The sequence below is a fragment of the Myotis nattereri genome (assembly GCF_964212035.1).
Source record: "Myotis nattereri genome assembly, chromosome: 4".
Taxonomy (NCBI): domain Eukaryota; kingdom Metazoa; phylum Chordata; class Mammalia; order Chiroptera; family Vespertilionidae; genus Myotis; species Myotis nattereri.
This window is the reverse complement of record NC_138079.1, coordinates 108,594,312-108,666,400: the sequence shown is the minus strand read 5'-3', so window position 1 is coordinate 108,666,400 and position 72,089 is coordinate 108,594,312. Positions and strand designations below refer to the sequence as shown.

The 72,089-nt window shown below is 42.6% G+C and overlaps 1 protein-coding gene across 3 annotated transcripts; it reads left to right on the top strand.

Annotated features, from left to right (window-relative positions):
* Positions 1-37,333: 37,333 nt before the first annotated feature.
* RBBP6 (RB binding protein 6, ubiquitin ligase) lies at positions 37,334-68,707 on the top strand. Of its 3 annotated transcripts, XM_081089584.1 has the most exons (19): positions 37,334-37,784; positions 41,860-41,959; positions 44,979-45,015; positions 49,173-49,217; positions 51,260-51,348; positions 51,464-51,560; positions 51,905-52,044; positions 53,502-53,615; positions 54,430-54,602; positions 56,619-56,722; positions 56,848-57,182; positions 58,572-58,668; positions 58,806-58,884; positions 58,982-59,036; positions 60,412-60,480; positions 62,718-63,080; positions 63,367-63,468; positions 64,338-66,095; positions 66,685-68,707. In XM_081089584.1, exons 1-19 carry the CDS (start codon positions 37,619-37,621, stop codon positions 68,273-68,275), a joined length of 5,514 nt encoding a protein of 1,837 aa, XP_080945710.1. In that variant the 5' UTR covers positions 37,334-37,618; the 3' UTR covers positions 68,276-68,707. The 3 variants fall into 3 exon arrangements, with proteins under 3 accessions (XP_080945710.1, XP_080945708.1, XP_080945709.1); XM_081089582.1 differs by lacking the exon at positions 53,502-53,615; XM_081089583.1 differs by lacking the exons at positions 53,502-53,615; positions 63,367-63,468.
* The last annotated feature ends 3,382 nt before the right edge of the window (positions 68,708-72,089 follow it).

Below are 72,089 nucleotides of genomic sequence, written 5' to 3'. Positions count from 1 at the left end.
GAGGTGGGGCCTGAGAGCCTGCACTTCAGGCCAGACGCTGCTGCTGCTGCCGCCGCTGGCCGGGAGCCCGCACTTGGAGGTGAGGGCTTATAATTATCAAACCCACGGCCAGTGTGTGGCCTCGGGAATGAAGATTGGGGTCTTCCGACGCTTCCTCTCGTTACCTTTCAGCTGCACTGCACGGACTTTAATATTTAATAAGGTCACCACAAACTCCATCATCCACACCGACACATTTTTTGAAGTAAAGGGAGCACCAATGACAATTGCCAGGCGCATCGCAGGACCGTCCAGGACAAACAGGGACTTACGGGTACCCTGGCTTTCACAGAAGCGGAGATGACCTCCCAAGGAACAAACTAGTAAGCATTTATTGTAAACCTCTTGGGAAGAAGGGCGTACTTCCTCCAAGAGCACGGCAATCTGAAATGTTTGCAATCGCCAGAGGTCGTTGGGAGGGTGAATAAAGGCTGAGGATAAGAGGCACACATTTAATTTAAGAAGCTGTTGAAAAGGCTATTGATAAGGTTCTCCAGTAAATGCTGCTAAAGATGAGTCAGCAGAGGATGGGAGGGATGTTCTTTCATGATAGGATGCTGACTTAGAGCCCAGAAGACAAAGGCAAGGGATAAGCAGGCACTTATCTACCCTAGGGTGGGTGGCCAGCCCGCTGCAGCGCCTGCCCGCCCGCCAGGGAGAGGACCAGAGATGGGACTGGCTGTCAGGAGCCAAGAACGTGCACTTGGCTTAAAATGAGGAAATGAGTGTATCCAGAAAGAAGTTTCAAGGTGTCTCAGTGTAGGCGTGGGTGAACGGCGGCTAGAACGAAAGCCAGATGAGATAGCAGACTCTTTTACTCAAAGGATACCTAATTTGAAGGCAAATGCATTTTTAAAAAATTGCTCAGCTTGTCAGTTTGGATGAATATTGGGCGAAGTGTGTGACTAAGGGGGATACTTTGCATAGCTGCAACAGATAGCGTGGTTTAAAGCAGCGCTCTCGGCACCAGCGGCACACCACCACCCCTGGGAGGCACCTGCCGACGGCCAGGCCTGGGCTCCGACCTGGGTCTGCTGCATCGAAATCTCCGCGGGTGCGCTCAGCTGTCTGCACTGGGGGCTGGGGGGGGGGGGGGGGGGGCGAGAAACGCTCCCCTGAGATTCTGATGCACAGCCGGGGCTGAATGACAACGAATTGACTAATAACAATGATGTAGGAATGAAGGTTCATGTTTGTTAACCAAAGGAAAGGAACTCAAATTAGTTAATGGAGCATAATAGCATGGTGCATAATTCATAATATTCACTTTTCTCTAACATTTTATTGAGAAATAGAATGCACTCTTTTTGTGTAAAACACAAATATATAACTTAACACATCATGTACAGTGAACACGTGGGAAACCACCACCATGTCAAGAAGATCATTGCCAGCACCAGACGCCCCTCGTGGGCCCTCCCAATTACACCTCCCTCCCCGCCCCCCCCACCCCCCCCCCCACCCCCGCTCCGGAGGGAGCCATGATCCTGGCCTCTTAAATAATCAGTTTTTTGTTTTGCTTTATAATTTCACCAGGTTAATATATACCCCTAAACAATATATTTCGATTCTCCATGCTTTTGAACTTTATAAACGGAAGGTTCTTTTGTGTCTGACTTCTTTAATTCAGTATTTTTTAGAGTTACACACGTTACCTGTGGCTGTGGCCTTTCATTCTGAATGCTATAGAGCAGCGTTCAAAAAATGATGCCCTCCAGGGCAAATCTGGTTAACCACCTGTTGTGTGAATAAAGTTTTATTGGAACACAGCACACCTATTCATTTCCCTATGTCTATGGCATTACACACTACAATGGCAGAGTTGAGTAGTTGCAACAATGACCATCTAGCCTGCAAAGTCTTCAAAATTTCCATCTCTATTTGACCCACTGAAATGGGAACAGTAATTTGCTCCTCTAGAGGAGGATCAGTACCTCAATAAGGATAGCCAATGCACTTGACTAACTCAAGAAGCAGACATTATAATTCCTCCCGTTGGCACCATTTTCACATTCCTGACCTTAACTCATCCATTCATGCAGCAAACATTTCTTTAAGGCAAGTATGTCCCAGGTTCTAGGTAGGCACTGGGTTGTCAGAAGAGCTTTATATAATGGTGATCATTAATTGAGCATTTGCTCTGTGCCATTATGTTGACTATTCTGCACATATATATGCATTATCTCGCCACCGAAAGTTCATGCCCCTCTTTCCGTGGTATAGGATTGTTGCTGAGAAGGGGCTCCCCACAAGGGATGACATTGCCCAACTGCCTTCATAGGCAGTGGCACCATATGATCAAGCTCTAACCATGGAGTGTGAGTGGAAGTTGTGCACCACTTCTTACCCTGGTCCACATAAGCCTCCCTTCTGGGACTCTGTACTCTTTCCTCTGCCTCTGCCCTGAAGCAGAACAGGCTAAAACCCAATGGGATGCTGACCACAAGACAGAAAAGCCCTAGTGTGCTAGCCAGTCTCCATGATGGTCCCCAGTGACTCTCACCTCCAGGTATTCACATCCATGCAGTCACCTCCTGTTGAACAGGACTGACTTGTGTAACCAATAGGACTTCACGGAAATGATGAACTATTACTTCTGAGAGTAGGTCGTAGAAGACAGTGAGGTCTCGGCCTTGCTTTCTCTGAGATCACTCACTCGGGGGGAGGCCAATGTCATGCTCTAAGGAGACTCAAGCAGCATGACAAGGACTGTGGAGAGGTCCCCATGATAAGGACTTGAGACTTCTTACCAACAGCCAGCATCAACTTGCCAGCCTTCTTAGAAGCAGATCCTCCAGTCCCAGTCACCTTTCAGATGATTACAACCCTGGCCCATGTCTTGACCACAACCTTATGAGATACTCTCCAGAACTACCCAGCTAGCCACTCCCAAATTCTTGACCCTCTGAAACTGTGAGATCATTTGTTTTTAGGGGTAATTTGTTACACCGCAATAGCTAACTCAGGGGTCCTCAAACTACGGCCCACGGGCCACATGCAAATACAAATATTGTATTTGTTCCCGTTTTGTTTTTTTACTTCAAAATAAGATATGTGCCATGTGCATAGGAATTTGTTCATAGTTTTTTTTTTAAACTATAGTCCAGCCCTCCAACGGTCTGAGGGACAGTGAACTGGCCCCCTGTTTAAAAAGTTTGAGGACCCCTGAGCTAACTAATACAACAAGGAGGAGAACTACCACTGGCTAGGAACACATGCATTGAAGAAATGATATATAAATGTCTATAATGGTTAGCCACTCAACATTTGGGGTTGTTTGTTTGTTTGTTTGTTGTTGTTGTTGTTGTTGTTATACTGGATAGCAACTCCTCATAACTATTACTATGTTATTCATTTAAATGTTATTCCTATCTGCCACGTGACACTAAAGATTAGGGCTTAATATTTGAACTGTGTGCATTTGTTTGTTCTTATGTAATGTCATTTTTTTCAAACTTTATTTAGTAACAGAAATGTTATTTTCCAATAAGCCCCTTTCAAAGAACCCTATGTTAAACAGATATCTGAGCTTGTTCAAGTTGAAGCAGTTGAAGAAGTGACAATCTTATCTTCCACCCCAGATTCCAACTCACCCATTGAAGTTACCTTAGAACACAATAGCATTTCCAAAAGGAAAGACATGGCTTAAGTATTGCATTGAAGCTAAAATTGTGAAATATTTTCTAATGAAAACAGCCCTTGGAAGGACTCTCTCCTCCTCCCCCCCCCCCCCTGCCCGGTCTGTCCCCCCTCTCCCTTTCCTGCCCTCTATCTCTCCTTCTCTTCCTCATGCCCACACTCTTTCTCTCCAGCTAGTAAATTACCCTGAAACAGTTTGACAGAGTAAACTCCAAGAAATGTATTTGATTGCGGGGGAAATAGGCTCAACCAAAGTTGATAGTTCTGGAGAGTCAGAGAGGAGTCTGAATGTTGAAAAGAGAGCCAAATTACACAGCCCCGTCAGTGTGAGCCTTATATCTTGGATCAGCTCAGCAGTTAAAATCCACTTCTTTTTGAAAGAATTGTATGTTATAAGGCTCCCTTTGTTCCATTAGCAAAAGGTAAAGGTGATCCTAGTAAAAGCCAAAACGTGGCCTGAGTTTGATGTTGGATGCTCCCTGTTCACTCACCAGCCAACCCTAGAAGCATATTCTTTTCTTTTTACATTATTTTACTTTAAAATATTTTTATTGATTTCAGAGAGGAAGGGAGAGGGAGAGAGAGACAGAATCATCAGTGATGAGACAGAATCATTGATTGGCTGCCTCCTACATACCCCCTACTGGGGATTGAGCCCACAACCCGGGCATGTGCCCTTGACTGGAATCAACCTAGGACCCTTCAGTCCGCAGGCAGATGCTCTATCCACTGAGCAACACTGGCCAGGGCTTCACATTTTTTTAATTTAAATTTTTTATTGTTGACACTATTGCAGATGTCCCCCATTTGCTGCCCCTTTTGCCCACCTCCACCCATCCGCCCTCCTTGAGCCCTCCCACACTATTGTCTATGTCCATGAGTTATGCATATACTTCCTTTAGCTAATCCCTTCACCTGCCTTTTTACATTTAAACTAGAGGCCCAGTGCATGACATTTGTTCACTCGGGAGGGGGAGGGGGGCGGCGGGGGGGCGGGCGCGGGCAGATGTCCCTCAGCCCAGCCTGCACCCTCTCCAATCTGGAACCCCTCAGGGGATGTCTGATTGTCAGTTTAGGCCCGATGCCTGTGGGGGCCTAAACTGGCAGTCGGACATCCCTCTCACAATCCGGGACTGCTGGCTCCAAACCGCTCACCTGCCTGCTTTCCTGATTGCCCCTAACCACTTCTGCCTGCCAGCCTGATCACCCCCAACCACTCCCCTGCCAGCTTGATCAATGCCTAACTGCTCCCCTGCCAGCCCGATTGCCCCTAACTGCCCTCCCCTGCCTGCCTGGTTGCCCCCAACTTCCCTCTCCTGCTGGCCTGGTCGCCCCTAAATGCCTTCCCCTGCCAGCCATCTTGTGGCGGCCATCTTGTGCGAGGGTATGATGGTCAATTTGCATATTACCTCTTTATTATATAGGATAATATGTTTTTAAAGTGCAAAAGGGATCCTTTAGTTTATGTTCAAGAAGAATTAACAAACATGGCTTCATCTCTTCCCTTAGGAAAGGCATTGAAGGCAAATAAGAGGAGATGCTAACATGTGCAACAGCTGCACTGTCAGCTGGGGGAGGGGCTTCAGTGGTCAGGGAACAAGCTTGCTGCAGGAAGACATCCAGGTGTTGACAATGCTAACGGCTGTTAGCACCACCTTCCCTCTCACAGGCACATGGGTAAATTTATGAAACAGAGGTAGAAAAGTGGGGCGTTTACCCACATGCTGCCTCATCCAGATTGCTTTTGGCTGCAAGGAACAGGTATTCATCTCAAACATGGACGTTTACCCACACGCTGCCTCATTCAGATTGCTTTTGGCTGCAAGGAACAGGTATTCATCTCAAACATAACAAGGGGGTGCAGGGAGGTGGTCCAACCGCATCATCAAGGAGCCAGTTTCCTTCTAGCTTCCCACTCTGCGCTCACAATGTGTCCGCCAGTCCTCAGCCAACCGGACCCCTGCCCCCAAGTCACCTGCCACAGCTGCAGTCCTTACCTGCCTCAGATTAGAAATGTTCTTCCTGTGTGTCTCTCCTTCTCCAGGAGAAAAATCTTCCCAGATGCCCCCAGTAGATGTCCCAATATCTCCTGGGCATGGCTATCATGGAAGCCCATGCCTAAACCAATCACTGACAAGACAACAGGGTCCAGGGACCAGGGTGAACTAATGGGTATTTGTTTCTGAGCCGCAGGGGAGATCCACTTCCCTGAACAAATGGCTGTGCAGAGAGAAGGGAGACACTAAAATCAGGGCGACCAGCAGTATCTGCTGCATACAACTCAGTGTGCAAAACATGGGCTTTCTCATTTGCCTATAAATGGCTTATTCATGGGCTCCCACCCCACTGAAGGCCGAGCTGGGAAAATCCTAACTCCCAGTTAAGGTAACTTGCTCACTTCTCATTCAGAACACTCTCTCTCCAGTTGGCTCAATTTCTTTTGGATAAATATTTAATCCAATTTAAGGTTCAAATTTGCTGTCAGTGCTGTCTTTCTCCTTCTCAAGTTGGCATTTAAGTGCGTGGAAAATCGGACACGTCCTCCTGATTGGGGGCGGGGGCAGGTCCATGTGCTCCTGCTCCTCACGGGGCGTCCCCCACAACCTTCACGGCCCTCCTGCCTGGTCACGGAGGCGCCTTCTGGCCTCTGCTGCCGAAACCCACACTGGCAGAACTCTTGTTCCATCTCCCACTTGGGTTATGTTCCTGGGTGGCTGGGCCAGCACTCCGAGAAGGGTATGTCCCACTGTGGCTTTTACTGTGGGTCCCTCGGAGATTTGCTGGTGACTTTAATGTCATCTGCCAGCCCAGGCAATCCTCCCCGCAGCTCTTGGCTCTAGGGCCATTGTGGCCTTACAATGAAAGGACAGCTAACACATCCCGTTGCTTTCTTTGTCCCTCTTTGTGGTGGTGGAGGGGGTGCTGAGTTGTTCCCAGGCACTGGGGGGCTGACAGAGATTTGAGACCCCCATGCAGGACTTTCCACAGAAGCACACTCCCCCCCACAGGCAATGCAGCCTCCCACCCAGGTGCCCGCCCCTGCGATACATTTACACCCCAGGGTCCCAAATGGGGCTTGGGGCGAGGCCCCACTGCTCTCCATTTCCTCCAAACGCCTGCAGTTGTTTCTAATCCATGCCCTTTCCCCCACCCAGGAGGAGTTTTGATCCAGAAGGAGGGAGACAAGACATTTACCTCCCCCCTTGTCCTTCCTCTTCTCCTCTACTCTGATGTCTGAGCTCCCAGACCACCAGGGAGGGGCTTGTTCACTCCCTCCCTCTACGCAGAACTCCCCGCGCACCCTACCTCTCCTCATTCCTGGAAAAGTGAATCTCATGTTGTAGCCATAATAGAGAAAATGGTTCCCCTTAATAGGAAAATGGCCCAGAAGAGAAACACTTCTGTTTGCAAGACAGCATTCCTGGAGGGGTGTTTGGGAGATGTTGCTCCTGTCCCATCATTTGTCAGTTGTCTGGGTCTGTGCATGCATTTCCATGGAAACAGGCAAAGTTTTATTAGAGACAATTACATTCACAAGCATATTATGACGGGCTTCGGAGTGGTGACTCGGGAGCCAGGCACCCCTTCACAGAGCTCTCCTGTGTCTGGTAGCAGTGCCTTCTATTAACTGGCTTAGTGTAGTGGATCATTCTGATAAATGTCCCTTATTCAGCACCGAGTATAAGCCCAAAATTTTACATCCATTAACTCAACTCCCTTCATTATAATTCCTTTCCCATAAGGCATGATTATTATTTCCTTCTTACATCATACTAAGCCTCAGACAGGTTAAGTAATTTTCCCACAGACACACACTGCAGAACTTAGAATTCAAACCCAAGGCTTTCTGACTGCAAAGTCTGCATCCTCTCCTCCCCAGGGGAAGCCGCAGTGGTGGGACAACACGATTGGTAGCACAGGCTCCAGAACCTGCCAGCCTGAACCCAGGCCCCAGTTACAGGACCTCCTCAATCCTCAACTTCCTCATTTGAAGAGGGTGTTAATAGCTCACACCTTGCATGGTTTTGTGAAAATTGAATGAGAGCCCCAGCTGGTTTGGCTCGGTGGATACAGCTTCAGCCTGCGAACTGAAGGGTCCTGGGTTCGATTGCGGTCAAGGGCACATGCCCTGGTTATGGGCTCAATCCCCAGTAGGGGGCATTCAAGAGGCAGCCAATCAATGATTCGCTCTCATCACTGATGTTTCTCTCCCTCTCTCTCTCTCTCTTTCTCTCCCTGCCTTCCTCTCAGAAATCAATAAAAATATATTTTAAAAAAAGATTGAATGAGATATATATGTTAAAGTTCAGAGTTGAGTTCTCAATAATTAATTTTGGCCATTTTTCGTGTTGATATACTATAATGCCGCCTCTCTAAAGGGTCTTCATGCTGAAAAGAACTTTAGAAAGCATCTAGTTCTATTGCAAAGTTTTACAAATGAGAAACGGAAACCCCAACAGTTCACTCTAGCTTATCCACATTAATGTATATTAAATGAAATGATATATGTTAAACTTTTATATATATATATATATATAAAATTTTTGTTGCCAAAGTCTTTGATACTGAGCCTTGATATGTATAGTATAGGCTTTGGAGACAAAAAGTTCACTGCTCTTTCAAAGATAAATACTGCAAGTTAAAAAATATACATACAGATTCCCACTGGGTTCCCTTCAGTCCATTGGTTTGGGCGTGCCTGATGAACCTGCGGGTCAGAAAGACATTGCCGATGACGTGGGGAGAGAAGGCATTCATTGGCGTGGGCAAAGCAATAGGAGGAAGCTCTCGGAGTCAACCAAGAGGGAGATGAAAGAGAACTGCCAGCGACCATGATTAGTTGATCCATCATCAGAAGGAGTCAGCTCATAATTTCAAAAAACAAATAAAAATTGGGCCATAATTAGGCCCAATTAACTCATCCTTCAAACACATTTTCTGTCGTGGACATCTGTTGTTTTGGCTGCCTTTCTGGTAATTACAACCCATTTTCCCTTGGAGGAACTGTGTGACTACCATATATTGTTTGAGAGTGACCTTATCCCTAACTCCAGGAGTGTGGCCCAATTAGCTTAAACCAATCAACTGATCTCGCCCCCGAAACCCCAGTTTAGGGACAGGGCCATGGCCTATCAGAGCCAGTGAGACGTGAAGGGGTGTCTGGGGGAGAAGCTGTCACGCTCCCCTCTAGCTTTGTCACAGCCATCTTGCTACTGTGGAGAGGTGGTCAGAGGATGAAGCCAACTTACAGAGGAGATAGGGGTGGGATGCTCAGACTGTGGAGCCCGAAGATAGATCACTTCCTGAATTTCTCAGTGCCCGGAGCCAGCACTGACTTATGAGCTCAGAACATACAACATACACAACCCAGTGAGAGGTAGAGTATTCCCCATCCCCCGGGAAAGCCAAGGCTTAGATAAATTAGCAGAACTGTCTAGTGTCATCGAAGCCAGGATTTGCACCTGGTTCTCTCCGCATGCTTCTATAACTCTCACACCAAACTAAAACTCAGAGTCTAAGTAACACACCCAAGGCCACACAGAGGGTAGGTAATGGTGGAGCTGGGCTTCTCATTCGGAAATTTTTGTTGTTGTTTTGTTTTGTTAATCCTCACCCAAGGATATTTTTCCATTGATTTTTTTTTTTTTAGAGACAGTGAAAGGAAGGAATGGAAGGGGAAAGAGGGAGAGACAGACAGAAACATTAATGTAAGAGAGACACATCAATTGGTTGCCTCCTATGCATGCCCTGACTGGGACTGGGGATCGAATCTGCAACCCAGGTATGTGTCCTTGACTGGGAATCAAACCCGTGACCCTTTAGTGTGTCGGTTTAATGCTCTACCTACTTAGACACACTGGCCGTGGCTCATTCAGAAAATTTTCGTCTAAACCCTGTGCACGCTGCTCTGTGGGCTAATTTTTTAGTCAGATAGCACAAAGAAGAAGATAAACACAGGCTTTTAGGAGTAAGTTCCCAGTGCCCATGAGGCTGGTACACTCAGACTAAATAAATGTCAGCTGCCTATGTATCTTGTTCTGAAATTCGCCCACTGATATGATATAGGAAGAGGAGCAAGAAAGAAATGTCATAACCTCATTATGTGCAGACATAATGCACAGCTGGGTTTGTCTCCTGCTTGGAGAGTCTATTGGATGGTAGTAGTTCTCCCACAAATCCATTCTCTCCTTTCTGAGCATCTGGCTGAACTACATTTCCCAGCCTCTCTTGCACTCAGGTGTCACCATGTGATCCAGTTCTTACCAATGGAATTCAAGTGGAAGTGCTGTGCACTTACACCCCAAGCAGTGGGCATGGCCCCTCCATGTCCTTCCCCTTTCCTTGGGATGGAACCCTTGACCATGCAGAGGAGGTTAATGCCCTAGTATATGACGAAGCAACATGATGGAAGGAACCTGTTTCTAAAAGCCCTATGAATCAGAGCCATCCCAGCAATTAGCAATACTCCCCTCAAAACATCACACTAAAGAGAATAAACTGCTTTGTCCTTTAAGCCATGTGTTGTTGGGTACAGTCATCCCCCTTATCCTACAGGGATCGGGCCTAAACCAGCAGTCAGACATCCCTCTTGCAATCCGGGACCACTGGCTCCCAACCGCTCACCTGCCTACCTGCCCAATCGCCCCTAACCACTCTGCCTGCTAGCCTTCTCGCCCCCAACTGCCCTCCCTGGCTGGCCTCATGGCCCCCAACTGCCCTCCTTGGCCGGTCTCCCAATCTAATTAGCATATTACCCTTTTACTAGTATAGATACATGAATGGCTTTGGGGCCATTATTAAGTAAATTAAAGGTTCCTTGAACCCAAGCACTGCGACACCACAACAGTCTATCTGATAACCTGGACGGCTACTAAGTGACTAGTGGGGGTGCGGGGAGCACACACAGCGACCGACTTGCGTGCCTCTTTGCAGGGTGGACGCGCGCCATGTGGCATGAATAAAGCAAGTCCTGGGTGAGGGACTCCGCGGGCTGCAGAGACCTGACCACGCAGCCGGCGTCAGGCAGGCAGCAGAGGAAGGGGGCCATGAAGCTCGGCAGCTAAAATCCTGTGCCATGAGCAGAGCTTTGAGGGGAACTGGTGGACCCCAGAAACATGAAGACCAAAGACCAGGGTCTCACCCTAGCTGGTTGCTCAGTGGTTAGAGTGTCGGCATGCAGACTAAAGGGTCGCAGGTTCAATTCTGGTCCAGGGCACGTGCCTGGGTTGTAGGCTTGATCCCAGGCTCTGGTCCCGGTGCCTGCGGGAGGCAACCAATCCATGTGTCCCTCTCTCACCAATGTTTCTCTCCTGTCTCTCCCACCCCTTCCATTCTCTCTAAAAATCAATGGGTGGGGGTGAACAACAAAAAAGGGACAAGAGTCTCTTCTACCTGAGTCAAGCTTCTGAAAATATTAAATGGATGGGGTTTCTTAAAAAGAAATCAAACAGACCAGCAATTCATGGAGAGCCAATGACTAGAACTTTTCTCTCTCATGCCACCAGCACTCAGAAATAACCTTTTGGTGACTTGATTCCCCGTATTAGTAATACAGTCACATCGGTTGAGCAGATAGATTGTCCCCCGTGCAGGTGAAGGCACGGGGAAGTGACCGCCTTGGAGTCTGCTACCGTGAATGCTGGGGAAGCAGCACAGTGGGGCTATGAGCTAGGACTCAGGACCCAGCCCCACACTTACTGGCTCTGTGACCTGGCACCTGCACTGGCTCAGCTTCCTCATCTGTAAACTGGGAATGAGAGTAACAGTGCCCACCGCATACCATCACTACGCGGACGCAGTTCTTAGAATGGTGCCTGCCACAGTGAGCTCTGGGGAAATATTTACGTAAATGTTGATGCCACCTTCAGGATGAGATTTTGACAATGTGCATCAAAGCCTGGCCCAGCAATTCTGCATGTAAGAAGAGTTTTCCTAAAGAGATCATCTTTGACATGTGCAAAGACTTACCCTCAAAGAAGCTCACTGTGGTAACAAGCAGCCATTACTAACACACTGGCTAAAAAGTGGTAGTAACGTATAGTCGTGTTCATACAAGGGGTGCATTGTTGAAGACCTCACAGGAAGAAAAACTCACATTGTACAGTGTTAAATTTCCTACCAAAAATAAATGCGAAGCAAGATTCACATTATTCAAATGTTGCCCATATAGGGAGATTTAATTAATATTTTATATCTTACTATTTCAAGTTGTGTAACCCAAATTCTCAGTAAATGTAGCCTGACTTTATATTTATTATGAAGCCACACAAAAATGTATGTCACAGAAGAATAAGCAATGGCTGAGTAAGACATCATGATACATCAGCTTTAAAAAGGGGGACCCCATTTACATCACAGGCACTTAATTAATATTGCAGAAACAGACCTCAAAATTTACAGTGTGCTGCCAGGGTTACTGGAAGTTTCTGATTCCTTATTTTTATTTACCTACATTTTCTAAATGTTCTACAAGGAACATGTATTATTTTTCTAATAAGTAACAATAAAAGGAACTGTAAGGAATAAATGTAACATTAATATTAAACTAAATCTGAAAAAAGTTATAGGAATACTTATGCAAACAAGCAGGTTCATAAAAGAAGACAGTTCCGATCGGTTAAGCGATGTCTATCGCTTTAGTAGACGGGACAATTCTCCCCTCTAGTGTTGGTGCAGGGACAGAGCTCCAGAGGAGGTCTCCTCAGCCCCCCAGGACCAAGCACATCTTCCAGAGCGCACGCAGAACACCCTGGAGTGCCCTATGGCATTGGCACCATGTGCCTGGGCGCGCTTCTTTTGAGATTTGAGAGTATCTTTAAACAAAACCAAAGGTCGGCGATCCAAAAAAGAGCAAAGGACACTGAAGAGCCTCAGTCAGCTTTTCCGGGCGGTTCCCCTGACACACTCCATGCAGTGTGGGAGGAGAGGGAAGTCTTCATTCACTTCCTCCTTCCCGGGGAACGGGCAGGTGGGCACGTGGGAAAGGGTCCTACACGCCAGTCCAGCAGGCTGTGGCTCCGCGCCTCTGTCCCACTGGTAAGCAGTGTATGATGCCCACTCATGGTCGTACTGACCTTACCTCTCACACCAGCCCTTCTGAACCCACTTGAAAATCCCCCTCCCCCTTGAACACTCCGCACTACGTGAACACATTCACGGGGTTATCTGGTTTAACCACAAAAAAAGTCTATGAGCTTTCCACTGTAAGGCGAATAAGCCCTGAGGATTGCATGTAAACATGGGCCTTCAGTGAATGACTGCACTGTGGACTGAAATTCGTTAGGAGAGTAGAGCTTAAATGTTTTCACCAAAAAAAAAAAAAAAAAAAAAAAAAAGATCAAGTGAATCCTTCCACAATGTACATGCATATCACATCATCATGATATACACTTATATATCTTCCAATTTTGTCAATTACACCTCAATAAAGCTGAAATTAAAATTAGCCCTAGCCAGTTTGGCTCAGTGGATAGAGCGTTGACCTACAAACTGAAAGGTCCTGGGTTCGATTCCCTTCAAGGGCACATACTCGGGTTGCGGGCTTGATCCCCAGTGGGGGGCAGCCAACCAATGATTCTCTCTCATCATTGATGTTTCTATCTTTCTCTCTTTCTCCCTCTCCCTTCCTCTCTAAAATCAATAAAAAATACATTTTAAAAACATTAAAATTAAAAAAGCCCCATGCAGCAAATACTACATTTTCCCAGTCAGACAGAGTGGAGAGGCTAGTATGGAAGCTGGGCCTTGGGCTGGGGTCTGAGTCCTGGAACCACAGGGCCTCTGAGCTGCACAATTCCTGAAGCTCTCTGTGCCTCCTTCTTCCCCTTCCTCCTCTCTAAAGGGCGGACGATAATAACAGCATGGCTTGTTGTGGAAAGCTCTTAGAAGACTGCCTGGCACAGAACAAGCATTCAATATATGTTCACTATTATGCGCCAGAGGAGGGAAGCTGGGTTCAGACGTGTGTTAACTTGCCTGTGGTTACACAGCAAGTGTCGGAGCCAAGATGTGCTTGAGTTTCGTTGAGATCCTCAGATCCTGAGGTTTGATTTGGGTCTTTTTTTATAGCTCTCATGCCTCTCATTCACAGGCTCCTACTTCCTCTCCCCCGGTGAGCATGTGGAGTGTCTTTCTAACAGCTGTTGGAGTGTCCTTGTCTACGCATTCTGTCATCTGTGTCATTTCTGGGTCTGTTTCTGTTGATTGATTTTTCTGCTCATTATAGCTCATACTTTTCTGCTTCTGTGCATACCTGGCCATTTTTCATCAAATGCCAAACGCTGTGAATTTACATTGTTAAATGCTGAACTTTTTTTTCTGTATTTCTTTTATATTTGGGGTTTGGTTTTAAGGTGCAGTTAAGTTACTGGAAATGATTTGAACTGTTTGAGGCCTGCTTAAGAATGCAAGGCAGGTCCAGGACACTTTTAGTCTAGAGCTAACTCGGGCACTACCTAGGCAATGTCTTTCTCAAGGTTCTGCTTAATAGTCCATGCGTTACAAGTTCTTTTCTTTCAGGTGGTAACACAAATAATTTCTGACCCTGTGTAAGGTCTGTGTGAACCTTCCCAGGGTCTTTCCCTGGCCAGGGGCGGCATCCTCAAGGCCTGTGCTAGTCAGCGCTCCTCTGCAGATTTGAGGGAATCCCTGCAGAGCTCCAGAGTCCTGTTCTGCAGGAGGAATGCCCTCCCACTTCCCCAGGCCCTTGCACACGATTGAACTTATGAAGTCTGTAGCAGGCGGTTGTTGAATGAATACATATTGTACTGCTCTCCATGTGTTAAGCAAACTTGGGCCGGGCTTAGCCTTCTGGAAAACATGCCATAACTGGCAACCCGAGGGAGGATTCCCTATTAGAAGAGATTATGTCTCATCAGAGATGAAGCTGGAGATAAACATAGCCTTGAGACTTAAAGCCATCTTCTCAAAAGAGAATGTAATGACTATTTGTCATAGTGATGACATGTTGAAGCCATGATAATTTGGACATACTGGTTTAAATAAAATATTATTAAAATTATTGTCACTGGTATCTTTTTACCTTTTCAAGGTCGCTACTAGAAAGTTTGAAAGGATGTATGCGACTCGCATTCTATTCCTATTGGCCAGCACTGCCCTGGAGGAGAGCGCATCCGGAGAGAGGGAGGCCTGGGCTGGCCCAGAACCTGAAACCCCACCTGAAGCTCATGCTGACAAGTAGATGCTGAGAAAGTAGAGGAGATGGGAAGCAGGATACACAGAGACAGACGTGATCTATTCCATCGCTTGTCATTCTAATACCATCCCCACCCAAATCCCTTGGGCAGCTTTCCATTCGCTTAGGGAGGAAGTTCTCTTATAACGGAGCAAAATTTCCATGTTTAAGATCAAAAGCCAAAGAAGAAGTGATCCTGCAGACTAGGCAGAGCCACCACAGCCTTTATTCACAACTTCCGGGAGGATGAGTGGACGACCCGGGTCAGGTCCAGCTTTGCCACTCCAGCTGTGTGACCTCCGGCCGCTGACACCAATTAGACTACATCAGTTTCTTCTTCGGTGAAACGGGGCTGTTAACGTGCCCACCTCACAAGGCTGCTGTGGGGGTCCATTTCTACAAAGACTTGGAAGAATGACTGACCCCTAGTAAGTACGACTGAACCGGCTGTGCTGCCTGGAGTGAGCCCTGCACAGCATCAGAGCTGAAAGCCACACAGCTGGTCCAGGAGGGACCGCAGTAGCTGCCGTGTTGCTGATTGATAACCGTGTAAACAAGGGTCAGGTACACACAGTTTCCAGGTGTGCCCCATCACTGCTCAAAGTCCAGCTGACCTTCCCCACGATGTGAAACCTGCACACCTTTCAATGAGCCAGAACGTTCTGAAAGGATGGCTGGGTGCTGGATCCCTGGCGATAGGGTCCCCCGAGGGGCTGGGCACTGCCCCTTTGTAATGAGGCTTCCTCCCTTCAGTCACCAGATTCCCCCGAATTAGCTGAAGCTCGCGGGTGTGACTGGGTTGTAAAGCATCCATTTGCATTTAGGGTCTAAAGCAGCCGTGGGCAAACTACAGCCTGCGGGCCAGATCCGGCCGTTTGAAATGAATAAAACTAAAAAAAAAAAAAAGGACCGTACCCTTTTATGTAATGATGTTTACTTTGAATTTATATTAGTTCACACAAACACTCCATCCATGCTTTTGTTCCGGCCCTCCGGTCCAGTTTAAGAACCCATTGTGACCCTCGAGTCAAAAAGTTTGCCCACCCATGGTCTAAAGTGATGTACGAAATGTCAGCATGTAGTTGGCCTTTAGCCATCAATCTTAGGAGGCTTAGCAGAGTACTTGGAGCAGGGAGCTTGGCTCCTCCTTGCCTAGCCATTCAAATAAGAGCTCAGACTCGACCCAGCCTGCCCATGGCCACCCCCCAGGGCAGCCTCAGACAGGCTCCCGGCTCTGCCGCTTCTGTGCCACCTGCTGAGACTGCCCAGCCCAAGTGCGGCTTTCCCTTAGCAGAAGAGGCCACATGAGCTCCGCTTCTAAATGGGAACATCCATGGGCGGTGAACCCCACCGGGACAACTGCTGACACCTGAACTCACAACTGCCAGCTTGTCTCATCCTGGACTTGAAGCTCCCAAGAGCAGGTACCTTATGCCTCGTCATAGTTCCAGAACTTATAAAACAGAAGCACAACAAGTGTATGATAGTGAATGAATTAAATGAGTAAATGAATAGTCATTAGGAAATGATTGAAGTCATGCCCACCTGGTGGGAATACAGAAAGGAGGGGACACTTCCACTTTAAGCAATGCTCAGTGAGAAGAGTCAAGCAACCATTAGCAAATATTTCTTCAGACCTACTCTGTGCCAGGCACTGTTCTGGGCATTAGAAAGAATGTACTAAACAAGAAATCTTGCAAATAACATGATAGTATATATAGAAAGTCCTAAAAATTCCACCAAAAAACTACTAGAAGTGGTAAATAAATTCAGTAAAGTAGCTGGATACAATATAAATATCCAGAAATAAGTTGTGTTTATACACCAATAATGAACTATCAGAAAGGAAAACAATCCCATTTACAACTGCATTTTAAAAAGAAAAACCACCTAGGAATAAATTTAACAGAGGATGTAAAAGACCTCTACTTGGAAAATTATAAGACACTGAAGAAAGAAATTGAAGAAGATATAAATAAGTGGAAGCATATACCATGTTCATGAATAGGGGTAGAGAGCGCCTGGGAAGGCACATGAGCATTTCTTTAATTATTGTCAGCTGAAGCCAGTGGCGTTGGCAGAGCCACGTCCTGGAAACACACCTTGCCAGAGGCAGGAGTGTTGTAAGCTTGACCTTCAGCCAAGGTGCCAGGGGGTGAGTTTCGTTTTCTAAATCCAGCCAAGCACCAGGAATGAATACGACTTGGGCCCACCCAAGAATGCACACAATCTCCTTTGTCTTGACCTTTAGTAAAACTTCCTGGTTTTTGCTGTATAAAATAAACACGCTGTACTGGCTCTGGATCCCTGTCTCTCCATCAGAGGACAGGGGTCCCACCAGGTCCAGGCTTTTCCCTTCCATCTCTGTGTCTGTCTCTTTCTTTCATTTTCTCAATCCCCTGCAGCCCTGCCCAGGAACCGGACTGCTCTCTAGCCGTGCTGGGTGCGGGAAAGAGAGAAATACTTACAAATAGAAAGAATTAACAGCATTAAAATATGCAAACTATCCAAAGCAATCTACAGATTCAATGCAATTCCTATTAAGATACCAATGGCATATTTCACAGAACTAGAACAAATATTCCAAAAATCTATGTGGAACCACAAAAGACCCCAAATAACCACAGAAATCTTTAGAAAAAAAGAATATAGTTGGAGGATATCAAACTGTACTATAAGTCTATAGTAAACAAAACAGCATGAGGTTGCCATGAAAACAGACATAGAGATCAATGAGACAGAATAGAGAGCCCGGAAATAAACCCACACCTTATGGCCAATTGCTATTTGACAAAGGAGGCAAAAACATGCAAATAGATAAAGACAGCCTATTCAATAAATGGTGCTAGGAAAATTGAACAGATACATGCAAAAAAAAAAATGAAACTAGACCACCTTCTTACACCACACATAAGAATAAACTCAAATGGATTAAAGGTTTAGCTGTTAAACTCAAAACCATTAAAGTCCTAGAAGAAAACATAGGTAGTAAAATCTTGGACATTTCTTGTAGCAATATTTTTTCTGATATATCTCCTCAGGTAATGGAAACAAAAGAAAAAAATAAACAAATGGAACTATATCAAACTTTAAAAAGTCTTTGAATAGTAAAGGAAACGATCAACAAAATGAAAAGACAACCCACTGAATGGGAGAACATATTGGGCAATGATACACCTGATAAGGGGTTAATATCCAAATTTTATATTTAAAAACTTATAAAACTCAATACCAAGAAACCAAACAATCCAATTAAAAAATTAACAAAGGACCTGAATAGACACTTCTCCGAAGAGGACATACAGATGGCCAATAGATACATGAAAAGATGCTCAACATCACTAATCAGCAGAGAAATGAAAATTAAAACCACAGTGAGATATCACCTCATACCTGTCAGAATGACTATCATCAATAAATCAACAAACAGCAAGTGCTGGTGAGGATGTGAAGAAAAGGGAACCTTAATGCACTGTTGGTGGGGATGCAGACACTATAGAAAAACAGTATGAAGTTACCTCAAAAATTAATAATGGGACTGCCTTATGACCCAGCGATTCCACTTCTGGGAATATATCCAAAGAAAACCAAAATACAAATTCAAAAGAATATATGTACCCCTATGTTCATTGCAGCATTATTTACAATAGCTAAGCCCTGGAAACAGCCTAAGTGCCCATCGGTAGCTGAATGGATAAAAAAGCTGTGGTACATTTACACAATGGAATATTACTCTGCCATAAAAAAGAAGGACATCTTACCCTTAGTGGCAGCATGGGTGGGCCTGTAGAGCATCATGCTAACTGAAATAAGTCAGTCAGAGAAAGACATATGGTTTCACTTACTAGTATATGTGGAAACTAATAAACAAAATAAACTAACACACAAAATAGAAACAGACTCATAGATACAGAGAGCTGAAGGGGAGAGAAGGGTTGTGGTGCTGGGTGAAAAAGGTGACAATATTAAGCAAAAATACAATAGCGATTACCAGAGGGAAAGGGGGTAGGGGGAGGTAGAAGAGGGTAAAGGAGGAATAAATGGTGATGGAAGGAGACTTGATTTGAGGTGGTGAACATACAATACAATATACAGATGATGTACTGTAAGACTTTATTAGCCAATGTCACCCCAATAAATTAAAAAATTAATAAATAAAAATAGAATATATAAGAATATATAAGAAACAGCAAACGATAAAATGATTAAATGATGATGAACAAACTGAACTAACAAGCAAAATACAGAGAGACTCATAGATAGAGAGCAGCCTGACATTTCTGGGTTGAGGGTGCTAGGAGGGTGGAGGGATTGAGCAAAAAAAGAAAAAACAAGAGAAAGAACTCATGGACAACAGTGTAGTGATTGCAGGGGTAGGGAGGTGGGTGGAGATGGAGGAGGATTTAAGGGGGTTTAAATAGTAATGGAAATTTTTTAAATTAAATTATATATATATATTATTTTTAAAAATATGTTTTATTGACTTTTAGAGAGAGAGGAAGGGAGAGGGAGAGAGAGATAGAAATATTGATGAGACATATCAGTTGGCTGCCTCCTGCACACCCCCTTCTGGGGATCAAGCCAGCAACCCGGGCATGTGCCCTGACAGGGAATCGAAATGGTGACCTGAAATAAACCAGCCGGTTCTTAACAGCAACCAGGCCTGGACCCAGGCTCATCTCAGACGCTTATGTCCTTGTACTAACTTTTCATCTGTAAAATGAAACTAAAAACACCTACCCCATAGAATTCTACAAGCATTAAGCTGATTAACACATGTAAAATTCTTTATAAAAGTTTCCCACATGAAGTCGACACCCAGAAATTCTTACTATTACTTTCAGTTTTGTCTTTCTTTTGTCTCCTGATATTTGGCAGAAATAATTCAATGTATTTGCCCCCAACGGGCGTCCCCATCCTCTGAGCCTGGTGATAAAACCTAGGTGCTGGTCGGGCAGGACAGAGACACAGCGAAGGCATGCTGTACAGTTTCACAGCCCGTTTCTCCCGGAGTGAGGAGCCTGAACTTCGGGGTTAGCCTGACCTCCAGTGGCCAAATGGAAAACTCAGCTGGGCCTCCAGACGCCGCTGCGTCAAAGCCATGGTGAACCCCACCGTGTTCTTCCACCCTGGACAGCGAGCCCTGGAGCCACGTCTCCTTCCAGCTGTTTTCAGACAAAGCCCCAAGGACAGCAGAAGCTCGCATGCTCTGAGCACTGGGGAGAAAGGATCTGGCTATAACGGTTCCTGTGTCACAGAATTATTCTGGGGTTTGTGTGAAGTCCAGGGTGGTGACTTGACACGCCACGATGGCACAGGCAGCAAGTCCATCTATTGGGAGAAATGCGATGAAGAGAGTTTCATCCTGAAGCACACAGGTCTTGGCATCTTGTCCATGGAAAATGCTGGACCAACACAAGCGGCTCCCGGTCTTTCGTCTGCACAGCTGGCCGAGACCCAGCGATGGATGGCAGGCATGTGGTCTTCGCCAGGAGGAAGGCGGCATGGATGCTGTGGCAGCCACAGACTGCTCTGGGTCCGGGAATGGCAAGCTCACCATTGCTGACTGAGGACAACTCTAGTGAAGTTGACTTGTGTTTTATCTTTTTTAAACATTGATCTTTATTGTTGAAAGTATTATAGATGTCCCCCTTTTTCCCTCTTTGCCCGCCCCCCTCTTCCCCATCACCTGCAGGTCTTCACCACACTATTGTCTGTGTCCATGGGCTGTGCACACATGCATATAAATTCTTTGGTAAATCTCTCCCCACCCACCCACCCTCCCCCGCCTTTTCTCTGAGATTCCACAGTCTGCTGCATGCTTCCATGTCTCTGGGCCTGTTTTGTTTGTCAGTTTATTTGTTCATTAGATTCCACATATGAGATCATGGGAGACTTGTCTTTCTCTGACTGGCTTATTTCACTTAGCATAATACTCTCCAGGTCCCTCCATGCTGTCTCAAAGGGTAAGAGAACCCTCCTTTTTACTGCTGCATAGTATTCCATGGTGCAAATATACCATAACTTTTTTTAAAAATATATTTTATTGATTTTTTACAGAGAGGAAGGGAGAAGGATAAAGTGTTAGAAACATCGATGAGAGAGAAATATCGATCAGCTCCTCCTGCACACCTCCTACTGGAGATGTACCCACAACCAAGGTACATGCCCTTGACCGGAATCGAACCTGGGACCTTTCAGTCCGCAGGCTGGTGCTCTATCCACTGAACCAAACCGGTTAGGGCTTACCACAACTTTTTTATCCACTCGTCTACTGATGGGCACTTGGGCTGTTTCCAGATCTTAGCTATTGTAAATTGTGCTGCTATGAACATAGGGGTGCATACATTCTTTTGGATTGGTGTTTTGGGTTTCTTAATATAGATTCCTAGAAGTGGGATCACTGGGTCAAATGGGAGTTCCATTTTTAATGTTTTGAGGAAACTCCGTATCATTTTCCACAGTGGCTGCACCAGTCTGCATTCCCACCAGCAGTGCACAAGGGTTCCCTTTTCTCCACATCCTTGCCAGCACCTGTCATTTGTTGATTTGTTGATGGTAGCCATTCTGACAGGTGTGAGGTGATATCTCGTTGTGGTTTTATCTTAAAAAAAAAAAAAAAAAAAAAAGACAACTCAGCGGGGAATGTGCTCAAATATTGAAAAGCTCAAATGCCAATGGACCCGGCAAGGAGCTTTCATTGAGAGCGTACTAAACGCTGAACTGTGCTCGTCCACAGAGAAGTTGCACCCGTGGGGAAGTCCACGGCTTACACGTGGCTCGGGTGGACTTTAACCGAATCCTGGCTGACTTAGCACCCTCTTGTTTATCACGAGGCACAGAGCCTGGCTGGAGAGACCATCATCACGTCTTCAGAGAGACAATCCGTTTATAAGGCCCTTCACCACATCATGGGACCAACACAGTCATCTGTGACAAAGGCTTTTATCTCCTTTTCACACCGAGAAGCTCAGTCCTAGAGCGCCTTCCCCAACGTCACACGCGGCCCCCCATTAAGCACGTGCCACCAGTGTTGGGCTAGACTCCAGGGTGAATGAAAATAAGGCACACCCGGTCCCCACCCCCAATAATGCAGAGACTAACAAGTCAGACCAGAGCAGCGGCCCCTGCTCCTCACTCGCAGGCTCTTTTCTCTGACTGGAAACGCAGCCGTGGAAAGCCAGCCAGTTTGGGGCGGTCTGACTTCCCACCTGGACTAGACACTCAGCAAAAGCAGGCTGACAGGACTGTATCGCCTGGTCCTGCACCTTTGGAGCCTCATGCGGGCCTTGCTTGCGGGCAGCCAGCCAGGATGCCCTTGGTCACATGGGGTGGAGGGGCTTACGCTTCGTGAACGCTATCACTGCGAGGGTGACATGGCTTGTTCATGTGGACCCTGCCTGGCATGTCGCTGAGCACTTCACATGAGCCTCTCGGTTTATCCTCACAGCCCCGAGGGGCAGGGCCTATGGTACTATTGGTATTCAGAAGAGGAAACTGTTGAAAGAGGTCAAACAACCCATCCAAAAAACGGTAGAGCCAAGACTTGAGTCCAGTTCTGACTCCAAACCCCACACTTTTACCAGCACATTCTATCCCTAGTAGCGACCAAGCACCTAACCATGGGCCTCCCAATATGAGCAGGCTGTCGTTAGACCCACTGAGTCACAAGAGTGGGCAAGTATAACAGAAATCCATGGGGCAGTGGGCATGGCCCATTCAGGACCTGAGTTATACAAACATGTGACTCAGACCTCCCTGCTGACTCCCTCTGTGTCCTAATGAAGCACAGAGAATGAGAAAACCAAAGCGAAGTCCATGGATGCTCAACACTCCAGTGTGAGCTGAAAAGACACTGCGTCCCCACTCAGGGGCAGCTTTGAGAGACTGGACAGAGCTTCGAGCAGTAGATGTGGTCATCAGCCTGGGGAGAAGACAGAAGTGACTTATTGGCAGTGGTGAGTGGCTCCAATGATTGGCCGGGAGCCTTGAAGGAGCAAGATGGGAAATGATAGATCTCGAAGCAGAAGTCACAGGTGTGTCTGTGGGAGAAGCACAAACAGGGCATCCTGGTGCCTCATGTCAAGGCCCACCAGAGAGCATCCTCCAAAGGGAAGCACCTGAACTAGGTGGCCAGGGTGACTTGCTCAGTGGAGATGAGTCAGCCTCTATTCAGCTATGACTGGGCTATGACTTCGAGGCCTTGAGTGGAATAACCATGTCCTAGGGACTCGGCAAAGGCCCAACAACAGCTCCCTCCCACTGTGGCTGATCTAGCCACTGCTGCTGGTGAACATTTTGCCTGTCAGCATCATCTCTTGACACTATGTATGGAGCCATCACAAGAAAAACCCAACCAACCCACTGAGAAAAGTTGATTGCATTGGACCATTTCTACCCTGGAGTAGGCAGTGGATTGTCCCTCCTGTGGTTCATATGGATCCCAAGTATAGGTTGTGAACCTTTCCTGTCCATAGCACCTTGCTCAGCGCCACCATCTAAAGACTCACAAAGTGTCTGATTTTCTATCACGGGGTCCTGGATAGCAAACTCTTAGGCTAAGGACTTACTGTATGTGGAAGGAGAGATGGCCATGGCATGACTTCCTGCATCACTCAGAAGCTGCTTGACTGATAGCACACTGTCATGGCCTCTTAAAAGCACAGCTTGGGGTCAGAGGGCTGTCCCTCAAGATGCAATATTCCCTCTATGGTGGTGTCTCCCCACAAGTTACGATGCACGGATCTGAGAACCAAGGGGCAGCAGTGGCCCCTCCACCGTCACTCCCAGCAACCCACTTAAAAAACTGTGTTTCCTCTCCCTGAAATTGTAAGCTCTACTGACCTGGCTCCCAGAGGACGGATGCCACTAACCAGACTGCAATGGTGATCAAACCTAAACCTGCTGCCTGGCCATTTGGGGCTCCTTATACCAGCAGCCCTAATGAAACAGACAGCAGTTCCTGGGTTCGAAGAGCTCATTGACTTTCATCAGCAAGAGGACATGATGAGGGGAGAAACTAAGATGGCGGCATAGATAAACACCCGGAAATTGCTGCCTCCCACAACAACTTCCAAAAAAAACAACATAAAGACAAAACGGACATCATCCAGAACTACAGGAAAGCTGGCTGAGTGGAAATTCTACAACTAGAAGGGGAAAAAAGCACACTGAGAGCCAGAGGAGCTGTGGAAGCAAAGTGCAGAGGTACAGAGGCTCGCGCGTACGGGAAGGGGCTGGCACCTGAGGACACCGCTGTCTTTTTGAATCAGGAGGGAGTCACAAGCTCCCGACTTCTCTGAACTCCGGTTCCGGGAAGTCTCTGGGGACCCAGGACTCATACGGGGAGAAACTGGACTGTCTGGCACCTGGCAGAACTCGGAACTTGAGGTCGGCTTTCCCTCAGAGGTGCTTGCAGCAATTACCCGGACACTGAGACGCGGGGCCCCTTAGGGCAGGGCTGAGAATCCGCCATAGCGGCTTGCTCCGCCCTTTGATTCCCTGAGACCCTGCCCCACCCAGGCTGCAGCAGAGGCTTTTGCATATGAATGCCCCGGCCCTTTGCAACCTGAAAATTACCTAACTGCAGCTGGGCCAGACAGACCCAGAACTTCCAAGAGAAGGCCCAAGGCCCCACAGCAGCTTGCATTGCTTCACAGCTGGGCCTCATCAGGGCACCTCCAAACCCCCAAAAAAAGGAAGGGGAATCTGCAGTTCTCTTCGCAGCTCCTGCTGTGTAACCTCAGGCAGAGGCTAAATTAGCACCTCCTTAGATCCAAGAGCCAGTGTACCCAGTGGTCAGAAGGGGACCATCCAGATTACTACTCCTCAGATCCATAAGGGACACACTCAGGGTGCAGACTCAGTGAGCACCAAAACCCCACTGAAGCAAGTCTTGCCCCAGAACGGTGTCTTCAGCACAGAAGTTCTCCCACTGCAGACACAGCTGATTCTCACAGCCAATTGCCTGGAGGTCAATTCCTCCCAGTGATCCTACAACAATCAAGGCATAACTACAATAAAACTGTGCAAAAAGCCCACAAGGGGGTACACCAAGAGTGTCCACCTCAGGTAACCGGGGAGGCTGAGCCACTGGGCCCTACAGGACACCTAGCACACAAAACCACTCTACCAACACAGGGAAGCATAAAAAATGCGGAGACAAAGAAACAGGTCACAAATGACAGAAATGGAGGAAAGCAAACAACTGGATATAGAGTTCAAGGCCACGTTTATAAGGTTTTTCAAGAATTTTATGGAAACCGCCGATAAATTTAGTGAGATCCTCGATAAATCTAGTGAGACTCTCGAGGATATCAAAAAGGACCAACTAGAAATTAAGCATACACTGACTGAAATAAAGAATAATATACAGAGATCCAACAGCAGACAAGAGGATCTCAAGAATCAAGTCAAAGATTTGAAATATGAAGAAACAAAAAAGACCCAACAGAAAAAGAAAAAAGAAAAACGATTCCAAAAATATGAAGATAGTGTAAGGAGCCTCTGGGACAACTTCAAGCATACCAACATCAGAATTATAGGGGTACCAGAAGAAGAGAGAGGGCAAGATATTGAAAACCTATTTGAAGAAATAATGACAGAAAACTTCCCCTACCTGGTGAAAGAAATAGACTTACATGTCCAGGAAGCGCAGAGAACCCCAAACAAAAGGAACCCAAAGAGGATCACACCAAGACACATCATAATTAAAATGCCAAGAGCAAAGGACAAAGAGAGAATCTTAAAAGCAGCAAGAGAAAGACAGTCAGTTACCTACAAGGGAGTACCCATACGACTGTCAGCTGATTTCTCAACAGAAACCATGCAAGCCAGAAGAGAGTGGCAAGAAATATTCAAAGTGATAAATGCCAAGAACCTACAAGCAAGATTACTTTATCCAGCAAAGCTATCATTCAGAATAGAAGGTCAGATAAAGAGCTTCACAGATAAGAAAACGCTAAAGGAGTTCATCACCACCAAACCAGTATTATATGAAATGCTGAAAGGTATTCTTTAAGAAGATGAAGAAGAAAAAGGAACTCTTACCATTTGTCACAGCATTGATGGAACTGGAGAGCGGATAAATACCACATGATCTCACTCATTTGTGGAATATAATGAACAACATAAACTGATGAACAAGGACTGATCCAGAGACGGAGAGGGATTGATTGGACTGTTGGGCCTTGGAGGGAAGGTAGGGGAGGGTGGGGGTAAGGGGGAAAGATCAACCAAAGGACTTATATGCAAGCATATAGGCCTAACCAATGGACACGGACAACGGGGGGGGGGGGGGGGGCTGAGGGCATGAGCGGGGGGGGTGGGGGCGGGAGGCAGGTAGAGGGTAACGTGGGGATAAGGACACATATGTAATATCTTAATCAATAAAAAATATATTTTTTAAAAAAAAAAGAGGACATGATGAGGACAGAGAGGAGGATTCTGAAACTCAGAGCCTTTGGTGCTCCCGTGCCCAATTTTAACTGTGAATAGGCAATTACAGCAACCTCAGCCTCCTCTAGGCATGGAAACCAGGGGCTCAGAGCCCTCAGGGATGAAGACCTAGGCTAAATCACCAGATGAGCAAAATCAGTGGCCAAAATATGCCCACAAAATAATGGTTCTTGTCAGTCATTAGGGAAATGCAAATCAAAACCACAATGAGGTATCATTCCACACCCACCAGGATGGCCGTACTCAAGAACAAGTGTTGGTGAGGATGTGAAAAATCAGAACCTCACACATTCCTGGGTGAATGTGGATTAATATGGCTGCTTCAAAGAACAGTTTGTCAGTTTCTCAAAAAGTTAAACCATGCGTTACCATTTGACTAAGCAATTTCACTCCTAGGTTTGTGCCCAAGAGAAATGAAAACAGGTGTCCACATAAAAACATGTACATGAATGTCCACAGCAGCATTGTTCATCTAGCCAAAAAGTGAAATAAGGCAAATGTCCATCTTGAGTGAATAAACAAAATAGTACACTCATACAATAGAATATCGTTCAACCACAAAAAGAATGAATTACTGATACATACTATAACATGGATGAGCCTTGAGAATATTATACTAAGTGAAAGATGCCAGATGCAAAAGACCACGTATTGAAGAAAACCAAGATGGCGGCATAGGTAAACACCGGCGATTGCTGCCTCGCACAACCACTTCAAAAATACAACTAAAAGACGGAACAGACATCATCCAGAACCACAGTAAGGCTGGCTGAGTGGAAATTCTACAACTAGAAGGAAAGAGAAAAGCATACCGAGACTCAGAGGAGGTGCAGTTCGGAAGTAAAATACAAAGGTGCAGAGGTGCATGCGGAGAGGGCTGGCGGCTGAGGTCATGATTGTCTTTTTCAACGGGAGGGAGTCTCAGGCTCTGAGCTCCAGTTCTGGGTGAGTCTCTGGGGACCCAGACTCATACAGGAGAAACGGGACTGTCTGGCATCGGTCAGAACTCGAGGGCAGCTTTCTCTCGGAGGCGCTCGCATCGATTGCCGGGGCCTCTGAGGGCAGGACTGAGAGCAGCCATACTGCTTGCTCCACCCACCCTATTGATCCCCTGGGATTCCACCCCGCCCAAGCCCTGCACTGAGGCTTTTGCATATGAAAGGCCCCACCCTTTGTAATCTGAAAATTACTTAACAAACTGCAGCTGCCCCAAGGCCCCAGGGCAACTTGCATTGCTTTACAGCTGGCTTCTGCTGGGTATCCTCAGGCAGAGGCTAGATTAGCACCTCCTTAGATCCAAGAGCCAGTGTACCCAGTGGTCAGAGTGGGACCATCCAATTACAACTCCTCAGATCCATAAAGGACACACTCAGGGGGCAGACTCAGTGAGCACCAAAGCCCCACTGAAGCAAGTCTTGCCCCATAAGGGTGTCTTCAGCACAGAAGTTCTCCCAGCGTAGATACAGCTGATTCTCACAGCCAATTGGCCTGGAGGTCAAATCCTCCCAGTGATACCTACAACAATCAAGGCTTAACTATAACAAGACTGTGCACAAAGCCCACAAGGGGGTGCACCAAGAGTGTCTACCTCAGGTAATTGGGGAGGCTAAGCAACTGGGCCCTATAGGACACTTAGCACAGAAAGCCACTCTATCGACACAGCGGAAGCATAAAAAAATGCCGAGACAAAGAAACAGGACACAAATGACAGAAATGGAGGAAAGCAAACAACTGGATATAGAGTTCAAAACCACACTTTTAAGGTTTTTCAAGAACTTTCTAGAAACCGCTGATAAACTTAATGAGACCCTCAAGAAATCTAGTGAGAACCTTGATGTTGTGATAAAGGACCAACTAGAAATTAAGCATACACGGACTGAAATAAAGAATAATATACAGAGATCCAACAGCAGACAAGAGGATCGCAAGAATCAAGTCAAAGATTTGAAATATGAAGAAGCAAAAAACACCCAACTGGAAAAGCAAAATGAAAAAAGAATCCAAAAATACGAAGATAGTGTAAGGAGCCTCTGGGACAGCTTCAAGCGTACCAACATCTGAATTATAGGGGTGCCAGAAGAAGAGAGAGAGCAAGATATTGAAAACCTATTTGAAGAAATAATGACAGAAAACTTCCCCTACCTGGTCAAAGAAGTAGACTTACAAGTTTAGGAAGCGCAGAGAACCCCAAACAAAAGGAATCCAAAGAGGACTACACCAAGACACATCATAATTAAAATGCCAAGAGCAAAAGACAAAGAGAGAATCCTAAAAGCAGCAAGAGAGAGAAACTCAGTTACCTACAAGGGAGTACCCATACGACTGTCAGCTGATTTCTCAACAGAAACTTTGCAGGCCATAAGGGAGTGGCAAGAAATATTCAAAGTGATGAATACCAAGAACCTACAACCAAGATTACTTTATCCAGCAAAGCTATCATTCAGAATTGAAGGTCAGATAAAGAGCTTCACAGATAAGAAAAAGCTAAAGGAGTTCATCACCACCAAACCAGTATTATATGAAATGCTGAAAGGTATCCTTTAAGAAGAGGAAGAAGAAGAAAAAGGTAAAGATACAAATTATGAACCACAAATATGCATCTATCAACAAGTGAATCTAAGAATCAAGTGAATAAATAATCTGATGAACAGAATGAACTGGTGATTATAATAGAATCAGGGGCATAGAAAGGGAATGGACTGACTATTCTTGGGGGGGAAAGGGGTGTGGGGGATGCAGGAAGAGACTGGACAAAAATCGTGCACCTATGGATGAGGACAGTGGGTGGGGAGTGAGGGCGGAGGGTGGGGTGGGAACTGGGTGGGGGGGAATTATGGGGGGGAAAAAGAGGAACAAATGTAATAATCTGAACAATAAAGATTTAATTTAAAAAAAAAAGTGTACATGAATGTCCACAACAGCATTGTTCATCTAGCCAAAAAGTGAAATAAGGCAAATGTCCATCTTGAGTGAATAAACAAAATAGTACACTCATACAATAGAATATCGTTCAACCACAAAAAGAATGAATTACTGATACATACTATAACATGGATGAGCCTTGAGAATATTATACTAAGTGAAAGATGCCAGATGCAAAAGACCATGTATTGTATATGTATATGTCCATAACATGTGTATGTATATGTCCATGTATATGTCCAGAACAGGCAATGTCCAGAGGAGGCAAGTCCACCGAGGCAGGAAGTGAGTTAGTGGTCACCAGGCCCTGGGTGGAGGGCTGGGGAGGGAGTGGGAATAACTGCTGATGGGAATGGGGTGATGAACATGTTTTGAAATTAGATAGTAGTGATGGTTGCACACATCTGTGAATATGCTTAAAGCCAATGAATTGTATGTTTACCAGGTAAATGTTATGGTATGTGAATTATGTCTCAAAAATGCTGTTGTAAAGATACATAAGCATATGAAATAAGCAAACAAGCATATGAAAAGATGCTCCAGCTTAACAACCATTAAGGAAATTGATGTGAGAACCACATGAGGCAGTCCTACACATCCACTAGAGCAGTGATGGTGAACCTTTTGAGCTCGGCGTGTCAGCATTTTGAAAAACCCTAACTTAACTCTGGTGCCGTGTCACATATAGAAATTTTTTGATATTTGCAACCATAGTAAAACAAAGACTTATATTTTTATATTTATTTTATATATTTAAATGCCATTTAACAAAGAAAAATCAACCAAAAAAATGAGTTCGTATGTCACCTCTAACACGCGTGTCATAGGTTCGCCATCACTGCACTAGAGTGTCTCACACAAGGAAAAGGGACAGACAGCCCACACGCTGACGGGCCGCAGGCCATGGGAACCCTCACGCATCGCTGGTGGGAATGCAAAATGGAGCCACTCCGGGAAACAGCTGGGCAGGCTTTTTGCAAAGTTAAACAGACACCTAACCTTGTGGCCCAATAACCTATTCCTCGGTACTGACCAAGGAGAAATGAAAACCAGTCCATGGAATTGAAGGCAGTGTATTCACAATCACCAGAACAAGAAACAACCCATATTCAGCTAGAACACGGCCTCCCCCCCCCCCCCCCCCCCCCCCCCCGTCCCGTGCGTCCCTACAATGAAGGGTTAGTCCAAACAAGCAGGAATGGCAGGAGCATGAAGTTCAAAGGCAGCACGTCAGGTGAAACCAGTCGGTCTCAAAAGGTGACACACCGTACAATTCCATTCATACCACACGCTGCCAGCGGCAAGACGGGGAATAGAAAGCAGATGGACGGTCAGTCGGGGGTGGGGGAGAGGGAGGGGCGACCACACGTTTTGGAGGCTGATGACAATACTCCGCATTCTGACTGTGCTGGTGTCACGTGATGGTGTGTGTTGGCCAAAAATCAGAAAATTATAAACCAAAAAGGGTGAATTTTCCTGTATGAAAAGTATACATCAATGAATGTGATTTTTTTTAAAAAAAAATGAAAATGGGACAAAAGTGGTTCTGCCTCTTACACCATTTCCCCTTCCCATAAAGCAGCCACACTCACCAGCTTGTGTGCCCTTTCAGCCTCCGGAAATATTCTAGATGTCTAGACGCGGGCATGTACATCTGCACGTGGCATGAATATGTGCACATGCACATACACAAATATGTGTGTGTGTGTATATACGTTGGAGGCACTGTTTGTTACTGTGCCGTGCACTTAACTATTCGTATCCTATCGGGACCTGGCGGGTTGTCTCGTCCCCTTTCTAAGCAGGCAGCTGCCTAGGCTGAGGCCCGCCTCCCCCTCCGCCCCTCCCGCGCCTCCCGCGGGCCCAGCGCTGGAAGCCAGCCCCTCTGCTGAGCTGCCAGAGATCGGGGCGGAGGTCCCAGAGAGAGAGTTGGGGCTCCCTTCTCTGGACCTTGCTTTCCAGGAATCCCCCTCAGTTTCCAGAGGCTGTGTTTGTTGCGCCCAGTCCTCGGGTCCTGGGGGCCAGTAAAGCCGGGTAGAATTCTAGCAGAGTCCTAGCTACACCCCCACCCGCCCAGGCACAGACTGGTCCAGGCTTTGGAAACAGGCAGCACCAGTGCTATCCCTCGCTCCCAAGTGAAGCCAGCCCGCTCGCACTTGCCGGGCTGACTGCTCCCCGCCGTTTCCAGGGTTCATTTTCTCCAGAGCGTAGAGCTGTGGCTTGTGCAAGGCTGACGGGTGACTGTGCCCGGAACTCTGCCCCAGCCTCTCCCTGCCATGTTGCACCTTCAGGACACCCTGCAAGAAAGGCACTGCTCCCGCCTCCTGCCTGCCAGCTCGCGGGAGCTTTGGGGTAGGTGTGGTTTTGTCTTCTTGTTTTGCCAATAAAATACTTTCAGTGTGACCTCGGGAAGGTCACTAAGCTCAGTTCTGGGTTGTAAATCTGGTCATGATGATGCTGCCCTCGGGGCCTGAGGTCAGTGGAATCGCACAAGGATGGCCCATGTCACACTCGGGGGTGCTGCTCTCGGGGTCCCGTTCCCTGGAATAGCTGGTGACGGAGGTGCTATTATCATGGGCTCCATTGGGCGGTGAGGAAACGGCGGGGGGGATGGGAGGGGGGCACGAGGCAGAGCCGAAACCGGTTTGGCTCAGCGGATAGAGCATCGGCCTGCGGACTGAAAGGTCCCAGGTTCGATTCCGGTCAAGGGCATGTACCTGGGTTGCGGGCACATCCCCAGTAGGAGATGTGCAGGAGGCGGCTGATCGATGTTTCTCTCTCATCGATGTTTCTAACTCTCTCTCTCTCTCCCTTCCTCTCTGTGAAAAATCAATAAAATATATTTAAAAAAAAAAAAAAAGAGCTAGGATTTGAACCAAGGCTGCTATGCAGCCTGCACCTGTGCACTTAGCCACTCGCCACTAAGAAGGTGGGGGCCCTAACCCAGCCGGTGGGGCAGACCCTCTGGCCTCTGTGTTTGGAACAAGCCCAGCCTGGCCGAGCCTCCCTCCTCCTGCCTCACGGAGGAGGGCTTCTACTTCCGGTCCCTGTCGCAGGCCCTCTATCCAGTCGCAGGCCGCGATTGACACGGTCACCCTCGACCATTCCTATCAGACCTGTCCCCAGCCTGCGTGGCAGGGAGAACAGGCTTCGGGAGCCCATCTCTCCCCGCCTGTCTGAAGCCGCAGTCCTGGTCACGTGACCCTGGGGAAGACGCTCTGAGCCATGCATGGTATGTGTCACCCCACCTCTGCCTTTTAAACAAACCGCACCTGGCACCCGATGCTCTCCTGGCCTCTTCAAGTTCCAGGAAGTGTGAAGGTCCTTATGGCTCAGCAGTAACTTGGGTCTTAGGAACCCATGGTACCCACCCACCCCATTCTCAAATGCCCAGAACATTGACACAGGGTGGTCCCGACGGGTCACGCCTTCCTAGAACATTGCTCTCTCAAGTCAAAAGTTGTTCGAATGGCTTCGCTCATCCTACAGGATCTGGCCCCTGCTTTTCTCTCTGGCGTAAGCCTGTCACCCCGCCTTATCCGCGATCAGCCGCACCGGCCTCCTGACTGTGGCTGTATCACACCTCAGGACTCTTGCACTTGTCATTCTCTCCACCCAAAAACGTCTTTCCCTAGGACCTCACCTCTCTTGTCATTCAAGTGCCAGCTCCAACGTCACCTCCTCCAGAGGCCTTTCCTGACAGTCAGGTACTCCCGCTGCCCCGCCCCACCAGGCCCCATCGCCCTAACTCCGCTTCATTTTCTTCATAACGCTTAGCGCAGTGGTCGGCAAACTGCGGCTCGCGAGCCACATGCGGCTCTTTGGCCCCTGGAGTGTGGCTCTTCCTCAGCCTTAGGAGTACCCTAATTAAGTTAATAACAATGTACCTCCTATATAGTTTAAGTTTAAAAAATGTGGCTCTCAAAAGAAATTTCAATGGTTGTACTGTTGATATTTGGCTCTGTTGACTAATGAGTTTGCCGACTAATGTGCTAAGTCTCAGTACATTCTGCAGCGACGTCCTTGCCTTGCTTGTCGAGCTGCTTCTCACATCTCTCCCTCCCTAGAATAAAGCCCAGGCTGGCAGAAGCCTGGCCGGTCATGTGCGGTGCTGCACCGAGTGCCCGGAGCGTGCCAGGGACACAGTGTCATTCAATGAGTCCGATGAAATGAATGAATGCTTTTCTCCTACCCTCCCCCCGCCCCCCACCCTCACCCCATCCAGTGTTCTCCAGGAGCAAACCGAAGGCCAGGCATATGTCGAGACAGGCACAGGTGGGACCCACACCACCAGGAGGGCCTGGCAGGGAAGGGAAGCTCCCCACTGGGGTGAAGCTTGGCTCCATCACTACCAGCTGAGACCTTGGGCTCCCTGTGCCCAACGAGAAGAGCGGCGCCTAGTTCACAGGTAAGGATGAAGGAGATGGTGCACAGAGCCAGTGCCAGGACTACAGGCCCAGCAACTGTGGGCACAGAGTGGGTGAGGGGGTGCGCATGCGTGAGCAGAGGCCTATGTAAGCAAGGGCACCCCTTGGCACTTCCTCCAGAGACTTTCCCAGTATGAGGGAGACTCAAGGCCACCGCCTGCTTTCATCTGCCGAGCTGGTCGGTGCTGGAGGAGCCAGACAGACCACTGAGCAAGAGTCCTCGGGGCTCCACAAACGGGCCCCAGCGCCTGCCAGGTGCCGGAGACAACGCAGATGAGGTCCGTGCCCTCCCGGAACTTAATCTAGAAATAGAGACGAGATAAAAGCAGGAGATCGGAGATAAGCGAGGACCAGCAGGGACGGAGGGAGCCGGCAGGACAGCCTGCTGGCAGAGGGCCAGCTTTGCTCCTGGCCCCAGGAGAGGGGCAGTCCCTTCCTCCTTGGCCGTAAAACAGTCAGTGTGAGGAGAATGCCCTGCCCAGCCCGGCACACCCATTTTACATCCCGGCTCCCGGGTGACCTCACGCATGTGACCTCACCTCTCTGAACCTTGCTGCCAAGCTTATAAAATGGGGGTGGTAGTGGGGCCTACCCACTGGGTTCTCGGGAGGCCCGGAAGGCTGCGTGGCACAGGGCGTGGTGAAAAGGAAGCCGTGGTGGATGCCAGCCATAGTTTTTGGTGTTATGTTTATGCAAATGGAAGCACTTCAAAGAGATGCCTCCAGCACCAGCCACTTGACTTTATTTCCCAAACAGCACTTACTAGTAAATGGTGCTTCTGCGCCAGGCACTGCATGGCATGGTCTTCATCACCCCATCAGAAAGGCGTTGGGGAGTTTTTATTGTCCTTTTTATAAAAAAAAAAAATGTGAAATTTACCATCTTAACCATTTTTAAGTGTACAGCTCAGTGACGTTAAATATATTCACATTTTGGTACAACAAATCTCTAACTTTTTCATCTGGCAAAACTGAAACTGTGCCCACTGAGTATCATTTCCCACTCCCCTGCCCCCAAGGCACTATTTTAACCAAGACCAGCTCATAATTTGTGGGGCTCAGGTCGAAATGAAAATGAAAATGATGAGCAATGCCAAGGCAGCAGCAGAGTAGGAAACCAAGCACCGGGCGCTTCTGTGTGCGACCACACAGGGCCATGAGACAGGCCTTATAGGAAACCAAGGCCAGAGAACCTGAGTTACTTTCTGAAGGTCAAACGGCAAGTGTTGGAGCCTCTCCAAGGAGATGACTGTGGCCTGCTCTGTCTACGAGTCTGTCTCTATCTCGATTGTAGATAAGGTCGCCTTAGGACAGTGGTTCTCAACCTTCCTAATGCCGCCACCCTTTAATATAGTTCCTCCTGTTGTGGTGACCCCCAATGTCATTGACAAATTGAACATAATTAAAGCATAGTGATTAATCACAAAAACAATATGTAATTATATATGTGTTTTCTGATGGTCTTAGGCAACCCCCGTGAAAGGGTCGTTCGACCCCCAAAGGGGTCGCAGCCCACAGGTTGAGAACCGCTGCCTTAGGAAGACTTTTCTGACAAGATGCTGATGGATTAAAACCAAGTTCAGAGGGAATTTGGAGTGGGGATTTGGAAGTCCCTAGCAAACCTGGCCACCTCTGGGCCATGCGACCTTGTTCTCAGTGACTGGCTCGGCGAGGATGAGGAAAATGCGTTGTAAGTGATAGTGAGTGTTACAGTTTATGAATGCAATTTTATTATATTATGAATTTTATGGATGTAATACTAACACCCCCATGCTCCAAGGGATGATATTCCAATCCACTGAGGGGATTCTTGGCACAGCTCCCGGCTTTTATAATTAGAAATGAGATTTCGGACCTGCCACTGAACAGGCATTGCCCTGATTGTGGGAATTCAGAAAGTTCATGATCGCTAGTTTCAGTTCCCTCGTTTATAAATTGGAGATAATGGTAGTGCTGACCACTTCAGGTTTATTGTTGATGTTAAACTGACATTGATTGAACCACATTTATTGACACACATTGAACCATGTACCCGGCATGGTCCTAAATAATGGAAATGTACTCATTTATTTAATTCATAACAACCCAGTAAACCAAGTACCATTTTTAAAAATCCTCACCAGAAAATATGTTTTTATTGATTTTTTAGAGAGGAAGGGAGAGAAAGAGAGACAGAAACAGAGACAGGGACAGAGAAACACCGATTGGCTGCCTCCCATACTTGCCCGACAGCGGATAAAACCCCAAACGTAGGTATGTTCCCTGACTAGGAATCGAACCCACAGCCTTTGGGTGTATGGGATGACACTCCAACCAACTGAGCCACCAGCGAGGGCCAAGTAACATTTTTTAATGAAAATTTCTAGAAATTAAATTTATTGGGGTGAGTGTTTAATGACATATCAGTTTCAAGTGTACAGAGCTATAACACATCTGTATCTTGCACTGTGTTCTCGCCGCCCACAATTCAGGGTGTTCCCCCCAAATGTATGTAGTGGTTATAAATTCTACCCTGGGGCTGCTTCATAATTTCCATTAGAATATCTTAGGGTACCGAGTTTGTTGGAAGGGAAAGTTAGGGGGTGCTTGCATCGCAACCATAATGTTTACTTAAATTGGGGGGCTCGGAGGAGTTGGGAGCTGTAGGCAAGGGGAGTTAGCCGGGCATCCCTCGGAACCCCAGTTGGTGGTGCAAACTAGCCCGGTAATAGCTGCTGAAATCTGAGCTCCCCTCCCAGAACCGCCCTATGGGTCGGCCCTCCTGGCAGCCTCCCCCTCCCCTTTTAAGGCCGATGGTCTCTTCCGCTCTCTCGGCTGGTTCCGGTTCCGCGCTCCGGCGTCACAAAGCGCGGGGTCACGTGGGCAGAGTGCGCTTTGTGACGCCGCGGGCCCCGCCCCTCGCCGCCGACGCGCGCACGCCGGCCCCGCCCGCAGGCGCTGCCCGTGCGGTTCCTGCTTAAGAGACCCCGGAGTGGGCGCTCGCTTGGAGTCAGGCCGCGTCCGCCATAGTGCCTGATCCGGAGGTGTCGCCGGCTCCTAGGGAGGGCCCGGGAGCGGCACGGGGCAGAACAGAAAGGAAGCCCTCGTCGTCGCCCGGCGGTTTCCGGGCGTGTTCTCGCCGTTCTGGGCCTAGAGGCGACGGGAGCGGAAGGCGAGAGAAGCGCGGAGCACTCGGCGTGAGGAAGCGTCCGGGAGCCTCGGCGGCGGCGCCAGGTCACCGAAGCCCCCCCGGCCGCCGGCGGGGCCCGGGTGGTGAGGCCGCGCCCGGAGCCCGGTGGAGGCCCGCTGCCGGCTTGGTGGCGGCGGCGGGGGGTGGCGGCGGCCTGCGAAGGAAGGCCTGTCCTCCGCCGACCGCGCGTTTGGGCCTAGGCCGCGGCGCCGAGGCCTCCGGGGAGCCGGAGCCGGGGCGTGGGGGGGCGGGCCTGGGCCTGGGAGCCACGCCGGTCGTCCGCAAGCCAGGAGGAGGCGAGAGGCCGCTGGCGGACTGCGGGCCTAGGCCCTCTCCCCTCGGCCTTCTCGCGGGGCCCGGGGCACCCCAAACCACGGAGAGAGCCACCGGGAGGCGCGGCCGCGCTATGGACCCCTGACCCCGCCGGGTCACTCGGACTTGTAACGTGTGGACTGACCGCGACTGACTGCACCGCCTGCCGGCCCTTAGCATGAGCGAGGGGGACGCGGCCGGGTGACGCGGTGCCCGTTGGGGAGCCCCTGGCCCTCCCGCCCTCGGCCGCCTCCTGCACATGAAGTGATCCCGCGGCCGGGGTCTGGATTGCGGCTCTCACGCCCCTGCTGTGGGGAGGGGGTGTTTAACCCGAGGCCTCGGCCCTTCGGTGTCTTGTGAGTGTTCTGTGTATGTACATATTCTGCTCTTAAGTTGATAAATATACATATATTGAGCGTGTCCACGTCTCCTCGCCGAACCTTAGGAGTCCTTTGGCACCATGTCCTGTGTGCATTATAAATTCTCTTCCAAACTCAACTATGACACCGTCACCTTTGATGGGCTGCACATCTCCCTCTGCGACCTCAAGAAGCAGATTATGGGGAGAGAGAAGCTGAAAGCCGCCGACTGCGACCTGCAGATCACCAACGCGCAGACCAAGGAAGGTGAGCACATGGGCTCGGTGCCGGCGGAGGCTAACCGCCATCATGGCTGTGGCGGGTCCTTCCGAGGCCGTCGGTGCGGCCAGGGGGGGCGGCCTCGGCCTCGGGGCTGACCTGGCCGCGTTTGCTTTGTGCCCGCGGGGCCCTGTCACCGGCTAGTCCCCTCCGGGGCTCGGGAACGGAGGCCGTGGTGGGGGCGGAGGGGGTGCTTTGGGGGCTCGCCCGGTGCTGCTGCTCAAACTTCCTGACCGGACAGCTGTTGGGGGCAGATGGTCTGTCCTCTCCCTTCTCCTGTCTGTCTGTTCTAATTTTGGAATGGTCTTCATTGGAGAGAAGGGAGCCTCACGTTAATGTTTTGGAGGATTTAATCCAGCCAGTCTTCAGCGATGGAATTGCTGTAGTCTTGAGTGCAAATTTCAGAATTAGTGAGACAGTAACTTAGTGGCTGTGCTCTTGGTTCATTTTTACTAAATATCAAAAACAGACTTTTTTAAAAAAAAATGAGTGCCAGACTTTACATCATGGTGTTGATATTAGGGTACTGGAAAACAGTGGCCGCTGCCATATGAGTACCAGTCACGCGCTGATTGTACTCTTTACGTGCGTTTTTTAAATAATATTGAGAGGTTAACAGTAGATATGGAAAATGTGACAGATGACCCTTTCAGGTTCTGACTCTGAGCTTGTCTTGGTTTCTTTTTCTCAGTATTGTAATGCTGATCTGTAGTTTTCGGTTGGTCAGTCAAAATTTTGAGTTTTATTGATGGCATGAGAAGAAATAAGAGTGCAGTTCTAATTAGGTTAGGGTTTTTCTTGATTACTAAATTTGGTTTATGGTAACAAGGGTTCTTTTAATTGCAGTTGGGGGGGGGATCCCCCACTTCTAGCCTGTTGTTTGGTAGATAGAATGTCTTGTCGTGTTAAAGAGCTGTTTTCCATTTACATCCAGACATAAGTATGATTGTATTATTGTGTTAAGGAACACTATTGGCAATCATGACTCAAAAATAGTCATTAAGAATTTTACTTATTCACGAGATAAAGTGAAAGAATATTCTGTTTCCCCCCCTTTAAGAAAAAGTTTCATACTTAAAGGGACACTTCACGTGAGGCCATGGTAATTGTAATTATGTGCAGCACCTCTGTACTTAGGAGAGGAAAAACTGGTGGTCACGAAGGTTTGAGAAACAGCTTTTAAAAATATTATTTAAGAAAATAACTTAAGCCCAGGGAATTACTTTTTCTTTAAGGCCACCAAAAACATTCCTTAAGTTTTATACTTTACAGAACAGGTGACTTTATACGAATTTCAGGCCATCTTGATAGGGGAATGGTACTTATGAATGAAAGACAATATAAATGGCATTAAAGAATATTAGGTCAATTTTAATCATTAGATACTATGCAAGCTTCATATTTTATTGCAGTATTGCACAGTTTAATCATTTGGGGCTAGACTTTATCCATCTTTTCCACCTAATAACTGAATACAACTTTGTTAGACTGGAGTAAATTTGATGGAGTAAATTTGATGGAGCAAGTCTTTGTTCAAAATTAAAGACTTTTGTGACATGTTATTTTTTTTCTAAGCCAGGAAATTATGTGATACATTATTTTGGTAAGCCCTGAGAAAGAGGGGAATGCTTTCTTTGCCCAGCAGCATGTTTATTTCATGTATTTGTGTGAACTGTCCTTATTGGAGAGAGCTTTGATACTAGAGTGGTTAAGAGAAGGAGCCCCCGGGGAGGAGATGTGGACTGTTTGCAATCCTTACATTAGGGGAGAAATACTGGAGTGCAGAGGACAGTCACTTAGTGAGTTTTATTGGAAATAGTATCCAGTGTCACGAGACAGCTGAGTAAGAGCCACTTAGTTTTAGCACCATCCAGTGAATTAAAGAGTACAGAATAAATGCTTATAGCTTCGTAATAGGAGATTGTATGTTTTTCCTGTATAATTTAACTGTATAACTTGTTTACCTATGTTTCTGCACCACCACCACCCCCCAAAAAAGCCTTCATTTGAACTTACTGTGTAAGATTTGGAAGCTGAGGGTGAAGTATTTTTAAAATACTCTTATACATTTTCCTTCATTTCTCAAATGCATTTTGTTTTTCATTCTATCCATGATCTGCATGTTTTTGGATTAAAAATTATCCTGGTGTGTAGAAAGTTGTTGGTGTTTTTGAAGTTAACAGGCTATTTAAGGGTAGAAAATCATTGATGTAATTCAGGTACATGAAAATTAAAAGGTCAGTTACAATGTCTGGTGTTAGGGCACTTAACTTTTAGTTTGACACGGCACTTTGTGGATTAAATTAATTGTCCTAGAAAGCTACTGTGAACACATTTGCTAATTCCCCCCCCCCCCCCCCCCATTGAACACTTTTGAGAGTTGTTACACATTCAGAAACTGTCAGGTGTTTGACACCCAAGTTTTGATTCTAGAATTTGCTTTTTAAAGATTCTCCATCTCTGTTCCCAATATATCTTAGCTTGCTTAGAATCTGGAACTGTCATAAAGTATGCAAGATGATAGGCTTACATTGGTATTCCAGGATCTAGGAAATTGCATCATTCTAACTGATTACCTGTGAGATAGAGCCTACTGCTTGAAATATACTGGAAAATAACCCTTTTCTGAACAACTTAGTTCATAACAGGAAATACCATCATATTATTTAAAAGAATAGAACTGATGATATATTTTCATATATATACGCGTGTGTGTGTGTGTATGAAAATGCTTAGATAAGTGACAAACTTGAAATAATTGGAAGTCAGTCACTTGGTGGTGAGTAACTTATGTGAAACAAGTAAACTCATAACCTTAACAGAATAAACCCTAATGTCTGTCTGATTGTGTGATTAAGGGAGTTGGGTACATTTTTTCCTCCTGCTCCCTGTATTGGATTATTTTTCTTTTTGGTAATTTTACTAGTTCCTTCCTTAGCAACTCTTTTTACCATAGTTAAATCAATTGATCCACTTACTCTTTAAATTTTATTCTTAAAGAAATATTGCAATAGTAGTTCAAAGAGTAGAAAAATAGGATTCACTAATCTTCCCATTGTCTTATCAGTAATTGACATCACTGTTCATCCAGTTTAAACCAGGAACTCAGAAGTTCATGCCCAATTCTTGTTTCTCCTTCACCCCCCCCCCCCCATCCCTATTCAATTCATCCGCAAGCCTTAGCAGTTCTGCCTCAGACATTCTGACTCTCCATTTCTCTCTCATATCCCAGCCCAGACCATCCTTATCTCTTACCTGGACTGCACAGCAGTGGCCCTATTAGTTAGCCTGTTTCTACTTTTATTTCTCTATGGATTCATGCTCCACTTTAGATAACAGAGTTATCGTTTTGTTTTTAACAAAACTTTCATTGTTTTTGTTTAAAATCCTTCAATAACTTTCTGTGTATTTAGAAACAATATAAATCAATGTAAGATCAGTACCTTTCTACCTGTAGTTCACATCATTATTCTCTTCAGCTGTTCAGTCCTTTTGTTTTTTCCAAGTGCTTTCCTTTCTGTCTGAAACACAGCCTTTTGCACATCTGGCTGGCCCCTCAGTCTTTTAAGTCTCAAATGTCAGTTACTTCCTTGAATCAACATTCTATTCAAAGTTGCACTCCACTTAATTCTTTATTATAAAACCCTTTTTTCTGTATTTAAACACGGCAATTTAAATTTTTAGTCTCTTTTCCCCAGTAATACTTATGTTTAGGGGCTAGGAGAGACAGAATTTCTTTGTTATAAATAACAGCTTTTTTCATAGTTCAGATGTTCAGCATTAGTGGCTAACTTAACTGAAATTTGGGGTTCCACCAAAGTGGACCTGCCGGGGTCAAGAACAAGTTGACTATTCGGTGTTCTTTGAAGAGAAGTCCCTTACGGCTTTGGATATTTGTTCTGACAGTATCAGTAATCCAGATGCAAGGAACACGGAGTTATTAATGCTCTTTTATATTTAAGTTTATTTCCCATAAAATTCATGTTTGAAGTCCTCTAATTCTTGAGGACTGTAACTTTACCCAAATCCCCAAATAGAATTCATTTCTATCATTTATTTACAGAATATACTGATGATAATGCTCTGATTCCTAAGAATTCATCTGTAATTGTTAGAAGAATTCCTATTGGAGGTGTTAAATCTACAAGCAAGACGTACGTTATGTAAGTATCAATTTCATGTATTTAAGTTCTTAAAATAATAGACTGTTGGTTTGAGAAAGAACCAGGGATGTTTTAGAACCAAACCTCCTGCATCTCCTCAATCATTAAAACTGTGATGATTAGTTTGTTTTTTCCTGATTTCTTCCCACAGGTAGATTAACTTAACCTGTAGTTAGGAGTAAGCACCATTAGGAAGAATTTTTACTCTCTATCAGTAATATTTAGAAAAACAAAATGATGTTCAAATAGTGAACAAGTATTTCTGTACCCTTTGCTTTTATTTGCCTCTACACTTTCTTTTTCCACCTACTGTTAAAAAATGTATATGAGTTTCTTAAGAGATCTGTCCTAAATATTTTGTCACCATCAAGAGTATTAAATATGCCCTACCCGGTAGAGCGTCAACCTGTGGACCAAAGGGTCCCAGGTTTGATTCCGGTCAAGGGCACATGCCCAGGTTGTGGGCTCGATCCCCAGTGGGGAGCTTGCAGGCGGCAGCCAATCAATGATTCTCTCTCATCATGAATGTTTCTATCTCTCTCTCCCTCTTCCATCTTCTCTGAAATTAATAAAAAAATATTTAAAAAAATTAAATTAAATTAAAAATAAAATTTAAAAAAAGGAGTATTAAGTAATGCCAACATTTGCTCCTCATCAAAAAGGGGTTTAGTCGGGAGGCTAGAGAGTTTATAGGATTTTTGAGCAGACACTGGAATCAAATTTAGGTTTAACTATACTTAATGCTTCACACTAATTTGTGACTTTGGGTAAGTTACTTAAAATTTGTACCTTAGAGTTCTCAAAATGAAATAGGGATATGACTAAACAGTGCCTGGTACATGGTAAATGACCAAAACAGCAGTACTTTAGGACTAGTCTAGAGCTTAAGGAGGAGGCAGGGTTAACATTTCATATCTTGTAACTTTCTATACGTTCTTGCTATTTAATGGTGATAGCAAAATCATAATATGTGAAAAGGGCAGCAACTTAGGCCATTTGTTTATTATTTAAAGGTTTTTTTTAATTGATTTTTAGAGGAAGTGGGAGTGGGGCGACATCTGTCCACTGCCTCCTGCATGCTGTCTACCAGGGGTTGAGCTGGCAACCTTTTGTTGCACCAGATAATACCCAGCCAACTGAACCAAACAGGCCAAGGGGCAACATAGACTATTTAAAGCAGGGGTCCTCAAACTACCGCCCATGGGCCACATGCGGCCCGCCGAGCCGAAAACATTTATCTGGCCCGCCGGGTGTTTTTGCCGCCGCTGTGTACATAGGAATTTGTTCATAGTTTTTTTAAAAACTATAGTCCAGCCCTCCAACGGTCTGAGGGACAGTGAACTGGCCCCCTGTTTAAAAAGTTTGAGGACCCCTGATTTAAAGGGTAGTGATTTCCCCTTAGAAATTAGATAACCTTATTTATAATTTTGGCAAATTCTGCTTTTGGTTAATGAAAAAATTCCGGAATTTGCTAATTTGTCAGTCCTAGGAAATGGAATGTGTCCTTAGAATTGAGGTACAATCATATCTTAGAGCTTTACTTGGTGTGGGCAAGTATTCATTCTTACAGATTATTCTGATTGTTTACTGTAAAGTTCCATTCCGTTTGGAGGTCCTTTTGTATAATATCTTCTATATAATAACAACTTAAAAGACTGAATACTTTTTTTTTTTTGCTGTAAATACCAAGTGAACTATGTTTTTTATGTAATGTTAAGAAATTATAAGGAAAAAATTAATTCCTAGAATCTAGTGTGAAATTACACTTTAATTTACCGAGTACCTTTTAAAAACATTGAGTTTCAAATTTATTTTTTTATATATTCAGAAACTCTTGGGGAATTATTTGAAGTACATAAAAAAAAAAAGTAAGTTGGCTGTTAGAGAATTGCATGTTAATTCACTATGGATATGATTTTCTTTTTTTTGACTCATATATTTGACTCATAAAATGCCTCTTGAGTTTGTTGAGCAAATACTAGAAAAAGAAAACTTTATTTTTACCTCAGGACTTCCAAATTATGCACAAACTTAGAAACTCCTTTCAGGTTCTACACATTTCTGAATAGTCAGGACAGCATAAACTAAAACTAAACATATAAAGACTACATATTTAGCAACTCATCTTCTGGCCTGTGAGACCTTAAAAAAATTTCTTTTGGGGTTTATTTGTGTGCTCTTTAAAAATTAATTTATTCAATTATCCATAATCATTTAACTCATTCTTTTGACTAAAATATTCTGTCAAACTATGTTGTATTTTTCTGGAAGTTAGAATTCTTGTTTACTGATAACCTTTGGTCATTGTTTTGAGACTTTAAAAAATGAAGGTAATTATTCCAATAGTATACAAACTTAAAAGCAACTTCAGTATCAAGAAAGTGTCTTTCAAATTAAAAAAAAAATTAAAGTAACTATCAACCTGTCTTTCTGGATTTGAAATCCAGTTTTTGGAGCACAACAATTTTTCAGGGATCCAAATTATAAATATTAACGATGGTCTTGCTTTAAGAAAATCTGATGTGTGAAAATTTACATCTGTACCTATTAAGAACTGGGGGAAAGTTTAATAGAAATAGTTCCTAATAGTTCTTAATAGACTGAATTATAATATTCTAAGTAGCAATAAGTCAAAAGGCATATGAGTTTATGGAGGTGGATTGTTAGAGGTGCGAGTCATATGGGACATTGTCTTAACTGTCTCATACTTATATTTTTCAGACCATTATTCTAATAAACATATTTTCACTCAAATGCAATCCATCTTTCCTGGAAGATTCTAGAGGTCTGCCAGGCCTCCAGAGTAGATTTTTTAGTTTTATTTTTTTTAAATCACAAATGCATCTTAAATTGATAGTGTTCAAAGGTGGTAAAGGTTAATAAAGTAGTGTACTATTTTGGAAATTGGCTGTTTGTAAATCTTTGTCCCAAAGGAAAATTGTCCTGCAAATGTGTGATAGAGATAAAATCCTAACTAGCTCCTCATAGAGCTAATGTTATTTTTGTTTTTGTTTTTTAGAAGTCGAACTGAACCAGTGATGGGAACTTCAAAAGCAGTATGTAAAAACACAATCTCACACTTTTTCTACACATTGCTTTTACCTTTATAATGTTGCAGTGAAGTAAATCACATTAGACCTTAATATCCAACTGATCATAGTACATATTGTAAATAAAATGTATCTTGATGACAGCTCAGTTGAATCTGGATATATGTGGCATAATTTGCACACTTACTTTGTAGAAATGGGTAATTTGTGCCCCAAGAACACTGTTTCGTATTAAATGATAGCAACCCTGTATGACACTGTGTTGTACAGTTAATGTATGATCCTTTTTAGATCATGTAGGTTTTACATTACTGAACATGATAACATGTTCTGCATCTGTCTGTCTATAGTTAGTATTTTGTATGTATGTACAGGCTGTTGTGTGCTTTTTGTTTCTTGCAATAAAAAAATGTTTGGAGTGTATAATTTGCCATTTTCACGTTGTATCACTTAGTTTTTGTTAGATTTTTTTTTTCTGCCTGATGGATGGCTTTTAAAAGGGCATTAGCAACATGCAAAGCTCCATATTAAAGTTTGATGCTTTCTCCAAGTTCAGACACATGAGAGAAGAAAGCTTCCCAGCGACCACTGATGCAGCTTTATTATTTAGTTTTGCTTTATTTGGCAGTTCTGAGCTCCGATTCTTTGTTTCTGTCCTTACTCTAAAGTGAAACCCGAATTGGGCCCTCCAACAGGATATCAGTCTCCTCAGTGATTTTGATGATTTTATATAATTGAGTACATTGTTTTCAAATTTTAATATAAGGTCTTTCAGTTCCAGTTTGCTCAGTTGTCCAAATTAAAATATTTCCCTCATTCTCATAAGATATTAATTGTAAGCTAATTGAGAACTGTACCTTATCAAAGGTAACTGCCCTTAACCAGGGTAACATCTTAATTTTATCACAGATTAACTTGAAGTACGGCACCATTTTGACTGTGAGCTAATAATTAGTAGTAGTCCTCAGTTGTGGGATGAAGCATCTGTTTCCAAACACAGGTCTGCAGTAATTGGTTCTGTAAACTGGATGGTTCTCTAAACATTTGACTGCTCAGGCTGATTTATACACAAGATGTCTGAAATCTTCATTTAGAATTCAAGGGTACTGCTTGCTGTTTCACTTTATCCTTTTTAAATACTGATCTTGAATTGTGTATTAGTTGTTTCACTAACCTTGGATCATTGGATCTTAAACAAGATAACATAGAAAATCTGAACTTTGGACTTGTTCTCTAAAGTATATATGGCCTTTAGTTCCCATGGAATTAAATACAGTGATTCCAAACTCATAGTGTTTGGGGTTCCCCCCCTCTTTTGGGGTATATGGGTTTTTGTTTTTTTAAGCATAATGCTGTAAAAAATGTCCAAGTTTCTGTTTTGCTGGTGATTGGTTTAAAACTGATTTTTTAAAAATGTATCCAAATGCTAGCACAAAATAGATGACTATCCTGGTGACTGTAGTAGTTAATGTAACACATTTGTATAAAGTACATTTTATATAGTATTTAAACTAATTCAGATGAAGTTTTATTTCTTGAAAACAGTTATTTCCTTTTTGTTTATTAGCATGTGTATAAACACAAATCACATGTTCATAAATAAAGTTAACATTCTTTTAGCCTTGTGTGTTCCCTGGCATGTCTGTATTACACTTATAAGAAGCAGTTTATTTTATGCTTATTTAGGTTTCTCTTTCTTTTTGTTTTTAGTACTTTAAAAGTGGCTTTAATTTTTAAGTAGAATTATCTGAAATGGAGACATTAGATAACAATATCCCCGTCATTTATTTGCTTGGGGTACATTTGCTGACGTTTAGGATGAGAGAAGAGCTTCAACAAGTATAATTTGTTCCCATCTTAAGAGACTTAAGAATCACATGTATTGTTCCAAAAACCAAGTAAGATAAAAATCACTAAACCAGGTTTTTACATTCTGATTAGTAGAAGTGAATGTATGTACATTTTGGTAACTTGGCCATCTCTAATCAAAGATGACTGGCTATATCTGTCTGTACTCTTCAGCTTTCTTTACTTAGTTGTCCTTCCATGTTGAGACTCCAAAACTGGGTCTTCTTCCTACTAACTGAACATCAGAATTACATTGTGTAGGATCCTTTAATTTCAAGTAAGTGTATTTGTCATTAAAGATTTTAGATTCTTGCTCCCAGAAGCAAGACCACAAATTAGATGTGGGGAGGTGTCTTAATGATGTCCACAGTATGCATCAAGCAGTTGTTTTGAAGACTTTTTTTTTAATGTGGCAGAATTTGTTTTTATCAATAGTCTGAGAGTTACTGTATTTATTGATGTTTAGAACATACAAATTTCTAGTCATTTTTAAACCATTCCTTGTCAGCAAGTTTTCAGTTTTTCGTACCTTGCTATATGTAGAAAACAATTAGATACCCTTCTAAATTTGTGGTACATTTGACTTCCTTGTGGATTATAAAATATTTAGGTGCTATGGTGATTATTTGGTGGAAAAAAGTTACTTAGATGCCATTGAATATCTGAAACCACTTTCAACCCAATAAATATCCAGTACTAATAACAAGTTGGCAGAAAGCTAAAAAGGAGGACAAGAAAGCCTGGCATAAGAACAAAAAAGACGTTATATTTTAAGTGTTAGAGTGGGATGAACAAAAACGTTAGTTTTTCAGTTCCAGCAGTAAGAGAGTTAACATAACTGATTTGCTTTCTTTCTAAGGAAATGATCAGTATCATATTCGAGGTAGTAAAGGACTGTTTTAAAGGCTATTTGTTTCATTGGTTAGAAGCATAATACAGTATATAGATGATGGGTGACAGTAGTTTATTCAGTTCTTGTTATTTAAATTCAAACAGTTCCTGGTTGATGTAAAATGTAACCCTCTTTAAAACAGATTTGACTAGGTTAATTTATTCTGGCTAAAAAACTAGGATATCGTAAATTCTCTCAAAAAAATTTTTTAACTTGCCCCTTGAGATTAGTTCTATTAGGAAACTAAATTTTAAGAGCTGGACAGTTGTGAGGACCCAATGGTGGATTATATGGTTGAGTATTAGGAATGTGGGATTCATGCATTATGAACTCTTTAGAGTCCCTCAGTATAGAGCTATGAACCTTCATTTAAGCATCTCAGTAATAATAGCCATCAAACTAACTTTTGTTTTCTTCTTTGATTCAGACATCTTGTTACATTCTCTCCATTTTAAGCTAGAGTTATAACCAATAATGCATGAGAGAATTATAACAAGTTCCTAAGTACATAGAAAGATAATGCTTTCATTTGGGTACACCTGCAGGAAAATTGTATCTTCACAATTATGTGCTAAAGATAAGTGTGTGTGCGTGTACATATATGCACATACATACATACTTTTTAAAAGCTGATATTAAAATCATGTCAGGGAACCAAATAATGAAAAATTTAAGAAAGTCACATTTGAAAACACTTTTTTTAAAAAGCCCCCTTACATCTTTCATTTCTAATACTTGCTCCATTTGATTAGTTTTCTTTTCTTCACATATTAAAGTCATCCTCATATGAACCAGCTCTGTTTGCCCTTGCCTCGGAGCCCTTTTGTTTAGCTTAACATTTTTGCCCTGATAAAGCTGTGTTTTCTTTGTCAAGAAGTTACTTGTTACTCTCCATATGGGAGACTAAACTTACTTAGATTGAGGAGTGTATGCTTAAAAAAAGATCAAAAGTCACAATTAGTGGGAGTTGTTTTACTCAAGATTATCTGAGCCTTTAAAGAACTGCTTGTTTTACAATTTACATAATGACATTCCAGGAAAGTTAGATTTCTTGCTCTCCTAGTGTCCATTGTCTTGAGCATCATCAAATTTAGAGACCACTGACAGACACTGGACTCTCCCTAGCATTTAGTCACCTGGCTGCATAGAGTGCCTATATGATACACTTTTCCTTACCCCGTTTTCCCATTGTGATTTAGCCCCCCTCAGCTGTTAGCCTTTATTACTGTGTGTGAAATACATAGGGAAAGGAGGGGTGAGCTACACTTTCAGCTTTAAAACACTTTTTAGAAAATAACATTCTTTAGAATACTTCTAAGGAAATGCCCAATATTTAAACATTAAGTGGCAGTAGGAACTAACTGATCACTTTTAGATGTTTGCAGTGTGGAACTTGAATGTGTGTTTAATTTTTTGTGAACAGATTGATGACTCTTCTGCATCTATTTCTCTGGCCCAGCTTACAAAGGTATATATACATATATTCTTGAAAATATTAATCTTTTTCTAACATCGTATTTTTATGTGGAACAATTTTTTGGAGGGGTTGGGGGAGGAGATTTTTGTAAAAATATTGTATGTATTATTACTATCCTGTAAAGAGTAGTGTGGTTTTGAGAAGATAGGGGGAGTACTTTGTCAGCCTCAGCACAATGTTGGAGTATTTTCATCTTCAAGACAGAAGAAACACAATGAAGCTACTCATACTTCCCCCCCCCCCCCCATATATTTTGTTTTTAATTGTACATTGGAAACTAAGAAAGTTCTGGAGGAATTCCTTGGTTTTGGCTGTAAATTATGTGGACTTTATTTAAGCAGCCAAATAGAAGCTTTCCTTTACACGGACAATTGCATGGTTCTTTCTTGAATATTTGAATTGAACCCATGAAGGTCAATATATTAAATGTGATATAATTGCTTCTTTATACTATAGACTTGTAGTCTGTCTGCATTAGAAAAAGTTTTAAACAACCTAATTTGTTTGAACACAGACTACATGAATTGTGATGTATACAGCTGTTTGCAGGAATATACCAATGTGTATGTTTGGCAGAGGGGCAAATGTTACCTCCTGAAATCATTGTATATGCCATGTTTTGCTATAAGATTGCTTACATTTTCTGCTCAACAGTGTGTACTTTTTATTTGGGAAAGCACTAGTAATGGACTACTTTTAAAAACAATAGATTTAGCTTGCAAATCATGCCTTTTTTTAAAAAGGCAATTATTACAGAATAGACAGATTTTTGAGGGCCAAAAAGGAAGTTTTCAAAAAACCTTTTTTTCCTACTATCAGAAATATAAAGCCAAATTTAGCAACCACGATTAATGAGTTGATGGGTTTTCCATTGGTGCTATCCCTCTAGGTCCACCACCTCCATCTTATACCTTGGTTTTGTTACAGGTTGTGTCCTTTTCCCTTAGAATGGACCCCTCCCCTCCCCCCCCCCCAAAAAAAATGTCCTAGTTCCTTTTCTGGGAAAACTAAACATTAAAATTGATAACTCTAGAGCATAAAGTGGGCTAAAACTGTCCTCCTAATTTTCTAATACAAAGTAGTTTAGCATAGACTTAACATCATTAGCAGTTTATAGGTTACTGTTTTAATCCTATGTGCTGTAAGGACCATATTCGAATTTGGGTCAATTCCTACCATTGTTTCTCTGTGGGAAGCAGTTGGGGAGTTTTGGAGGTTTGGGGAATTTTTTTTTAACTATTTGTAAATTAATGTTTGGGTTCAAACAAATTAGTTGTTCAACATGTAATCAAGTTTTCTGTAAATGTTGCTGTTCTAAGCTCTGTTAATGTTAAGCATTCTTTGTATACAAAATTACAATAAAATGTTAAAACTGGTTGCTTGTTTTGTGAATGAATGTAAAGATAAAAACCCAATGAATGACTGATATGAGTGCTAGATGCCTGAAGATTCAAGCTATTAGGACTCACTCCCTTAGACCCTGCTTATATCTACACTTGTATATACCTTAAAGATGAAGTTCATAAAAATTTGGAGAGTTGGATTTAAAATTATGAATGCTTATTGCATGTGCTTTGCTTTGTTCTTAATTTGAAATTGGCACCACTCCCTAAAGAGCCTTCTGATTTTTAATGTGTTCAGTTATTCTACCCCCAATCCCACCTCCCAGTTGTAAGTACAAAGTACTATAGTCTTAGTGCTACGACACTTGAATTATTTTTAAGGTTGGAAAACATCAAGTGTTTCTTTCTAAACTTAATCTGCTTTTAACTCTTAAGAGGAGTAGTGTGCAAATCTTAACACAAGGTATAAACAGGGTCTAAGGTTTGAGTGCCCCCAGAACGACTTTCTCCAATCCCGCAGACACTCAAACACCTGAGGAACTCCCGGTGCCTCTTCTGGGTTATATGTGTAAATAGCTGTTTTTATGCAAGATTAGATACTGCTCTTTACAGGATGAGTGGTGTTGTCTTTGGCTGTGTGGTCTTAAATGTGTTTCTAATGTGTGTGTCAAATAATTACCTGTTAAACAGACTGCCAATCTGGCTGAAGCCAATGCTTCTGAAGAAGATAAAATTAAAGCAATGATGTCGCAATCTGGCCATGAATACGACCCAATCAAGTAAGTTCATAAGTACTGTATACTACTAGGGACTTCGGGGTGGATTTCTCCCCCAATCAGAGGCTTTATTTTTTTTTAAGATTTTGTTTACATGTAATTTTTTTCTCCCTTTCAGTTACATGAAGAAACCTCTAGGTCCACCACCTCCATCTTATACCTGTTTCCGCTGTGGTAAACCTGGCCATTATATTAAGAATTGCCCAACAAATGGGGTAAGTCCAAAGTACAAAACATAGTTCAGCTTATTTTTCTTACAGTTATTTATTAGCCTTTTTTTTTTTCTTGGTAAATACTGCTTTCTATAGTACAAGGGCAAATGACCACAGCCTCTGTGGTCAAAGCCAAATTGTCAGGCTTCAAATACTGGCTCAGCCACTTAATAGCTGAGTGAGCTTGGGCGAGTTACCTGATTTCTCCAAGCCTGTTACTTTTTGCCTGTGGATGGCTGTTGTGAGGATTACGTGAAATCATGTGTAAATAATATATATAGTTAGTAAACACTACATGTTAGCTAATGTTAAATTTCTCTCCCTCCTCATCTTTCGTCTCTGAAAAGGATAAGAACTTTGAATCTGGTCCTAGGATTAAAAAGAGCACTGGAATTCCCAGAAGTTTCATGATGGAAGTGAAAGATCCTAACATGAAAGGTGCAATGCTCACCAACACTGGAAAATACGCAATACCAACTATAGATGCGTGAGTATTCAGATTAAATATGGCCTGTGGGGGCTGCAGTCAGTCCAGGTAGAGTGTTCTGTTTGCCTTGAGCTTGGGGCTTGGCCACTTCTGTGTTAGGAATGGAAGCTGCAGTCGGCTCCCTTTAAAGCACATTCTGTTACCAGAGTGCCACTTCCCTTGTCGTCTTCTAATTTTTTTCTTTTTCTGTCATTCCCTGCTTTCCTCCTCATTCACATACTTACTGCCACATAAACTCACGTGCTACTTGCATTTTTTAAGTTAACAAGACAGATATCTTAATAGTTTTGAGAAACGAGGCTTAAGAATAAAAGTTCTGCAATATGTCAAGGTAAATGTAAGTGCCAAGAAGTGAAACACTGAGGTATCTGTGTGAGTCTTAAGATTCTAAAGTACGGTTTATTTTGTAAACCATTAGTTCAGGCCATCTCTAGCACAGTAAGCTATACCTTAATGCTCATTTTTAATGAGTTTTCAAATTTAATTTTGTGAGCTAATTTTTAATGAAATGGATAGACATGAAAACCTAGGGAAATAGTTCAACTAGTAAGTTCCCTTTCATGAGCTCTTACTAATGCTTCTAATTACCTTTTTGTCACTCTCAACAGCTGTGAACTCACACAACACAATATTAAATGTTGTTTTAGAGAACAACTTCATAGTGCATAGGAATCTCTATGTTGAGTGGTCTAGGCATTCACGTGCCACTGCCACCGCTGCTGCATTTATAATAGGTCCTCCAGGAGATCGTGAAGTTACCTTGACAGACCTCAATTTAGAAAATAAGTTGTCCCTGTTCTCAATGACATACAAAAGTATTTTATGTAAGAACACAGTTTTTCCTCAGCTTCTTGCTGTATTGTTGAAAGTAGTGTAGTGAGCCGGGGAGGACAATGAAAATGGCTGTGCCATAGAATGGTATCGAAAAGATTTAGTGTTTTTGAGTAGGTACTTCAGTAAATGTTTTAGTTCACAGATAAGAAAATTCCCAACCCTGCTCACTTTCTTAACTTCACACCCATCTGTTTTTTATCGGTTACCATCTTGTATTTTTGTGGTTCATCTTAGAGTAGCTTGTTACGCTGTTTCTAATTCAGACATTCCATACATGCTTCCAAACAATTTTAGGTTGAAATTATTTTTACAGACACAATTTAAGAGCAGACCGCTTCATCTTAATAAAATATAGAAATAAAGTATTTAAATATTTGTGTTGGAAAAATGAGCATCACCTGTGAACCAGAGTTAATAATTCATTGCTTTTGAATGGTGAAATACAGAAAACTCATTTATGTCAAACACGCAGCAAATGCTGGGGAAAATGGGAGCCCAAATATTTTAATTAAAACTTTCACCCTCTCCATTAACACCACTAATAAGCAACTCAGATTCTTCTGTTTCTTTTTCTATCCTCTCTTCTTTTTTTTTTTTTTTCTTTTCTTTTCTCTCTCGGGCAGTGGGAGACTCCTCTTTCACAAATTGGGAACAGTGGGGCATAAGCAAATTGACACTTATTTCTGGAATCGTGGTGATGTCTATGGAGCAACTGCAACACAAATAGCACACCTCAGGTACCTTCTCTGTCCAGTGAGATAAACACACTGTTCCTTAACGAGATAGGAAATTTCTCTAGGGATTCCTGTTTTACAAGTTTGCCTGATTACAGAGAAGATGGGGGTGTTGGACGCAGTGGTGATGAGTCTGAGAGTAGCGTGTTTTGTTTTTTTTTTATTTTGAATACATTTAATATCCAACATTTCTGCAGGTGTTACTTTAAATTTTTGTAACATGTTCTAATCATTTAAGTAAAAATTGACTATAAATGGACAAATCTCTTTTAAAATACCAATTATAAGTAGACCACTGGCCACTAATTATTGGTGTGGTTGGTGACATAATATTTCCCCTTGTACCAATTTTAGTTTCCCATATTATGTGGCATTCACAGTAATTACCTTTACAGGTATTGAGGACTGTTAGACCATGGAGGGGTTCTCCCTCTCCCCCCCCAGGAAACCTGGTAGGGTACAAAAATGTGATCAGGGTATTGCCGTGTCTAAGTTTGAATCCTTTTGTGGCACTGAATGTGTCACTTTACCTTCTGGCCCTCAGTTCTTAGAGCTATGGATTCTAAGATCCTTTCAGCCACTTTTATAGCATTCTTTGTTTCTTTTTTGTATACTTGTTGAGGATTTTATATCTTTTTGTTGGTTAGATGGAGAATAATAATTGCTCCCTTATTTTGGAAGATATTACACTCATGTCAACTAATCAGGCATTGTACTGAATTATAAGTTCCCTTTGTGGATATAGCAGAACTTGTAAATGTCTTAGAAATACTTTTCCTTCTTAACAGTGTTAAAATGCTAAAACCTTCTTTTACAGAGAAGCATATGCAATTGGGAAGAAAGAAAAGCCACCTTTCTTACCAGAGGAGCCTTCTTCATCTTCTGAAGAGGACGACCCTATCCCAGATGAGTTGCTGTGTCTCATCTGCAAAGACATCATGACTGATGCCGTTGTCATTCCCTGCTGTGGAAACAGCTACTGTGATGAGTGTAAGGCATGCTCAGCCTTGGAAGACATAGATTTTAGAATATGTATACAGTTGACCTTTGGCAACATGGGGGTTAGAGGCGTTAACCCCTAGTCAGAAATCCAAGTATAACTTAGACTCCCCAAAACTTAACTGTTACTAGCCTACTGTTGACTAGAAGCCTTACCAAAAAATAGTTAATTTTATATTTTGTATGCTACATATATTATATTCTGTATTCTTATAATAAAGTAAGCTAGAGAAAAGAAAATGTTATTAAGAAAATCATAAGAAAGGAAATACTTTTACAGTACTGTACATATTTATTGGGGGGAGATCCATGTATAAGTGGACCCATGCAGTTCAAATCCATGTTTAAGGTTTAGCTGTTTTACTTGGAAAGGCACTTAGCAACATTGTAAATTTTAATAAGATATGAAATGTTGATAATTGATTGAGCATTTAATAATGAGAACTCTGCTTTTGCTGCTACGTTTTTCTTTTTCTAAGCAACAGCCTCTCTGTCCTTTTACTATTTGAATTAACCAATACCTTCATCAGGGCGTGACTGGCTGTGATGAGGTTTTATAAAATGTAGAATTCTTGTTTCCTATACATTTTATCTTTAATTTTATTTTAAATAAGTTTTTATTGATTTTACTTTTTTATTGATTTCAGTGAGGAAAGGAGAAGGGGAGAGAGAGATAGAACCACCAGTGATGAGAATCATTGATCAGCTGCCTCCTGCACGCCCCCCAACTGGGAATCGAGCCTGGGACCCTTCAGTCGGCAAGCCGACACTCTATCCACTGAGCCAAACCAGCTAGGGCTCCTATACATTTTAAATGGTAAACAGTGCAGATATTTTAAAATGGTAACTAATTCCCTTTTCTGGATCGTGAAAGATATCTTATGTGGCCTCCCTTTTACCCAAGGTTTCACTGTGGTTTCAATTAACCAGGGTCAACCACAGTTTGAAAATATTAAATGGAAAATTCCAGAAATAAACAATTCATAATTTTTAAATTGTGCACTGTTCTGAATAGCATGATGAAATCTCATGCTGAGCAGTTTTGTCCCACCTGAGACGAGAACCATCCTTTTGTCCAGTGTCTCCATTTCCCTCACATAGTCCCTTAATAGCTATATTGGTTATCACATTACTGTCATGGTATCTCAGTTCTTGTATTCAAGTCACCCTTATTTTACTTATTGATGGCCCCATAGCACAAGCGTAGGGATTCTGGCAGTTCACATATGCTAAAAAGCCAGAAAGTGTTTCCTTTAAGTGAAAAAATAACTCCCGAGTGTGATTTAGAACCGCTCTCTGTAAGATTTAAAACTGCTCTCTGTAAATAAATACCAATATTTTGTCATGTGGTTACTTAGAGCTTTTTTGCCTGATACTCATATTAGCACTTTTTTATTTTCTGCCACTCATCCTAAGTTTGTCCCTTCTTACTGAAATAAAAATGGTATCATCTGAAAGTTTCACTGCTCTGGCCTTTTTCATTTCTAAAGATAGTTTTGAACTATAAATCTGTATTTGGGGGCCTCTGTAGTGCAGACTAAAGTCGAGAGAGGAGGTCACTTAAGACTTCTTTCAGAGTGTGTCTTGGATTTAGCATACCACTTTGTTACTGAATTTTTTTATTACACTGGAACATAATCAGTGAATCTGTAATTCAGTTTTATTCCTACTTAATGTGCTATAGATGGCTCTGGTTTCTTTGACTGAATAATGTTTCTGTTTCTTATAAAACCCTAGTAAGCCATATAAAGTTCTTTTTTTTTTTTTTAGACTAATTTTTCCTGTAATATTCCAATTACTAGCTCAACAAAGAGAAAAGTATTTGAGAAAGAATGCTTTTTTCAAAAATTTAAATGTTTAAATTCATGATTTCTGTTTTTAAGGCAGAAAGAAGTTAGAGCAGAGTACTAGGAGGCAAGAGACTAGAAATGATTAATGATAATGTGCTTGGAAAACAGTAATGTAACTGGACAGTCCTAGCATTAATATTTAAAATGTTATATATAGGTATAAGAACAGCACTCTTGGAATCAGAGGACCATACATGCCCAACGTGTCATCAAAATGATGTCTCTCCTGATGCTTTAATTGCCAATAAATTCTTGCGACAGGTAGCTGTCTTTCTATTCCTTTTATAATAACACTTTTATGAAAAAATGTTTTAATCTTTTAATTGATTTAACTACTTGCGTAAACACTGCATTACATTTTCTGCATTTTTATGTTTGGTGTCTAGGCTGTTAATAACTTCAAAAATGAAACTGGTTATACAAAAAGACTACGGAAACAGTTACCCCCACCACCACCCCCAGTACCGCCTCCGAGACCACTCATTCAGCGGAATCTACAACCTCTGATGAGATCTCCAATATCAAGACAACAAGATCCTCTGATGATTCCAGTGACGTCTTCATCAGGCCACCCGGCTCCCTCTATATCTTCATTAACTTCTAGTCAGTCTTCCTTAGCCCCTGCTGTGCCTGGAAATTCATCTTCCCCAGCGCCTGTACCTGATATAACTGCAACGGTCTCCATATCAGTCCACTCAGAAAAATCAGATGGGCCTTTCCGGTAAGTCTGGATTCCCAGTGTTAGGAAACAAGTGAGAACAGTAATGTGGTTTTTATGTATATTGTTTCAATGGTTGCTGTAGTGACCTGCAGTTTGTATGTCCTTGTGGACCACTGTGCTCAGCAAGGTGGGCAACTTGTAAGAAAGGCCTTAATCTTAATTTGAGGAAGAGGTTGATTGGCCATGATTAAACATCCCAAAGTAAAAAATTGCAGGTTGCCCTGACCGGTTTGACTCAGTGGATAGAGCGTCAGCCTGCGGACTCAAGGGTCCCAGGTTCGATTCCGGTCAAGGGCATGTACCTTGGTTGTGGGCACATCCCCAGTAGGAGGTGTGCAGGAAGCAGCTGATCAATGTCTCTCTCTCATCAATGTTTCTAACTCTCTATCCCTCTCCCTTCCTCTCTGTAAAAAAATCAATAAAATGTATATTTTAAGAAAAACAACAACAAACTGCAGGTTGCCAACACCCCCTTTTACATGTTGAATTGTATCCCATAACAGCTCAGCAGTCCACTGGGGTGAGACTTGACTTGTGGTCATACTAATGTATTAGAAATGAACAGATATGAGCAGAACTAAGAACAATTTTGAAGGCAGAGGAAGGGAGCATAAAACATTGGTAGAGGTAGAGAGGTCAGCAATAATCATTGTTTTGGAGCATAATTACTTAGAAAAGTAGTGAAGATTTATTTAAATATTTCCGCTTAAGAAATAAAAGTGACCTTTGACCATGTAATCCAGCAGTTCATAAATTCTTAAGAGGTCAACCAGTTGTGGGGTGTTGGGTGGTGGTTTTTTTTATCCTCACCTGAGGATATGTTGGTATTTTATTGTTTTTATTGATGGAGAGAGAGGAAAAAACAACAACCCGTCAACGGGTTGCCTCCCGCATAGGCCTCAGCCGGGGTATAGAATGATGCCAGGGGCCTGCTCCAGGCATGCCGAAGCAAAATCTTCAGGTGTGGGGCCTTCACATGTATAGGTAACAAATCCCACTGATATAAAGCCCAGAGTTCATTGGATTATTTGAAAATTGCCCCCTTTAATTTATTGGCAGATTTAGAAGTAGAATTTAATCTTGATTCTGTATTGTGTGTGTGTGTCCCACACTTTGAGCTTCTTTTTTTCAAGCTTTATTGTTATAACTTAACCGATTTCTATCACAGCCATCCTAAATCCTTGATGGTGCTTCTTGAGGTTTCTTCTTTCTACTTTTCACTTGTATGTGAAGGACTCTAAAAGTCCGGTCTCTCACCTTCCTCAGAAGTTTTCATCATCTTTGATTTAACTCATCTTAGTGCAGAGGATGAAAAAACAGTTGTAACTTTTACTCTTAATCCTCCATGTCTGATAACTTTTTAGTGTATTGTAAATTATTGTTTTTTAGGGATTCCGATAATAAAATATTGCCAGCTGCAGCCCTTGCCTCAGAACATTCAAAGGGAACCTCTTCAATAGCAATTACTGCCCTTATGGAGGAGAAAGTAAGTTTTACTGGCTTTTAAATTTGTAGACTTTTTTTTTTTTTAACAGAGTTTTTCTGTTTTGAGGTGCTTGTTTGTTTAACTATTTGTTAAAAACTATTTTTTTATTTGTGTGTTTTTTTTTTTTTTTTCTAAAGGGTTACCAGGTGCCTGTGCTTGGAACCCCATCTTTGCTTGGACAGTCATTATTGCATGGACAGTTGATTCCTACAACTGGTGAGTAAAATCATTCTGGTTTGAACGTTTTTCCTATAACTTTTTCTAAACACAATAAGATATTTACTTACTGTTCTTGTTTATTTTTGCTTCCAAGGTCCAGTAAGAATAAATGCTGCTCGTCCAGGTGGTGGTCGACCAGGTTGGGAGCAGTAAGTATATGTTTAAAATAATCTTCAGCTGATTGCTTTGAGCTAGATAATGGAAACTATAATCTAGACCAGGGGTCCTCAAACTATGTCCCGCAGGCCACATGCAAATACAAATGTTGTATTTGTTCCCGTTTTGTTTTTTTACTTCAAAATAAGATATGTGCAGTGTGCATAGGAATTTGTTCATAGTTTTTTTTTAAACTATAGTCCGGCCCTCCAATGTCTGAGGGACAGTGAACTGGCCCCCTGTTTAAAAAGTTTGAGGATCCCTGATCTAGACATTGTATTGATGAATGTCTTTTGCTAACTCTTATATGTCATGTTACCATGGTTTTTATGTAAAATATCACAAATTCAAAATTATGAAGAATTCTTTTTTAAAAGAATAAGTAATTCTTTTTTAAAATTTAAAATCTTATAAATTCCTTTTATTTTTATGTCTTAACAAATGGTGATATTGACAGGACCTTAATTAATGAATAGATAAGAATAACTTGAAAGAATAGTTTAAATACTGACTCACTTATCCTAACCAATTAAACTTCTTCCTTTTCTTAATTTGGATGTTCAAAATTTGAATAAATAAATACATACTGAGATGAAAGCCCACACAACACAAAATTTCTCATTTTGAATAGTCTGTGTTAGTGTCATTTTACTGCATATTAATATTTATATGGTTTTCTACCCTGAAATACAATGAACTTTGATCTTATAGCATATTAAAAATCGGTAGATTTATTTATCTTTCTATATATACAATCATTTCTGCTTATATAATTCATATTAACAGGCTTACATATATGTATAAACTGGCTTATATTCTAAAATTTTGATTATTTTGTTGTTGTTTGAAAGATAAACCAAATATCTTTTATAAAATATTTAAATAAGAGACTAATGGAACATATTAGGGAAAATGTGGGCTTTGCAGACAGGTAGACCGGGTTTGAATCCCAGCTCTTCCATATGCTAGCGACATGACAGTGGGCAGTGGGACACCTCTCAGCCTATTTCCTTATCTATAGAAGTTGATTGGTACTGCCTACCTCAACATATAAAATGCCTACACATTGCCTGGCAGGTAAGGGCTTTGTTCCTTTTCTGTAACAATGAGTTCACAGACTAACTTATAGAATGCTAATTGAACATAATATTACAGAAAATAGTCTATATTGAGGTGTCATTATTGTTAAACGCATTAATCAGAAAAATTAGTTAAAGCAAATGTTATGCTTGCTCATATCTTCTCTATCTGGAACGTGTAAGAGTTGGGAACAGGGAGTAAGAAACATTTTCAAAGTAAAGTTAATGTATACACACTAAAAAGGTAATGTGTTATAATCAAGCTTATTTTATCTTTCTTTCCATACAGTTCCAACAAGCTTGGATATCTGGTTTCTCCACCACAGCAAATTAGGAGGGGAGAGAGGAGTTGCTACAGGTAGGCTTGCTAAAATTCTTGAAAAACACTAATCTGATGACACACTCAAAAATATAACACAGAGAAATTAAAGCACAGTTATAGTTTACACTAACTTTAGTCCTCAGTAGTTGCCCTTAAGAGGTCTAAGAAAAATGGATTATGTCAGTATTTTAATTATGGTTTTAAGGCTCCTTCCCAACATCAGTCGACTGCTTTCTCCCTGTCAGCACACAGCAGATTGTTGGCTTACGTACTCTTTTGAGGGTAGAAGGAAGTCATTAAGGCCCAGAGTGTATTTCAGTTAATCAGCTCAGCGCCCAAAGCTCCCAAGTGTGAAGCATGGTATTTATTTCTCTTCTAGACCCAATTGTCCCAGTCTTTTTTTTCTTTTCTTTTCTTTTCGAAAAGAAGAGACCAGGAGAATGTTGTTAGGAGCTCGTGCCCTGCACAGGAACAAGCTGTACTAATCTAACAAGTAAATAAGTCATACTCACACACCACCAGGGTAAAGGGTTCTCCAAGTTAACTTTATGACAGGATTAGTAAAGGTGATTTTGTGGACCTAGACTTAACAGACAAAATTTCCTGTTTGTATGTCATATATGAAGATTAATACCCTGTTAATTTTTAAATGCTTTTAACCAAGATTTGCTTATAATTAGATTAACAGGTCATTTTTGTTATTAATTCACTGTAATTTTTAACAAATTTTATCGAATAGGCCGTTTGTTAGAAAAAACACTAGTAATTTTGCCAACATAAATAAATATTACATATCTGCAATTACAAATCTACCTTTTTAAATCCAAGAGTCACTGCTTATAAATAATGTTCTACAAGTGATTAGCACATGACCACACTGCATTGCATGAAGCAGTTGTTTCTGTTATCATGTGGTGTGACTTTTTGCAGCAGTTTTCACACATGCCAGCCCATGTTCTCACATGCTAAGCCATGCCCCAGGCATGTGCATTTGTTTATTCTTGGTAACTGGTGAATGAACACATTTGCTAGACCTATTCAGTATAAATTTAAAGACTTTTCTGTGAAATTAAACTTTTATGCATACTTAATTTTAATTACACAGACATGTCTACATAAGTATAAACAGGTAAACTAATTTGTCAGTTTTCTTGTCATACACATTCAAAAAACCTACTTTATTTTTACTATATAATGGACTTTCAGCTTTAATGGACAACCCCTCACCCAAATTAGTCCGTTATATTGACGTTTTACTGTATTTTCTAGTGCTCCATTAAGAATTGATAAGTTTCTGAAAGTAAACTAATACTTCCTTATAGATCACATTAATGGAAGATAATATTTACTAAATCAGACTCTGAAATGAGGCTTAAAATCTAAGCACCCCTCCTGCTACTACTTTATATTAGTGAGCTATAATTTAAAGAATCTTTAGTTTAACAGAAAGAAATCCACTATTTTATTATCATTATTTTTTAATTCTTACCTGAGGATATGTTTTTCATTGATTTTAGAGAGAGAAGAAGAGAGAGAGAGAAAGAGAAACATCGATCGGTTGCCTCACGCAAGTGCCCCAACCAGAGATCAAACCCGCAACCTGGGTATGTGCCCTGACTGGGAATCAAACCTGAAACCCTTCATTGCATGAATGACACTCTAGCCAGGGCAAGAACCCCACACTTTTAAAGAAGCCATTATTTCTTTGATGAGGCACAAATCAGAAACTTTGGCCATCACTGTTATTTTGACCTAAATCTTTGAGAGAAAGCAGTGTAATTTTCAGTTATTCATTACAAATGTTAAAACTAGTAATTTATTGTACTTTGAAGGGTCTTTACCCACTTCTTCCCTCAAAAATTATACGAAGTGTTTTTCCTCCTTTTAAACTTCGGGTCTGGGAAGACATTTTGGGGAGAACTAAGTGCCTTTATTACAGAAATAGTAACCTGTCAGCTAGTTCCTTTAAAGGAAAAATTAGGAACTAATGAGATAGTTGTAGGGTGATAATAAATCTGAACTTTACAAAAGAAACTTTTAAGTGTACCTTGGCTGTATAGAGAAGCCCCGTATACTTACATCATGTCAGTCCCTAGGTAGCCTTTGTAATTATTTTTATATGTAAGTGATGGTACATATAAGTGATATCAGTGTTCTTATTCTAATCCATTGTTTATAAGTTTGAAAATAATTATGGATAGAAAAGACAAACTTACTTATCTCAGATGATTTTAGTTTGAAGGAATAACATCTTGGAATTTTTATTTCTCCAGAAGTATAAACCGTGGACGACACCACAGCGAAAGATCACAGAGAACTCAAGGCCCATCACTACCAACAGCTCCAGTTTTTGTGCCTGTTCCACCCCCTCCTCTGTACCCACCTCCTCCACATACACTGCCTCTCCCTCCAGGTGTTCCTCCACCACAGTTTTCTCCTCAGTTTCCTCCTGGCCAGCCACCACCTGCTGGGTATAGCGTCCCTCCCCCCGGGTTCCCTCCAGCGCCAGCCAATTTATCAACACCTTGGGTATCATCAGGAGTACAGACTGCTCATTCAAATACCATCCCAACAACACAAGCACCACCTCTGTCCAGGGAAGAATTCTATAGAGAGCAGCGACGGCTAAAAGAAGAGTAAGTGTGTTCATTTGAAATTATACACTTTCATTTTCTGATGTAACCTTAAGCAGGTTTCTATGGAAACATTTTCCATTGTTTCCAGTTAGTACAAGAAAAATCACGTAGAAATCGAACCAAAGCCATACAAGCAACTTCCTCAGGGATTCCTAGTTATCTGTAGTTTTAAAGTGGAAAACTAATGGCAATTTCATTCATTTCATTCATGGTCTAATTACATTTGTCTTGTTAGTTTTCTTAAATGGTTTTTGTTAACTTTCACTCTTTAACTTTATTTTACTAGGGAAAAGAAAAAGTCCAAGCTAGATGAGTTTACAAATGATTTTGCTAAGGAATTGATGGAATACAAAAAGATTCAAAAGGAGCGTAGGCGCTCATTTTCCAGGTTAGTGTTTTGCAAGCCTTCACAACAGAATTACAAATGGGACTTTGCCTATCCAGGGATTAGCTATGGATATAAATAACACTGCACTTACGGAGTTTTTCTGATTCGGTCTAGATATATAGAAATGGAGACGTAGCTTATTTCCCAATATCCTTTTATTGAAATAATGTCTCAATGTCAATTCTATTGTGTAGAACTAGCAGTTATGGGGATTAAAGTACCCTTGTCCCTTGAACTTTATTTATAATGTGAAATAATTGGGAAATGTTTGTGGAAGGAAAGAAATAGGGGAATAGCCAAAGCACATATCTGAGGACACTGTTACTTAAGGCTACAGCTTCCTGCTGGAACATTAACCTGTGTAATTATGGTGATGTATGATAGAATACAAGTTGCTTTATTGATAGAAAAACTGAATTACTATAAAAATTCCCTGGAAGTTTGTTTTAAAGACTTATTTTTTAAGCTTACATTTGAAATGCAGTTTCTTTTAAAGCTAGATTATATTGGCCAACATAGGATAAAGATATTGCTCATATTTAAATGAGCAAATAGGAAGTAAAATTTAAACATAATTGGCATTTTTTTAAATGTTAAGTTTATTAGCTCATATAACTCACAGTACATTAATGCACTTCACTCTAATTGTTAAGGTTTCACTTTTGTTTTGTAACAAGTGATTGATCTGACCTTTGCATAGTGTATTTTATTCCATTCCAATAAAGGCCACTGTGCCTCTTTAATCATCCAAGATGAAATTTGATATAAAGATAGAACCCTAAGGAGAAGCATGCTAGAATCTGAGAGTCTGTGTTTTACTTTGTATATATTTCTCAACTGTCCAACTGTTGTTTTGTTTTTGTTTTTAGGTCTAAATCTCCCTATAGTGGTTCCTCATACTCCAGAAGTTCTTATACTTACTCTAAATCAAGATCTGGTTCAACGCGGTCACGTTCTTATTCTCGATCATTTAGCCGCTCACACTCTCGTTCCTATTCGCGATCACCTCCATACCCCAGAAGAGGCAGAGGCAAGAGTCGAAATTACCGCTCAAGGTCTAGATCTCACGGATATCATCGATCTAGGTCAAGGTCACCACTATATAGACGATATCATTCACGATCAAGATCCCCTCAAGCATTTAGGGGACAGTCTCCAAATAAACGTACTGTACCACAAGGGGAAGCAGAACGTGAATATTTTAATAGATACAGAGAAGTTCCACCACCATATGACATAAAAGCTTATTATGGGAGGAGTGTTGACTTTAGAGACCCATTTGAAAAAGAGCGTTACCGAGAATGGGAGAGAAAATACAGAGAGTGGTATGAAAAATACTACAAAGGTTACGCTGCTGGAGCACAGCCTCGACCATCAGCAAATAGAGAGAACTTTTCTCCAGAGAGGTTTTTACCACTTAATATCAGGAATTCTCCCTTTACAAGGGGCCGCAGAGAAGATTATTCGGGTGGACAAAGTCATAGAAGTCGAAACATAGGTGGTAGCAACTATCCAGAAAAGCTTTCAACAAGAGACAGTCACAATCAGAAGGATAATACAAAGTCAAAAGAAAAGGAGAGCGACAGTGCTACAGGAGATGGTAAAGGAAGTAAACACAAGAAACATCGAAGGCGGAGAAAGGGGGAAGAAAGTGAAGGCTTTCTAAACCCAGAGTTGTTAGAACCTTCTAGAAAATCAAGAGAACCTACAAGTGGTGAGGAAAATAAAACAGACTCATTATTTGTTCTTCCGAGTAGAGATGATGCTACACCAGTTAGAGATGAACCAATGGATGCAGAATCCATCACTTTTAAATCAGTGTCTGAAAAAGACAGGAGAGAAAAAGATAAGCCAAAAGCAAAAGGAGATAAGACCAAACGAAAAAATGATGGATCTTCTGTGTCCAAAAAAGAAAACGTCAAACCTGCTAAGGGATCCCAAGAAAAACTAGAGGGAGAGCGTGAAAAATCTCCTCGATCTGAACCTCCACCTAAAAAAGCCAAAGAGGAGACTCCAAAGACTGACAGTGCTAAGTCATCATCTTCCTCTCAAAGAGATGAGAAGGCCATCGGCACCCCCAGGAAAGCTCACTCTAAGTCAGCAAAAGAACACCAAGAGACAAAACCTATCAAAGAGGAAAAAGTGAAGAAAGACTATTCCAAAGATGTCAAATCAGAAAAACTAACTAGTAAGGAAGACAAGGCCAAGAAGCCTACTGAGAAAAGTAAGCCTCTTGACAGCAAAGGAGAAAAAAGAAAAAGAAAAACTGAAGAGAAAGGTGTAGAGAAAGACTTTGAATCATCTTCAATGAAAGCCTCTAAACTCGAAGTAACTGAAATAGTGAAGCCATCGCCAAAACGCAAAATGGAACCTGATATTGAAAAGATGGATAGGACCCCTGAAAAGGACAAAACTTCATCATCAACAGCCCCAGCCAAAAAGATTAAGCTCAATAGAGAAACTGGTAAAAAAATTGGAAGTACAGAAAATATATCTAATACAAAAGAAACCTCTGAAAAATTGGAGCCATCATCTAGCAAAGTTAAACAAGAAAAAGTCAAAGGAAAGGTCAGACGAAAAGTAACTGGAACTGAAGGATCCAGCTCTACTCTTGTGGACTATACCAGGTATTTGATGTGGGTGCGTGGGTGTGTGTTTTGGGAGAGAATTTTCTTTAAAAATGGAATATGTTAATTAAGAATGCGTTTTGATATTGGGGGTTGGGCTGGTTTACTTTAAAGATAAGCTTTTAAGTCAGTCAGTTTTGGGGGTGAGTCATTTGTTTATGCAGTCATGTGCTTAAACAATTTATATCTTTGTTAGAGTAGACTTACTCCTTTTGGAAGTTAAACGTGTGGTTTTTTAATATTTTCATTGATTTTTTTTTTTTTTTTTAGAGAGAAAGGGAGGGAGGGAGAGAGAGAGACATCAATGTGAGAGCAAAACATTAATTGGCTACCTCCTGCGTGCATGTGCACGCACGCACACACATACACACACACACACATACCCCGCACCATGGATTGAGCCTGCAACCAGGGGATGTATCCTGACTGGAAATTGAATCAACAATCTTTTGGTGCATGGGACAATGCCCAAACAACTGAGCCACGTGAAACAGGGCAGAGAAACATCATGGATTAGCCTTTTTATATTTATCAGTGTTTTAATAAAAGTAAATTCTTCATTAATTGAAAATATTTTATTTCTTTTTAGTACGAGTTCAACTGGAGGCAGTCCTGTGAGAAAATCTGAAGAAAAAACAGATACAAAGCGAACTGTCATCAAAACGATGGAAGAATATAATAACGATAACACAGCTCCTGCTGAAGATGTCATTATTATGATTCAGGTCCCTCAGTCCAAATGGGATAAAGATGACTTTGAATCTGAGGAAGAAGATGTTAAAGCCGCACAGCCTGTGTCAAGTGTAGGAAAACCTGCCAGTGTTATAAAAAATGTTAGCACTAAACCAGCAAATACAGTCAAGTATACTGAAAAAGAAATCGAGCCAGCAGAGAAACTTCCAAAACTCACCAAGGAAGTGAGCCATGAAATCATACAACATGAGATCAAAGGTTCAAAAAACTCTGCATCTAGTGAAAAAGGGAAAACCAAAGAGAGAGATCATTCAGTGTTGGAGAAGGAAAATCCTGAAAAGAGGAAGAGCAGCACTCAGCCAGAGAAAGATAGTAATTTGGACCGTCTCAATGAACAAGGTAATTTTAAAAGTTTGTCTCAATCTTCCAAAGAGACTAGAACTTCAGATAAGCATGATTCCACTAGAGGTTCCTCAAAGAGAGACTTTTCTCCCAGTAGAGACAAAAAAACGGACTATGACAGCAGAGAATATTCAAGTTCCAAGCGTAGAGATGAACGGAATGAATTAACAAGAAGAAAAGACTCTCCTCCTCGGAGCAGAGATTCTGCATCTGGACAGAAAACCAAGCCCCGGGAGGAGAGAGATTTGCCTAAAAAAGGAACAGGAGATTCCAAGAAAAGTAACTCTAGCCCCTCAAGAGACAAAAAACCTCATGATCATAAAGCCACTTCTGATACTAAACGCTTAAGTGAAGAGACAAAATCCGTAGATAAAAATCCTTGTAAGGATCGTGAGAAGCATATGTTAGAAACAAGGAACAGTAAAGAGTCAAGTGGCAATAAATTACTGTATATGCTTAATCCACCAGACCCACAGGCTGAAAAAGAGCAGGTTGCTGGGCAAATTGATAAGAGTGCTACCAAGCCTAAACCCCAGTTAAGTCACTCCTCTCGACTTTGCTCCGACTTAACTAGAGAAACTGATGAAGCTGCTTTTGAACCAGATTATAATGAAAGTGACAGTGAAAGCAATGCATCAGTAATAAAAGAGGAAGATACTTCCGGGAAAATTCCTAAGGAATTGAAAGAGAAAGTCATAGAGAAAGTAAAAGAGAGCCCGGACACAGCAGCAGTCACCCAGATAGGTGTCACCAGGAGCCAGAGTCAGAGCAGTCCCAGTGTTAGTCCAAGTAGAAGTCACAGCCCTTCTGGAAGCCAAACTCGAAGCCACAGTAGCAGTGCCAGCTCGGCAGAAAGTCAGGACAGCAAGAAGAAGAAGAAAAAGAAGGAAAAGAAAAAGCACAAGAAACATAAAAAACATAAGAAGCATAAGAAACATGCAGGCCCTGAAGCAGAATTGGAAAAAAGCCAGAAACACAAACACAAGAAAAAGAAATCAAAGAAGAGCAAAGATAAAGAGAAGGAGAAGGAAAAGGAGAAGGAGAAGGAGAAAGATGACCAAAAAGTGAAATCTGTCACTGTGTAGAAGGACAGATTTTAAAAATTGACTTAATTACTAAGTCATCTGTATTAAATTTTGTTATAATGTAAAGAGATTCAAGCCTTGTAAATAATGATACGGAAGACCCTGTGCTGCACTTAAAATATTGCTGCTTGATTATTTGATTTTTACATCAGAGCTTTATAACACGAACTTTTGTACAGAATTGTGAGTTGTGACCATGTAACATGAGAGGTTTTGCTAGGACCTATTATTTTTAACCACCATTAATTAGTTGGGGTGGAGTTTACTGTACTGTGAAATTTTCACATTTGAATTTTTTAATTGCCTGGCAAAAGCTGATATCAGTTCTAAAATATCAGCAGAATGATTTGCTGAATTCATTACAACCCCGTTATGTCACTTTTTGATTACAATAAAAGTTTTCAGGAAACTTTTCAAATGTGGAATATTACATTATTTGAAGAAAGTGTCATGTCTTCTTCCATTCCCCTATTTAAAATACCCTTTGAGACTTTAAGGTGACTTGAACATACAAAATTCTGAAGTAAACATAGAAGATGTGTTTTATTGGGGCAGGTAGTAGGTGGCCAGAAGTAAGAAATCAGCATTAATTGGAGATTCAGTTGAATAAATCTAGAAGGGTCTTTTTTAAAAAATACATCTTTACTTATTTTAGAGGAAGGGTGTGGGAGGGATGGAGAGAGAAACATTAATGAAAGAGGAACATTGATTGGCTGGCTGCCTGCTGCATGCCCCCCAATGGGGATTGAGCCAGCAACTGTGACATGTGCCCTGACTGGGAATGAACTAGTGACCTCTTGGTTCATGGGTTGATGATCAACCACTGAGCCACACTGGCCAAGCAAAAGATCTTAAATAGTGATTAGAAGTTTGGACTTGAGGTTTTTTTTGTTTTGCTTTGTTTTTTCTGGACTTGAATGTTAGAGATGAGGAATTGTGATTTGTTTATGGTCGTGTTTTTATTGAAACCCTGATGGAGTATTAGAGCCTTGGTAAAGTGCCAGCTAAAGAGAACACACAGCACCTGTGCCCAGTCCACAGAAGCAAGCAGCAACAGGTCCGGAAGCACTTCATACAACTTACGGATTTCCTTCATGGCTGTGGTTCAGGAAGCGGAGTGTAGGCAGTGAGAAGCTATTGAAGATTTGGATTTAGGACACTTGGGAAGCAACCATATAAACAAATTTAGGTGTGGGGGAGGAGAAAGGATGCACCTCAGCAGCACTTGGCTTGTTAACCTGCCTCCTTGCCTTGAAGTAGTGCCTTCAGAGTGTGTGTGACTCCAGTATTATGTACAGTGGTATGTAAATATACTTTCTTAAATATGTTTCTAATATATAAAGGAAAACTATTGGACAGTTTAAAGAAAAGTCATATAAGGGACATAAATCAACATCCTGAAAGCTGTTCGGGACTACGTTAAATTTGGGAAATGCTACCTTTAAAGGGCTGTGCTTTTGTTACTATTCTCAATCACATTTGTTTTTCCCCAGACATTTATCACTAGGGATTGGATGTCTGTCCTGCCTACTCCCAGCCCTTGCCCACCCCACACACAAAACATATTAACACTTCTGCTTTAGATACCCCAGCCAGACACTTTTTTAATCTTCACCTGAGGACATGTTTATTGATTTTAGAGGAAGGGGGAGAGATGAACATCAATGAGAGAGAAACATGAATTGATTGCCTCCCTTACGTGCCCTGACCAGGGATTAACTCGCAACCTAGGTATGTGCTGTGACCTGGAATCAAACCTGGAATGCTCCAACTAACAGCCACCCAGCCACTCCTAGTGGCTACACTCCTAGTTCCTAGTCATCTGGACCCATATCCAGATTGTATCTCCCACTCACAGGATTTGGGCACCCAGTACTATCAAGTTCCATTGTGTGGGGTCAGTTTCATTACCTATGCTTATTGTCCTTTAATTTTTAAGCTCACCTGACCCTTAACTTCAGTTCACTCCTAAGACAATTTTCCTGAGTTATCACCTGTGATCATTTCCCTCCTAATTTTAAACTCAACATTTTGTCTACAATCTGGTCTTTTAGTGCCATCCTCTTGGCTTTGTTCAGGACTAAGGTGTCAACTCATCCCTTAGTCACTCTTCTTTCTACTGCCTGTGGTTGCCTGTACCTCATCATTTCAACTACATAACATCCCCAAACCTGCTCCCCTTGGTCCATCTTGCTGTTCCTGAACAGTTTAACCCCTAACTTAGGTAAGGGTTCTGAGCACTGCTTAATGAAATTAAAGACTTGAAAGAAAATTTAAGAAAAAACTTTGCCAGGCACTGTCTAGTTCAGGGGTGGGCAAACTTTTTGACTCGAGGGCCACAATGGGTTCTTAAACTGGGCCGGAGGGCCGGAACAAAAGCATGGATGGAGTGTTTGTGTGAACTAATATAAATTCAAAGTAAACATCATTACATAAAAGGGTACAGTCTTTTTTTTTTTTTTTTTTTTAGTTTTATTCATTTCAAACGGGCCGGCTCCGGCCCTCGGGCCGTAGTTTGCCCACGGCTGGTCTAGTTGCTTGTATTTATTTGATCCTTAAAAATTCTAGTGGTTGCCCTAGCTTGTTTGGCTCAGTGGATACAGCATTGGCCTGCAGACAAGGGTTCCAGGTTCGATTCCGGTCAAGGGCACATGCCCAGGTTGCGGGTTCAATCCCCAGTAGGGGGCATACAGGAGGCAGACCATGATTCTCATCACTGATGTTTCTATCTCTCCCTTTCCCTCTGAAATCAATAAAAATATATAAAAAATATATTTTAAAAAATTCTAGTGATTTATGATGTGTAATGCTGTGTTGAGCAGAAAATCCCCTGCCTTTGAAGATACTCAAGTCTGGTGCCTAACCAGTCCGCATCCCTGCCATCTGAAGGGGCTGGACAAAGTTTAAGATCCACCCAGTTTTTCTGGTCCCTATCGTCTGTTCTGGGCTGTTTCATCTGCCTGGAATTTCCTTCCTCTGCCTGTCTCAGGTTCCTATTCATTGTTCAAGAGTCAGCCTTTCTTTTTTGGATTACTTCCTCACAGTGCCGGCCTGCCCACACCCATGAGCAGCAGTCACAGCCTCACTGAATACGCTGTAGAGACACTCCAAATTGTTTTCTATGGGCTCTGCCTGGTCGTCTCCCTCATGGGACTAAGTGTGAGCTCCTGAAAAGGAATGTGTCTGGTTGAATTCCAGAAGCCAAACTATGCCTTGCACATAATGTTAGAATTGGGAAAATGAAAGCATTTTTTTTAGCTTTAAAGTTACATTTTGCAAACATCCTGGAAACCTGTTGGTATGCCACTTGTTTCTAGGGCAGAGAGTAATTCTTGAGAAAATAGAACCCTTCCAATACCTAACTACTCCAGCATACCAAGGGAATTGGAAAGACAATCAGGGACCTAAAAATAACTCCTTTGCTAGTCTCCACATGCCAAATGAAGGGAGCTACGTCTCCTCTGAAATGGTTAAGCCAGGACTTCAGAGATGTAGGAAGCTAGTTAGTGGTTTATGCATGTGTCCCCATCTGTCCACTTTCTTCTGTCTGTAATGAATGCTATCATTGTATAAGACTGCAGAACAAAAGCCCTGGTTCAGGATATGTCCTTTTCTGCATCCTTTTATACAACTCATTTACCCAATCTGGCTTCAGCGGGTCTCATTTTAGTAAAAAAAAAAAAAAAAAAAAAGCCTCATTAAGGCATAGACATGTATATACTAGGTGTACCGGTTAATAATGTGGATTTTATAATCAAAGGAAACATAATTTCAAAAGAAACATCAAAAGTGCTTTATTCAAAGCAGGGGTCCT

Bases quoted from the DNA above. Each gene is read 5' to 3' on its own strand.
- RBBP6 (XM_081089584.1), top strand. From the start codon at position 37,619: ATGTCCTGTGTGCATTATAAATTCTCTTCCAAACTCAACTATGACACC. The intron at 52,045-53,501 runs GTGAGTATTCAG...TCTCTCGGGCAG, and splicing joins GCAATACCAACTATAGATGC to TGGGAGACTCCTCTTTCACA. The intron at 63,081-63,366 runs GTAAGTGTGTTC...TTATTTTACTAG, and splicing joins CAGCGACGGCTAAAAGAAGA to GGAAAAGAAAAAGTCCAAGC.